This window comes from Coregonus clupeaformis, chromosome 36, assembly GCF_020615455.1.
Source record: "Coregonus clupeaformis isolate EN_2021a chromosome 36, ASM2061545v1, whole genome shotgun sequence".
NCBI lineage: Eukaryota > Metazoa > Chordata > Actinopteri > Salmoniformes > Salmonidae > Coregonus > Coregonus clupeaformis.
In genome coordinates, this window is record NC_059227.1 from 34,711,524 (window position 1) to 34,782,501 (window position 70,978).

At 44.3% G+C, this 70,978-nt stretch overlaps 3 protein-coding genes and 1 long non-coding RNA gene across 8 annotated transcripts; 3 read left to right on the forward strand and 1 right to left on the reverse strand.

Annotated features, from left to right (window-relative positions):
- Positions 1-11,328: 11,328 nt before the first annotated feature.
- Positions 11,329-27,947, forward strand: LOC121552741 (E3 ubiquitin-protein ligase rnf8-like). 5 transcript variants are annotated; one of them, XM_045211379.1, is made up of 9 exons: positions 11,329-11,367; positions 20,738-20,866; positions 20,945-21,396; positions 21,905-22,118; positions 24,263-24,325; positions 24,425-24,514; positions 24,645-24,752; positions 26,344-26,548; positions 27,143-27,947. In XM_045211379.1, exons 2-9 carry the CDS (start codon positions 20,798-20,800, stop codon positions 27,346-27,348), a joined length of 1,407 nt encoding a protein of 468 aa, XP_045067314.1. In that variant the 5' UTR covers positions 11,329-11,367; positions 20,738-20,797; the 3' UTR covers positions 27,349-27,947. The 5 variants fall into 5 exon arrangements, with proteins under 5 accessions (XP_045067314.1, XP_041721700.1, XP_045067312.1 ...); XM_041865766.2 differs by having other exon boundaries at positions 11,331-11,542; XM_045211377.1 differs by having other exon boundaries at positions 11,331-11,542; positions 26,344-26,555; positions 27,143-27,242.
- A 4,431-nt stretch (positions 27,948-32,378) lies between these two features.
- Positions 32,379-36,253, forward strand: LOC121552755. Its single transcript, XR_005997291.1, has 4 exons — positions 32,379-34,053; positions 34,239-34,520; positions 35,148-35,327; positions 35,600-36,253. It is a non-coding gene; the product is annotated as an uncharacterized LOC121552755 (long non-coding RNA).
- Positions 36,254-36,579: 326 nt separating this feature from the next.
- tcte1 (t-complex-associated-testis-expressed 1) lies at positions 36,580-46,990 on the forward strand. Its single transcript, XM_041865773.1, has 6 exons — positions 36,580-36,670; positions 37,077-37,279; positions 37,380-37,948; positions 43,797-43,948; positions 44,297-44,594; positions 45,715-46,990. The coding sequence occupies exons 2-6, from the start codon at positions 37,099-37,101 to the stop codon at positions 45,886-45,888; spliced, it is 1,374 nt and encodes a 457-aa protein (XP_041721707.1). The 5' UTR covers positions 36,580-36,670; positions 37,077-37,098; the 3' UTR covers positions 45,889-46,990.
- A 5,525-nt stretch (positions 46,991-52,515) lies between these two features.
- Positions 52,516-60,545, reverse strand: LOC121552742 (transmembrane protein 151B-like). The gene is made up of 2 exons (XM_041865767.2): positions 59,829-60,545; positions 52,516-55,074 (listed from the first exon to the last, which is right to left on the reverse strand). Exons 1-2 carry the CDS (start codon positions 59,913-59,915, stop codon positions 53,623-53,625), a joined length of 1,539 nt encoding a protein of 512 aa, XP_041721701.2. The 5' UTR covers positions 59,916-60,545; the 3' UTR covers positions 52,516-53,622.
- Positions 60,546-70,978: the final 10,433 nt, after the last annotated feature.

Sequence of the window (70,978 nt, forward strand, 5' to 3'; positions counted from 1 at the left end):
TGTTACGTTACAGCCTCATTCTAAAATTGTTTAAATTGGTTTTTTTCCACTCATCAATCTACACACAATACCCCATAATGACAAAGGAAAAACAGCCTTTTAGAAATGTTTGCAAATTTATTCAAAATAAAAAAGGAAATATTACATTTACATAAGTATTCAGACCCTTTACTCAGTACTTTATTGAAGCACCTTTGGCAGCGATTACAGCCTCAAGTTTTCTTGGGTATGACACTACAAGCTTGGCACACCTGTATTTGGGGAGTTTCTCCCATTTTTTCTCTGCAGATCCTCTCAAGCGCTGTCAGGTTGGATGGGGAGTGTCTCTGCACAGCTATTTTCAGGTCTCTCCAGAGATGTTCGATCGGGTTCAAGTCCGGGCTCTGGCTGGGCCACTCAAGGTCATTCAGAGACTTGTCCTGAAGCCACTCCTGCATTGTCTTGGCTGTGTGCTTAGGGTCGTTGTCCTGTTGGAAGGTGAACCTTCGGCCCAGTCTGAGGTCCTGAGTGCTCTGGAGCAGGTTTTCATGAAGGATCTCTCTGTACTTTACTCCGTTCATCTTTCCCTCGATCCTGACTAGTCTCCCAGTCCCTAACGCTGAAAAACATCCCCACAGCATGATGCTGCCACCACAATCCTTCACTGTAGGGATGGTGCCAGGTTTCCTCCAGACTTGACGCTTAGCATTCAGGCCAAAGAGTTTTATCTTGGTTTCATCAGACCGCAGAATCTTGTTTCTCATGGTCTGAGAGTCCTTTAGGTGCCTTTTGGCAAACTCCAAGCGGGCTGTCATGTACCTTCTACTGAAGAGTGGCTTCCGTCTGGCCACTCTACCATAAAGGCCTGATTGGTGGTGCTGCAGAGATGGTTGTCCTTCTGGAAGGTTTTCCCATCTCCACAGAGGAACTCTGGAGCTCAGTCAGAGTGACCATCGGGTTCTTAGTCACCTCCCTGACCAAGGCCCTTCTCCCACGATTGCTTAGTTTGGCCGGGAGCTAGCTCTAGGAAGATTATTGGTGGTTCCAAACTTCTTCAATTTAAGAATGATGGAGGCCACTGTGTTCTCCGGGACCTTCAGTGCTGCAGAAATGTGTTGGTACCCTTCCCCAGGTCTGTGCCTCGACACAATCCTGTCTCTGACAATTCCTTCAACCTCATGGCTTGGTTTTTGCTCTGACATGCACTGTCAACTGTGTGGCCTTATATTGACAGGTGTGTGCCTTTCCAAATCCTGTCCAATCAAGTTGTAGAAACATCTCAAAGATTATCAATGGAAACAGGATGCACCTGAGCTCAATTTCGAGTCTCATAGCAAAGGGTCTGAATACTTATGTAAAGAAAGTATTTCTGTGTTTTATTTGTAATACATTTGCAAACATTTCTAAAAACCTTTTTTCGCTTTGTCATCATGTGGTACTGTGTGTAGATTGATGAGGAAAAACAATTATTTAATAAATTATAGAATAAGGCTGTAACGTAAAAATGTGGAAAAAAGGCAAGAGGTCTGAATACTTTCCGAATGCACTGTATAGGACCTTCCACCCCCACCTGGGATATGGATGCCTGATGAAGACCTAAGGGTCGAAACATTGATATAACAAAATCACCTGGGAGCAGCTGTGTGCAGCGTTTTCATTTTCATTTTTCATGAATTCACCTACAACTACAGCACCTGCAAGAAGTACCTGGGTGTGCGTATGTTCTTCAGATTTTGTAGATTTTGGCTATGCCATGTTGTCTTCAGGAGATTTTCTGTTTAATATATTTATTTCACATTAGCTGATGTAAGTCAGTGGAACAATTCCTATTCTTTATGATGGGCTATCACATTATAGGAAAACGTGTGTGCTTGTCAGCAAGAACAGTACTGTTATTCCTTATTATTATTTGTATTTGTCCACTTCTTTCCAATTTTGCTGGTGTAACTACTTATTTGAAATCTAATATGCCTACTTGTGTCTTTGAAAATAAATCACAAGAGGCTATGTATTTTGTAGGCTTTCATGTCCAGTTGAAGTCGGAAGTTTACATACACCTTAGCCAAATACATTTAAACTCAGTTTTTCACAATTCCTGACATTAATCCTAGTAAAAAACTGTCTTAGGTCAGTTAGGATCACCACTTTATTTTAAGAATGTGAAATGTCAGAATAATAGTAGAGAGAATGATTTATTTCAGCTTTTATTTCATTCATCACATTCCCAGTGGGTCAGAAGTTTACATACACTCAATTAGTATTTGGTAGCATTGCCTTTAAATTGTTTAACTTGGGTCAAACGTTTCGGGTAGCCTTCCACAAGCTGGTGTATAGCGAGAATAGGAGAGGGCCTAGAACTGAGCCCTGGGGGACACCAGTGGTGAGAGCACGTGGTGCGGAGACAGATTCTCGCCACGCCACCTGGTAGGAGCGACCTGTCAGGTAGGACGCAATCCAAGAGTGAGCCGCGCCGGAGATGCCCAACTCGGAGAGGGTGGAGAGGAGGATCTGATGGTTCACAGTATCAAAGGCAGCAGATAGGTCTAGAACAGGGGTGTCAAACGTCCGGCCCGCGGGCCGGATCAGGCCCGCAAACGGGTTTAATCCGGCCCGCGAGATGATTTTGTAAAGTATAAAAATGCGCTGCAATTTTTCAATAAAATAAACTGCTGTTCCAATTGCGTCCACTGGATGGCGCAATAGCAATTGTGTTAAGCAAGCAAACTGTTTATACCGGGGCAGAGCAAGTAGGTCAAGTCTGTGTTTACTCACAGCCGAGACATCAGTGACGCTGCAGTGAAAGCTAGCTACCTCATTGCTAATGAAATCGCAGTGGCTTCAAAACAATTTAGTGAGGGTGAATTTGTAAAAACATGCATGATGAAGGCAGCTGAGATTGCGTGCCCTGAAAAGCGTCAGGCTTTTGTAAATATCAGCCTGACAAGAAACACAGTTGCAGACAGGATTTCCGATCTTTCAGTGGATTTGGACAGCCAGTTGAAGCAAAAAGTAAAGTCATTTATTGCGTTTTCGGTTGCAATTGATGAAAGCACGGACATTACAGATGTTGCACAACTGGCCATTTTCATCCGCGGAGTTGATGACACATTGACCGTCACCGAGGAGTTTGTGGAGTTGGTGCCGATGACAGATACAACGACAGCAGCTGATATTTTTACCGCACTCGTCGGCGCGCTGGACAGGGTCGGAGTGGACTGGTCCCGCGCTGTCAGCCTGGCTACAGATGGTGCGCCCTCAATGATCGGGAAAAAGCAGGCGTTGTGACAAAGTTCAGAGAGAAAGTGCAATCTGCAAATGGAGGACGTGATTTTTTGACTTTTCACTGTATTTTTCACCAGGAGGCTTTGTGTTGCAAGTCATTAAAGATGGATAACGTCATGAAGGTGGTCATCCAAACTGTTAATTTCATCCGATCCAGAAGCCTGAATCACCGTCAGTTTGACAGCCTTCTCAGAGAGAAAGACCACATCTATGGCCTGCCATACCACACTGAGGTAAGATGGTTAAGCCGAGGTGCTGAGGCGTTTCTTTGATTTGCGAGAAGAAATTGAACAGTGTTAGAATTCCATTCCGCAGAATGGATGCAGGACCTTGCATTTATCGTGGATGTTACAGAGCACCTGAATAACTTGAACAAACAGCTGCAAGGGCGCAACAAAGTTGTCACGCAGTATTATGACAGCATACGTTCTTTCAAGTTGAAGCTGTCATTGTGGGAGACGCAACTTGCCGGTGGTGATGCAGCTCACTTCCCCTGTCTGAAAAATGTGTGCGCGACCCAACATGTGGCAGACATGAAGCGGTTCAAAGATAAAATAACGGGACTGTTACGGGAGTTTGAGCAACGCTTTCAGATTTTTGGTGAACTGGAGAAAGACTTCAAAGTTTTTTGCTCGCCATTCACCGTGAATCCCTCTGATCTGCCCGTCAGCATCCAACTTGAAATAATAGACTTGCAGTGTGACTCGGATTTGAAGGGCAAATTTGCCGCAGCTGGCTTGGACACATTTAATCAGAATCTCTTGCCAGGTTACCCCAACTTGACAGCCCTCGCTGCAAAACTGTTGTGCATGTTTGGAACCACATATCTTTGTGAGCAAGTTTTCTCTGTAATGAGCATAAATAAAACAAAGCTGCGCTCAAGGCTCACGCACAAGCACTTGAATCACATCCTGAAGTTGGCTGCCACTCAGGATGTGACGCCTGATATTGATGCGCTGGTGAAAGCTAAAAGATGCCAGGTATCAGGAGTCAAATAAACTATGCAACCCCACTTAAAGTGCTACATGAGACACCCTGATATAGTTCTGTGATCTGTGATATACTTCTGTGAATCACTGAGGCATTGTGTGTTTGTGTGTTCTTTGTCCTCAGAACTTTCAAATAACTTGAGGTGTTTTATGATTAATAGTGATGTTGTGCTTTTGGACACACTGTCCTCAGGCTCCAGCTTTATGTTTCTATGTTTTTATGTTGATGTGCTATTGTTTTTAATTGATTTTATTTTATTTGTATATTTAACCTATTCTTGACTCTGTGGTTCTTGCACTTGTTTGGGGAACAGGATTTCATTCTTTTTATCTACATTTCTGCCTGAGAAATGACCCCCTGATATAGTTCTGTGATCTGTGAAACAGTTCTGTTAATCACTGAGGCATTGTGTGTTTGTGTTCTTTTTCTTTAGAATTTTCAAATAAACTTGACGTGTTTTATGATTAATAGTGATGTTGTGCTTGTACTATTTTGGACACACTGTCCTCAGGCTCCAGCTTTATGTTGTATGTTGATCGTATTAAAACAAAGAAAACAATCTGAAGTTGTTGTTTTTAAGTTATATATACCATGATTTTTCCGGTCCGGCCCACTTGGGAATAGATTTTCCTCCATGTGGCCCCTGAGCTAAAATGAGTTTGACACCCCTGGTCTAGAAGGACGAGAGCAGAGGAGAGAGAGTTAGCTTTAGCAGTTAGGAGAGCCTCTGTGACACAGAGAAGAGCAGTCTCAGTTGAATGACCAGTCTTGAAACCTGACTGGTTTGGTTCAAGAAGGTCATTCTGAGAGAGATAGCAAGAGAGTTGGCTAAAGACAGCACGCTCAAGAGTTTTGGAGAGAAAAGAAAGAAGGGATACTGGTCTGTAGTTGTTGACATCGGAGGGATCGAGTGTAGGTTTTTTGAGAAGGGGTGCAACTCTCGCTCTCTTGAAGACGGAAGGGACATAGCCAGCGGTCAAGGATGAGTTGATGAGCGAGGTGAGGTAAGGTAGAAGGTCTCCGGAAATGGTCTGGAGAAGAGAGGAGGGGATAGGGTCAAGCGGGCAGGTTGTTGGGCGGCCGGCCGTCACAAGTCGCAAGATTTCATCTGGAGAGAGAGGGGAGAAAGAAGTCAAAGCATAGGGTGGGGCAGTGTGAGCAGGACCAGAAACTGAAATAAAGAACTCTCCGGGAACTCCCGGGAAGAAGAAAGGCGATTGTGTACGTTTCATGATTAACTACTCATGGAACTCAATAACTTTTTTACACCCGACCTAGATCAAATGCCGACCGTATTACCTCCCAAGAGAATTCTCTTCATTTATTGCCACAGCCGTGTATATTCCCCCTCAAGCCGATACCACGACGGCCCTCAAGGAACTATACTGGACTTTGTGCGACTGGAAACCACATATCCTGCGGCCGCATTTATTGTAGCTGGGGATTTTAACAAAGCAAATTTGAGGAAAACGCTACCGAAGTTCTATCAACACATTGACTGTAGTACTCGCACTTCAAAAACTCTCAACCGTTATTAATCCTTGTTCCAGGATGGCTACAAGTCCCTCCCCCACCCTCCCTTCGGCAAATCAGATCATGACTCCATTCTGCTCCTCCCTTCCTATAGGCAGAAACTCAAACAAGAAGTACCCATGCTAAGGTCTATTCAACGCTGGTCTGACCAATCGGAATCCATGCTTCAAAATTGTTTCGATCACGCGGACTTAGATATGTTCCGTGATGCTTCTGAGAATAACATTGACGTATACACGGACAAGGTGACTGAGTTCATTAGGAAGTGTATAGGGGATGTTGTTCCCACTGTGAACAACATATTTAACCACGGCAAGGTGACTGGGAAAATGGGTGAATACAAACAGTGCAGTTATTTTCTCCGTAAGGCAATCAAACAGGAAAAATGTCAGTACAGAGACAAAGTGGAGTCGCAATTCAACGGCTCACACACGAGACGTATGTGGCAGGGTCTACAGACAATCACAGATTACAAAGGGAAAACCAGCCACGTCGCGGACACCAACGTCTTGCTCCCAGACAAGCTAAACACCTTCTTCGCCCGCTTTGAGGATAACACAGTGCCACCAACACGGCCCGCTCCCAAGGACTGTGGGCTCTCATTCTCTGTGGCCGACGTGAGTAAGGCATTTAAGCGTGTTAACCCTCGCAAGGCTGTCGGCCCAGACAGCATCCCTAGCCGCATCCTCAGAGCATGCGCAGAACAGCAGAACAGAGTGTTTACGGATATATTCAATCTCTCCCTATCCCAGTCTGCAGTCCCCACTTGCTTCAAGATGTCCACCATTGTTCCTGTACCCAAGAAAGCAAAGATAACTGAACTAAATGACTATCGCCCACTAGCACACACTTCTGTCATCATGAAGTGCTTTGAGAGGCTAGTTAAGGATCATATCACCTCTACCTTACCTGACACCCTAGACCTACTTCAATTTGCATACCGCCCCAATAGATCCACAGACGATGCAATCGCCATCGCACTGCCCACTGCCCTATCCCATCTGGACAAGAGGAATACCTATGTAAGAATGCTGTTCATTGACTGTAAAAATACTGTTAATTGACTTTAGCTCAGCCTTCAACACCATAGTACCCTCCAAGTTTATCATTAAGTTCAGGGCCCTGGGTCTGAACCCCACCCTGTGCAACTGGGTCCTGGACTTCCTGACGGGTCACCCCCAGGTGCTGAAGGTAGGAAACAACACCTACACTACGCTGATCCTCAACACAGGGGCCCCACAAGGTTGCGTGCTCAGCCCCCTCCTGTACTCCCTGTTCACCCATGACAGTGTGGCCAAGCACGCCTCCAACTCAATCATCAAATTTGCAGACGACACAACAGTAGTAGGCCTGATTACCAACAATGACGAGACAGCCTACACGGAGGTGAGGGCCCTGGCGGAGTGGTGCCAGGAAAATAACATCTCCCTCAATGTCAACAAAACTGTGAGTGTTTGACTGTGGTTAGGCCTTCCTCCCACTAGGGGGAGTGGTAGGACCACAGTCAAGCCCTCACATCATAACTAGGGGTGGTTTATGATCCCCAATGAGAGACAGCTGTCTAGAGTTTGTCTCTGATTGGGGATAGTATTTAGGTACCTCTCACATCCACCTGTGTGTAGATCATTGTTCGTGTTTGTGCCTGTCTGCTATTGTGTTCACAGCACGTAAGTCACTTGGTGCTTGTCTCTCCTTGTTTATTTTTGAATTCTTATAGTGTGACAAGTTTAAATAAAAAGGATGTCACTCCACGAGCGCTCCGTCTACCGTCCCTTAACTACGCACTGTAACAGAATGATCCACCACCCAGGGACGCAGCGGGGAATTACATTGGCAGATATCCTCCTCGGTATGGGGAAAATTACCCAGGAGGAATTATTCCATTGCCGTGTGGTGGAGGAGGGCTGGAGTCCAGAGCAGCGCCGCCGTCAACGGGCCAGAAAGGCTAAGGACCAGCCTAGAGCCCAGAAGAACCCCCAAACTGTTTTATGGGGGGAGCCTATGGGGGTGGTCGGGGATCGAGGGAGAAGAGCCCCGACCACTGCACTCTACAGCCCCTACAACCATGGGAGCAGGAGTACACAGAGGAGTCGGAGGAAAACGACGATGTGCTTCTGTTCCCTCACTCGTTGGAGTCCTCACAGGATGGGGAGCAGTCGTAGATCTCCAACGCCAGTTCCCAGTCCGGTGCCTCCAGTGCCGGTCCAGAGTCGATCACGGAAAATGCAGACTCAGCGCACCACACCATCGGTGCGCACCAACTACTCGGGACGGCCCGTGTCGACTCAGCGCACCACACCATCGGTGCGCATCCACAGCCCGGTACGGCCCGCGCCTGCTCTTCGCACCAGCCCAATGGTGCGTGTCCCCAGCCCGGTACGGCCCGTTCCAGCTCAACGCACCCGCCCAATGGTGCGTTTCCCCAGCCCGGTACGGCCCGTGCCTGCTCCTCGCACCAGCCCAATGGTGCGTGTCCCCAGCCCAGTACGGCCCGTTCCAGCTCAACGCACCCGGCCTCCAGCGATGGTCCTCTGCATGGAGCCTCCAGCGACAATTCCCTGCATGGAGCCCCCAGCGACGGTCCCCTGCACGGAGCCTCCAGCGACGGTCCCCTGCAAGGAGCACCTTAGCGTGTCAGTGCCCAGTCTGGGGCCGGCAGCCAGCCTATCCACGGGGCTGGAATCCTCCACTGTATCGGTGTCCAGGCTGGGCACGGCGTTCAGTCCTGCTCCAGAGATGGGGATGGATACGGGTCCGGAGGTCTGCTCTGCTCCAGTGCAGGAGCAGTCCGTTCCACCAGTGCCCAATCCGGGACCGGAGATCTACTCCGCCCCATGCCACTGCCTGTTCACCCCGCTATCATCCAGAAGACAAGGTCAGTACAGGTGCATCAAAGCTGGGACCAAGAGAATGAAAAACAGCTTCTATCTCAAGGCCATCAGACTGTTAAATAGCCCTCTCTAGCTGGCTACCACCCGGTTACTCAACCCTGCACCTTAGAGGCGGCTGCCCTATATACAGTGGGGAGAACAAGTATTTGATACACTGCCGATTTTGCAGGTTTTCCTACTTACAAAGCATGTAGAGGTCTGTAATTTTTATCATAGGTACACTTCAACTGTTAGAGACGGAATCTAAAACTAAAATCCAGAAAATCACATTGTATGATTTTAAAGTAATTAATTTGCATTATATTGCATGACATAAGTATTTGATCACCTACCAACCAGTAAGAATTCCGGCTCTCACAGACCTGTTAGTTTTTCTTTAAGAAGCCCTCCTGTTCTCCACTCATTACCTGTATTAACTGCACCTGTTTGAACTCGTTACCTGTATAAAAGACACCTGCCACACACTCAATCAAACAGACTCCAACCTCTCCACAATGGCCAAGACCAAAGAGCTGTGTAAGGACATCAGGGATACAATTGTAGACCTGCACAAGGCTGGGATGGGCTACAGGACAATAGGCAAGCAGCTTATTGTTGGCGCAATTATTAGAAAATGGAAGAAGTTCAAGATGACGGTCAATCACCCTCGGTCTGGGGCTCCATGCAAGATCTCACCTCGTGGGGCATCAATGGTCATGAGGAAGGTGAGGGATCAGCCCAGAACTACACGGCAGGACCTGGTCAATGACCTGAAGAGAGCTGGGACCACAGTCTCAAAGAAAACCATTAGTAACACACTACGCCGTCATGGATTAAAATCCTGCAGCGCACGCAAGGTCCCCCTGCTCAAGCCAGCGCATGTCCAGGCCCGTCTGAAGTTTGCCAATGACCATCTGGATGATCCAGAGGAGGAATGGGAGAAGGTCATGTGGTCTGATGAGACAAAAATAGAGCTTTTTGGTCTAAACTCCACTCGCCGTGTTTGGAGGAAGAAGAAGGATGAGTACAACCCCAAGAACACCATCTCAACCGTGAAGCATGGAGGTGGAAACATCATTCTTTGGGGATGCTTTTCTGCAAAGGGGACAGGACGACTGCACCGTATTGAGGGGAGGATGGATGGGGCCATGTATCGCGAGATCTTGGCCAACAACCTCCTTCCCTCAGTAAGAGCATTGAAGATGGGTCGTGGCTGGGTCTTCCAGCATGACAACGACCCGAAACACACAGCCATGGCAACTAAGGAGTGGCTCCGTAAGAAGCATCTCAAGGTCCTGGAGTGGCCTGAACCCAATACAAAATCTTTGGAGGGAGCTGAAAGTCTGTATTGCCCAGCGACAGCCCCGAAACCGAAGGATCTGGAGAAGGTCTGTATGGAGGAGTGGGCCAAAATCCCTGCTGCAGTGTGTGCAAACCTGGTCAAGACCTACAGGAAACGTATGATCTCTGTAATTGCAAACAAAGGTTTCTGTACCAAATATTAAGTTCTGCTTTTCTGATGTATGAAATACTTATGTCATGCAATAAAATGCAAATGAATTACTTAAAAATCATACAATGTGAGTTTCTGGATTTTTGTTTTAGATTCTGTCTCTCACAGTTGAAGTGTACCTATGATAAAAATTACAGACCTCTACATGCTTTGTAAGTAGGAAAACCTGCAAAATCGGCAGTGTATCAAATACTTGTTCTCCCCACTGTACATAGTCATGGAATAATTGGTCACTTTAATAATGGAACACTAGTCACTTTAATAATGTTTACATACTGCTTTAATGGTTCCTGGCCTTCTTGACGGGCCGCCCCCAGATGGTGAAGGTAATAATTACTAATTTCATATGTATATACTCTATTCTACTGTATTTTAGTCAATGCCAATCTGACATTGTTCATCCTAATATTTATATATTTCTTAATTACATTATTTTACTTTTAGATTTGTTTGTATTGTTGTGAATTGTTGGATACTACTGCACTGTTGGAGCTAGGAACACAAGCCTGCTAAATATGTGTATGTGACCAATACAATTTTGATTTGGTTTGATTTGAAACACACACTGGACAAGTGGAAAAAAGACATGGGAGAAAAAGACATTTGACACTTGAAAAAAGCAAGTGAAAAATGATAATTACAAGTGTTAAGACTGTTCTGGGTAAAACGATTTTAACCTTAGAAAACAGACGGGCCTCGAGCGTCAACGCGGTCAAAAGCGTCATGCTTACTTGTGAGATTTGTTTATGACAGCATGCGGTGGAACACGTGAAGAATACATGCACTTTCAGAATTGCTTCACGAGCTACTCATAGGTGAGCTCGCGAGCGACATGTTGGCGACCCCTTGTCCAGACTAATCAATGGTCCAGACATGAAGAAAAAGGTTGCTCGTCACTAGTTACCACAGCCACAACATCATAAACCCCGCCCATTTCTTCAATTTATCTTCTTAAAATGTAATATTAAACCTAACTCTAACCTTAACCACACCTTTAACCTTATGCATAACCCTAACCTTAAATTAAGACCAAAAAGCAAATGTTTGTTTTAATAAATCTTTACGATGTAGTCGATGTTGACTTTGTGGTTGGGGTAAGTAGTGGAAACCCAAAAAGTTTTAGAGTGAGGCATTCTGGGACTTTTTTTATAACTCACGTGATTTCATTTCCACTGAAGGCTCTGTCAACCCCTAAGAAGGGTAAACAAGACATATTTTGCTCAGCTAGCTAGATGTAATATGTTGTAAAATGGACCAAATAGAAAGCTCAAATTCTTCTACAGCTGAAGAGAATGAATCTGCGAAGAAAGAAGTATGGTGTTTGACACGAGTCGGGAAAGATTTGGACTGGCTCCGCTTGTTCGAGAATACAGAGGTAGCATACAGTAGCTAGCCGTTAGTAAATGTAGGTGCGAATCAAACAAACTGGTTGCATGTACATTTTAGCTAATTAGCTGTTTGGTGCTAAAGTTGAACCTCAACCTACTGGCTAGCTAGCTACCTAGACTGTTAGCTAAATCCCTCATGAATGCGAAATGGTAATCAAGGGTTGAAACCGGTTCAAAAGTCCTCACTCTGCCACTCAAACGTATTCCAGCGTCTGCCTGCCAACTGGTACACCATGTATATAGCCAAGCTATTATTGCTCATCGTGTATTTGTTCCTCGTGTTACTATTATAATGTTTTCTGTATTATTGTATTATGCACTGTTGAGAAGGGCCCGTAAGTAAGCATTTCACTGTTAGTGTACACCTGTTTACGAAGCATGTTACAATTAGGTTTGATTGATTTGATGTTTAGAGAAGAATTGATTGACTTTTTCAATGCAAGTTAAGGGTACTATAGTTATCACTTTTCACATTGGATTTATTAACTACAAAAAGGTAAGACGTGTTTTTAATTCAAGTAGTGACGTTTGTTAACGTTTGCTCTGGTCCAACATTAAACCAACTCGGGAGTTCAAAGACATTCAAAGTTCCTCCATAGATGCGGCTCCTCCATAGATATAATTATGTGGGCATGTCATAACAAGATGCCCAGCGCTTCATGACAAGCTTCCTCCATCCTCTCTCGCGCTCTCCTCACACTCAATTTCAGTTGCATATCTCGTGTTTTGCGCCTTCTTCCCCACACTTGTCTGCGTGGGTGGACCATTTCAGTTTGACAGTGATGTGTAAGCCAAGAAACTTGAAGCTTTCCACGTTCTCCACTGTGGATAGGGGGGTGCACCCTCTGCTGTTTCCTGAAGTCCACGATCATCTCCTTTGTTTTGTTGACGTTGAGCGAGAGGTTATTTTCCTGGCACCACACTCCCAGAGCCCTCACTCACCTCCTCCCTGAGGATGTCTCGTCATTGTTGGTAATCAAGCCTACTACTGTTGTGTCGTCTGCAAATTGAGTTGGAGGCGTGCTTGGCCACACTGTCATGGGTGAACAGGGAGTACAGGAGGGGGCTGAGCACGCACCCTTGTGGGGCCCCAGTGTTGAGGATCAGCGAAGTGGAGATGTTGTTTCCTACCTTCACCACCTGGGGGCGGCCCATGAGGATGTCCAGGACCCAGTTGCACAGGGCGGGGTTCAGACCCAGGGCCTCGAGCTTAATGATGAGCTTGGGGGTACTATGGTGTTGAATGCTGAGCTATAGTCAATTAACATCATTCTTACATAGGTATTCCTCTTGTCCAGATGGGATAGGGCAGTGTGATGGCGATTGCATCGTCTGTGGATCTATTGGGGCGGTAAGAAAATTGAAGTGGGTCTAGGGTGACAGGTAAGGTAGAGGTGATATGATCCTTGACTAGTCTCTCAAAGCACTTCATGATGACAGAGGTGAGTGCTACGGGGCGATAGTCATTTAGTTCAGTTATCTTTGCTTTCTTGGGTACAGGAACAATGGTGGCCATCTTGAAGAATGTGGGGACAGCAGACTGGGAAAGGGAGAGATTGAATATGTCCGTAAACACACCAGCCAGCTGGTCTGCGCATGCTCTGAAGACGCGGCTAGGGATGCCTTCAGGGCCGGCAGCCTTGTGGGGGTTAACATGCTTAAATATCTTACTCATGTCGGCCACGGAGAAGGAGAGGCCACAGTCCTTGGTAGTGGGCCTTGTCGGTGGCACTGTGTTATCCTCAAAGCGGGCGAAGAAGGTGTTTAGCTTGTCTGGAAGCGAGACGTCAGTGTTGGCGACGTGGCTGGTTTTCCTTTTGTAGTCCGTGATTGTCTGTAGACCCTGCCACATACGTCCCGTGTCTGAGCCGTTGAATTGTGACTCCACTTTGTCTCCTATACTGATGTTTTGCCAGTTTAATTGCCTTGTGGAGTGAGTAGCTACACTGTTCTTCCATATTTCCAGTGGTTCGCGCTTTCAGTTTTGCGCGAATGCTGCCATCTATCCACGGTTTCTGGTTAGGGTAGGTTTTAATAGTCACAGTGGGCAGAACATCACCTATACACTTCCTGATAAGCTCAGTCACCGTTTCAGTGTATTCGTCTAAATTATTTTCGCAAGCTACCTGGAACATACCCAAGTCCGCGTGATCAAAACAATCTTGAAGCGTGGATTCCGATTGGTCAGACCAGCGTTGAATAGTCCTTAGCACGGGTACTTCCCGTTTGAGTTTCTGCCTATAGGAAGGGAGAAGCAAAATGGAGTCGTGGTCAGATTTGCCGAAAGGAGGGCGGGGGTGGGCCTTATAACCATCCCGGAAGTTCGAATAGCAATGGTCGAGGATTTTAGCAGCCCGAGAACAACAGTTGATATGTTGATAGAACTTCGGCAGCCTAGTCCTCAAATTTGCTTTGTTAAAATCCAGTTTGCATAAAGTCCAGTGAAGTTCTTTGAGGGCCGTTGTGGTATCGGCTTGAGGGGGGATATACAGTCGTGGTCAAAAGTTGAGAATGACACACATATTAATTTTCACAAAGTCTGCTGACTCAGTTTTTATGATGGCAATTTGCATAATCTCCAGAATGTCATGAAGAGTGATCAGATGAATTGCAATTAATTGCAAAGTCCCTCTTTGCCATGAAAATGAACTTAATCCCAAAAAAACATTTCCACTGCATTTCAGCCCTGCCACAAAAGGACCAGCTGCCATCATGTCAGTGATTCTCTTGTTAACACAGGTGAGAGTGTTGACGAGGACAAGGCTGGAGATCACTGATTGAGTTAGAATAACAGACTGGAAGCTTTAAAAGGAGGGTGGTGCTTGAAATCATTGTTCTTCCTCTGTTAACCATGGTTACCTGCAAGGAAACACGTGCTGTAATCATTGCTTTGCACAAAAAGGACTTCACAGGCAAGGATATTGCTGCTAGTAAGATTGCACCTAAATTAATCATTTATCGGATCATCAAGAACTTCAAGGAGAGAGGTTCAGTTGTTGTGAAGAAGGCGTCAGGGCGCCTAAGAAAGTCAAGCAAGCGCCAGGACCGTCTCCTAAAGTTGATTCAGCTGCGGGATCGGGGCACCACCAGTGCAGAGCTTGCTCAGGAATGGCAGCAGGCAGGTGTGATGGCATCTGCACGCACAGTGGGGCGAAGACTTTTGGAGGATGGCCTGGTGTCAAGAAGGGCAGCAAAGAAGCCACTTCTCTCCAGGAAAAACATCAGGGACTGACTGATATCCTGCAAAAGGTACAGGGATTGGACTGCTGAGGACTGGGGTAAAGTCATTTTCTTTGATGAATCCCCTTTCCGATTGTTTGGGTCATCCGGAAAACTCCTTGTCCGGAGAAGACAAGGTGAGCGCTACCATCAGTCCTGTGTCATGCCAACAGTAAAGCATCCTGAGACCATTCATGTGTGGGGTTGCTTCTCAGCCAAGGGAGTGGGCTCACTCACAATTTTGCCTAAGAACACAGCCATGAATAAAAAATGGTACCAACACATCCTCCGGGTGCAACTTCTCCCAACCATCCAAGAACAGTTTGGTGACAACCAATGCCTTTTCCAGCATGATGGAGCACCTTGCCATAAGGCAAAAGTGATAACTAAGTGGCTCTGGGAACAAAACATTGACATTTTGGGTCCATGGTCAGGAAACTCCCCAGACCTTAATCCCATTGCGAACTTGTGGTCGATCCTCAAGAGGCGGGTGGACAAACAAAAACCCACAAATTCTGACAAACTCCAAGCATTGATTATGCAAGAATGGGCTGCCATCAGTCAGGATGTGGCCCAGAAGTTAATTGACAGCATGCCAGGGCGGATTGCAGAGGCCTTGAAAAAGAAAGGGACAACACTGCAAATATTGACTCTTTGCATAAACTTAATATAATTGTCAATAAAAGCCTTTGACACTTATGGAATGCTTGTAATTATATTTCAGTATACCATAGTAACATCTGACAAAAATATCTCATAATAATAATATGCCATTTAGCAGACGCTTTTATCCAAAGCGACTTACAGTCATGCGTGCATACATAACACTGAAGCAGCAAACTTTGAAGACCAATACTTGTCATTCTCAAAACTTTTCACCACAACTGTACACGGCCGTGACTATAACCAAAGAAACTGTCAGCGCATGTTTGTCTTTCATTATGAATAAACCATGCTGTTATGGGCGGAAAAAAATAGAATTTGCTCTAAATGACTTTCCTATGCAGATTATATCGCTTATCCGCTGCACAGCAAGCTCCTCTTTCCGCACTGATTCGTGAAGTCATTTAAGGTCAAGCTAAATGTAAAAAATATAGATATATATTTCAGAGGTTGAAAAAGGAACAGAAAGGAAAGATATAAACGGTACTTTTCTTTGGTTCGAACTGGTTCAGAACTTTATTTTGCTGGTCGAAGCAGTGGAAGGGAACGAAAAAAACTATCAAATCAAATTGTATTTGTCACATGCACCGACTACAACAATACATTTTACCTTACAGTGAAATGCTTACTTACAAGCCCTTAACCAACAATGCAGTTTTAAGAAAAATAAGTGTTAAGTAAAAAATAGATAATTAAAAAAGAAAATTAAAGAGCAGCAGTAAAATAACAGTAGCGAGGCTATATACAGGGGGTACCGGTACAGAGTCAATGTGCGGGTGCACAGGTTAGTGGAGGTAATTGAGATAATATGTACATGTGGTTAGAGGTAAAGTCGCTATGCATAGATAATAAACAGAGAGTAGCAGCAGCGGAAAAAGAGGGGGTGGGGGGGGACAATGCAAATAGTCCGGGTAGCCATTTGATTAGCTGTTCAAGAGTCTTATTGCTTGGGGTTAGAAGCTGTTAAGAAGCATTTTGGAACTAGACTTGGCGCTCCGGTACCGCTTGCCATGTGGTAACAGAGAGAACAGTCTATGACTAGGGTGGCTGGAGTATTTGGCAATTTTTAGGGCCTTCCTCTGACACCGCCTGGTATGGACGTCTTGGATGGCAGGAAGCTTGGCCACAGTGATGTACTGGGCCATATCCACTACCCTCTGTAGTGCCTTGCGGTCGGAGGTCGAGCAGTTGCCATACCAGGCGGTGATGCAACCATTCAGGATGCTCTCGATGGTGCAGCTGTAGACATTTTTGAGGATCTGAGGACCCATGCCAAATCTTTTCAGTCTCCTGAGGGGGAATAGGCTTTGTCGTGCCCCTCTTCACAACTGTCTTGGTGTGTTTGGACCATGATAGTTTGTTGGTGATGTGGACACCAAGGAACTTGAAGCTCTCAACCTGCTCCACTACAGCTCTGTCGATGTCGATGAGAATGGGGCCGTGCTCGGTCCTCCTTTTCCTGTAGTCCACAATCATCTCCTTTGTCTTGGTCACATTGAGGGAGAGGTTGTTATCCTGGCACCACACTGCCAGGTCTCTGACCTCCTCCCTATAGGCTGTCTCATCGTAGTCTGCAAACTTAATGATGGTGTTGGAGTAGTGCCTGGACATGCAGTCATGGGTGAACAGGAGGGGACTGCGCACGCACCCCTGAGGGGCAGCGTGGCAGATGTGTTGTTACCTACCTTTACCACCTGGGGGGGCGGCCCGTCAGGGAGTCCTGGATCCAGTTGCAGAGGGAGGTGTTTAGTCCCAGGGTCCTTAGTTTAGTGATGAGCTTTGAGGGCACTATGGTGTTGAACGCTGAGCTGTAGTCAATGAATAGCATTCTCACGTAGGTGTTCCTTTTGTCCAGGTAGGAAAGGGCAGTGTGGAGTGCAATGGAGATTGCATCATCTGTGGATCTGTTGGGGCGGTATGCAAATTGGTGTGGGTCTAGGGATTCTGGGATAATGGTGTTGATGTGAGCCATGACCAGCCTTTCAAAGCACTTTATGTCTACAGATGTGAGTGCTACGGTTAGGTAGTAATTTAGGCAGGTTAACTTAGGGTTCTTGAGCACAGGGACTATGGTGGTCTGCTTGAAAGATGTTGGTATTACAGACTCAGTCAGGGACCGGTTGAAAATGTCAGTGAAGACACTTGCCAGTTGATCAGCGCATGCTTGGAGTACACGTCCTGGTAATCCGTCTGGGCCTGCGGCCTTGTGAATGTTGACCTGTTTAAAGGTCTTACTCACATCGGCTACGGAGAGTGTAATCACACAGTCGTCCGGAACAGCTGATGTTCTCATTCATGCTTCAGTGTTGCTTGCCTCGAAGCGAGCATAGAAGTAATTTAGCTCGTTTGGTAGGCTTGTCACTGGGCAGCTCGCGGCTGTGCTTCCCTTTGTAGTCCATAATAGTTTGCAAGCCCTACCACATCCGACGAGCGTCGGTGCCGGTATAGTACGATTCAATCTTAGTCCTGTATTGATGCTTTGCCTGTTTGATGGTTCGTCGGAGGGCATAGCTGGATTTCTTATAAGCGTCCGGGTTAGAGTCCGGCTCCTTGAAAGCGGCAGCTCTACCCTTTAGCTCAGTGCGGATGTTGCCTGTAATCCATGGCTTCTGGTTGGGGTACGTACGGTCACTATATAATGGTTCTATTCAGAACTAAACGATTGGGAAATAATTTAGGTTCCAACCAAGATTTATCATAGGGAAACTAGCCTAGTAGACCATGGCTAACTTAGTAGCCTCGCATGTGTAACGTTACATAGTAGCAGCAAATAACACCAGACCTACAGTTCTCACACGCAGAATGTTACTATAGTTAGGGGTGCTACTAGGCCCAAGCCATAGCTACAGTACATGGCTTACAAACCAATATACAATACAACATACAATGGCTTACATACAATACATGTCACCAGTGGCGATTTTTAGCATGTAAATCTTGGTGGGGCAAAAAAATATATATGTTTGTAGATGCAAGCCAGCAGTAGCGACCTGTCATTTAGGGCAGGTGGGGCTCTGCTATGTCTTTTTAAAATGCAGTAAATGAGGCTGAATGAATTATTTTGCTGCCAGACAAGGCTTTGCTGATAGCCAGGTGTAGCAGTGGTAAGGTGTTGGGACAGCTTTATGTAGGCCCTAACAGTTTGTGGGCACCATATGTCACCGTTATAGTGCAATTAATGTGTTGTTTAGTGTTTTGTTGTGGCTTTGCTGGCATGCATTTTTAAAAAATGGGGGAGTTTGCCCAACCAAGATTTACATGCTAAAATCACCACTGCATGCCAGCAAAGCCACAACACTAAACAATACATAAATTGCACTAGAACGGTGACAAACGGTGCCCACAAACTGTTAGGGCCTACGTAAAGCTGTCCCAACAGCAGAGCTTTCTTTTCAGCACCATGGAGTGAATCCTTACTACTGCTACACCTGGCTATCAGCGGAGCCTTGTCTGGCAGCGAAACGGTTCATTCAGCCTTATTTACTACGTTTTACAAAAACATAGCTGATATGGCTGCCTTGCTTAAACAAATGTGGTTTCTACTGACAATTGAGATGTACAAAGTATGGCATAAGTGGTCGACGAGCGAATAAGAGGCAATCCGTAATTTCGGTGAAGACATTATTAAGCGATCTAGGACTGACGTAGTCATCTTTGTTCAGCACTTTTGAAATGTACAGCGACAGAATTCAGAACATGGGCCGTTCTTACAGTATTCTCCCTATACACCAAGTCAGAACCGTAGGATAAATAAAGGGGGCATATAAGCAGACAATAAAAGCTCTTACAATATTTGATGATTACATTTCTCTAAAACAGGCTATATGTTACCAAATCAAAACAGTAGGCTAAGTTATGAGGGGGAAAGGGACCAAATTATTACGGTGAGGCACACGGGCTACTAACAGCTTACTACACAACATACACTTAGTATTACTTTCTTAGCTACAGTATACATATCTCCCTGGCATATTACATAATTTATGCAGAAGCATACAATACATTTTTGGACTCACCTTGTTGTGCTGTGCTCACTTGAACAGGAAAAACACGCGGCGGTCCTTCATGGGCAAATGTTGTCATCAAACTTTGTCATCAAAGTCTGGTATTCTCTGGATTTATGGTGCTTTCAAGACAACTGGGAACTCGGGGGGGGGGGAACAAGGTCGAATCATGACGTCAGTGATGTTCAGGTCGGAGCTCTAGAAAGAGGCCCGAGTTCCCAACTTGGAATTCCGAGTTGGATGACCATTCAAAACTAGTTCCCAGTTGTCTTGAAGTCTGAGATTTTCCAGTTCCGCGTTTCCAGTTGTTTTGAACGCGGCAGAAGTCATGCTGGATTGACAGCATGGCCAATGTATTCAACCTTTTTTGGCCCATTGTGTTGAATGTTTATTATTTTAAGCTTGGAAAAGAGACCCTTAAACCCAGACTTGGACCACACACACCCACTCCACTGAATAGCAGGCTAGTGATTGCTTTGCAACACTTGCAGTTAGCCACTGATTCCATCCAAACCACTCATTGTTGAATTTGCGTTTTCCAACTTGTTGTGTAATGTTTATGGCCGATGAGCACTGATACGTTTGATCTATAATTTCTCTTCATATGACAAGGATTGAAAAGGATTTGCCGGTAGATTGTGGACTTGATTCATGATGGTGACTGCTAGCTAAGATTTTGAAAGTTTGATGTTGACATGATCAGTGCAATCAAAGCTACGGTAGATATAATGTGAATAAACGTCATTTTATCTGTGGCCAATGACTTTGAGCCTTCTTGGATGGGCACTTCTAATGTAATTCTATGGCAGCACCCAAGGGTGCAGTGACAGTGTCCCCATGAGTGACAGAACACTGAGCCAATCACGGCACAACTAGAGAACATGACCAACCACTACGCTCCGTATTTTCCGCTGGCTGCCCCACCACCACAGAAAGCACTGAGCTAGGCTGAAACACCTGCATTTTGGAACTGCCTTACCCAAGAAAGCAAAAAAGAGACCATGTTTGAATGCGACTTTTTTAACTCAATGATTATTTTCTTTTTCATTCTTTGCAAACTGATATGTGACACGTATTCATGCCAAAATAACATGCAAAACAGGCCCCACCTGCCCTGAATGACGGGTCGCGCCTGCATGTCACATACAGTAACGTCACAGGAACATTTCTCTATCATAGAGATAACTATGGACTCTTAATCTGCTGTATGCCCCAAAAAATATTGTTAACATTATGCAAAAAAGTAGAACGAGCTACTATGTGAATGAAATTCCCTAAGCTCCATTCTTTTCTCAGGTCACAATTGGACGTGGTTTAAATGTCACTCACCAGCTCGTGTCCCCAAGCTGCCCCCTAATGATATCCAGACTGCACTGTATGTTAAAGCAACGAGACGACGGCCAATGGACGGTGACCGATAAGAAGGTACAGCTTCTCCATATATCCAATTGAAAATGAAACGGTGAGTGTTTTTATTATAAAAAGTTTACATTCTTTTTCCAGAGCCTTAATGGTGTGTGGGTGAATGGAGAACGAATTCCTGTGGACAAAGCTCACCTGCTGAGGCTTGGGGACGCGATAAAGTTGGGGGTGCCCATCGTCGGCACCAAAGTGGAGTATGAGTACATACTGGTTCGGCAGCGCCTCGAGGACATCAAACCCTACCTAGTGAAGGGACCTAGTGAAGTGGCCTGCGCCACCTCCAGAACCAAGAAGACTAAAAGGAAATGTAACTCTGATGAACTGGAGCCTTCAACCTCATCTAAATCCAAGCTCTACCGCCACTCTGCCACAGACAAGTCCCAGGGCCAGCCCTGCCCCACAGACGAGCCCCGGGACAGGCCAGGGAACAGGGTACGGGAGGAGGCCGGGCCCAGCATGTGGCAGCATCGGAGGCTGGACTCGCCTCCAGAGGGACCCAGCAGACCTAGCAGGGATCTGTCCAGCCTGCAAATGTACGTCTGTGTCTCCTGTTGCTCCTACTGCTACATTCATAACATATTTGGCAGGTTCTATATAAAAGAGAATATGGCTCTTTCTCAATTGTCTAGAAGTCTGTCCTCTCCTCGTTTCATTTCTTGTCTGCACTGATTGGAAAAGACTTGACAGGTGAAACAATATGGTGGAAGCTCATCATTAGGCTGGCTTTCACCAGGTCAATTATTTTAGATTAGCATAGAGTTGCCAAAATCTGGTAACTTTCCCAAAATTACCAGGTTTTCCAGAAATCCTGTTTGGAAGATTCCCGGAATCACTAGGGAATAAGCAGGAAATCCGGATTCTCCAACCAGGATTTCTGAAAAACCTGGGAATTTCGTGAAAGTTAGCGAAATCTTGCAACCCTAGATCAGCACGATGAAGGAGAGGAAAGGAGGACAGATTTGTATACATTTTTTAAAAGCCCTGGTGTTCTCATTATTAACATCCAGACTGAAAAACAAAAATGTACTGATTGGCTGCTAGGTACAGCCAGAACATGCTGGTGCTGCGGGAGCAGATGGACGTCACCCAGCGGCGGGTGGAGGCCCTGGAGGGCGAGGGGGGGCGACAGCAGGACGACCCCCACCGGGAGGAGCAGGTGAGGGAGCTGCGGAGCCAGCTGGAGCTGCTGAGGGGCCAGCTGCACAGGATGGAGATGTTGGAGAGGTCCATCAGCAAGACAGAGAACCGCCTGGAGGTGAGCCTCACTAGGGGGATATCAGGGATTCATCCAGAATTCCTGCTTTTTCTAAGATTATCCTCCATTCACATAGAATTTACAGACCTATACCCCGTTGCAAGCCTATTTTTTTTGTTGTTGTCGTGATCACAGTGCCTTCAGAAAGTATTCATACCCCTTGACTTATTCCACATTTTGTTGTTACAGCCTGAATTCAAAATGGATTGAATTGGGGGGTTTTCCTCAACCACCTACACACAATACCCCATAATGACATAGTACAAACATGTTTTTAGAAATTGTATCAAATTTATTGAAAATGAAATACATAAATATCTCATTTACATACAGTGCATTCGGGAAGTATTCAGACCCCTTCCCTTTTTCCACATTTTGTTACGTTAAAGCCTTATTCTAAAATGGATTAAATTAACATTTTCCCTCATCAATCTACACACGAAACCCCATAATGACAAAGCGAAAACTGGTTCTTAGAATTTTTTGCAAATGTATGAAATAAAAAAAACAGATTCCTTATTTACATAAGTATTCAGACCTTTTGCTATGAGACTCTAAATTGATCTCAGGTGCATCCTGCTTCCATTGATCATCCTTGAGATGTTTCTACAACTTGATTGGAGTCCACCTGTGGTAAATTCAATTGATTGGACATGATTTGGAAAGGCACACACCTGTCTATATAAGGTCCCACAGTTGACAGTGCATGTCAGAGCAAAAACCAAGCCATGAGGTCGAAGGAATTGTCCGTACAGCTCCGAGACAGGATTGTGGCGAGGTACAGATCTGGGGAAGGGTACCAAAACATTTATTCAGCATTGAAGGTCTCCAAGAACACAGTGGCCTCCATCATTCTTAAATGGAAGAAGTCTGGAACCACCAAGACTCTTCCTAGAGCTGGCCGCCCGGCCAAACTGAGCAATCGGGGGAGAAGGGCCTTGGTCAGGGAGGTGACCAAGAACCCGATGGTCACTCTTGACAGAGCTCTAGAGTTCCTCTGTGCAGATGGGAGAACTTTCCAGAAGGACAACCATCTCTGCAGCACTCCACCAATCAGGCCTTTATGGTAGAGTGGCCAGACGGAAGCCACTCCTCAGTAAAAGGCACATGACAGCCCGCTTGGAGTTTGCCAAAAGGCACCTAAAGGACTCTCAGACCATGAGAAACAAGATTCTCTGGTCTGATGAAACCAAGATTTGGCCTGAATGCCAAGCGTCATGTCTGGAGGACACCTGGCACCATCCCTATGGTGAAGCACGGTGGTGGCAGCATCATGCTGTGGGGATGTTTTTCAGCGGCAGGGACTGGGAGTCTAGTCAGGATTGAGGGAAAGATGAACGGAGCAAAGTACAGAGAGATCCTTGATGAAAACCTGCTCCAGAGCGCTCAGGAACTCAGACTGGGGCGAAGGTTCACCTTCCAACAGGACAACGACCCTAAGCACACAGCCAAGACAATGTAGGAGTGGCTTCTGAATGTCCTTGAGTGGCCCAGCCAGAGCCCGGACTTGAACCGGATCGAACATCTCTGGCGAGACCTGAAAATAGCTGTGCTGCGACGCTCCCCATCCAACCTGACAGAGCTTGAGAGGATCTGCAGAGAAGAATAGGAGGAACTCCCCAAATGCAGGTGTGCCAAGCTTGTAGCGTCATACCCAAGAAGACTCGAGGCTGTAATCGCTGCCAAAGGTGCTTCAACAAAGTACTGAGTAAAGGGTCTGAATACTTACGTAAATGGGATATTTTAGTTTGTAATTTTTTATAAATTTGCAGAACTTTCTGAACCGGTTTTTGCTTTGTCATTATGGGGTATTGTGTGTCGATTGAAGGTGGGGGGGACAATTTAATCAATTTTAGAATAAGGCTGTTACGTAACAAAATGTGGAAAAAGTCAAGGGTTCTGAATACTTTCTGAAGGCAAGGTATATATTATACTACTGTGACAAGACCTTTCAGGAGGAATCTTACACAACCGTGTATAGTAGAGCAAATATGTATTTGATAAGGATCAAGGTCTGCTCATTTAACACTGGCAAATGTGTTTGTTGTTTTACGTAAAAATGTATGCATGCATGACTGTAAGTCGCTTTGGATAAAAGCGTCTGCTAAATGGCATATTATTTTATATTATTTGTTGTTTTAAAGGTGCAAAAAACACAGCATGAAGAGGAGGGTTTGAAAAAACAGTTGGAGGAGGCATTGCAAGAGGTAAGCAACAGAAAACATTGAGCTCATGTATTAAAGGTGGCCCGATGTAACTGTATTAATTGAATGTAACCAATCTTGAATCTGTTGCAATCCATATAGCAAAGGAAAGTTATAGAGGAACTTGCACTCTCTCGACAAGGCTTCGAGGATGTCCTCAAGGCCAAAGACAAGGAGCTGGAGGTGACAAAAGTAAGCTCCCTCCAGTGTGATTTACTCACTCAATTGAATTTCCTAACTCTGTTGAATGATACTGACTTCACTTGACATACCTGGATGAAAATAAATGGGTGAGGTTTCAAAGCAATGTTTTGTCTTGCAGGAAGAGAAGGAGAGGGCGAGAACTCAAAAGGAGGAGGTGGTAACACAAATGACGGAGGTGCTGGAGAACGAACTTCAATGCATCATTTGTTCTGAGCTCTTCATGAGGGTAAATATTTTGACCAGTTTTATGGAGTTCCCATTGGATATCAATAACAGTCTCATGTACAGTTAAATGTACTTCTCTGTCTAGGAGTATAGCTACTGACTGGAAGACGCTGTACTGTAATCTCAATCTGTAATCCCAATGTTATCACAACGAAAGATTAGGGTAAAGGCACAATGCAGCCGTTTTTATCTCAATATCAAATCATTTCTGGGTAATAATTTAGTACTTTGCTGTAATAGTTTTCCATTAAAATGGTCAAAAAGAAACTAAAATAGCTTTTTAGCAAAAACTATTTCTCAAGCAATAATTTTGCTAGGACTGTCTGTGAGTAGTGGAGAGGGGAAAACTAGCTGATATTGGCAGAGAGGTTAGGAACTCCTTGTTATTGGTCTATTCAAATGTAATACCGCCTGTTGATGTCACCGGGCAAGCCAAAACTCCACCCGTTCAAAACCTGCTGATTAGAAGGTCCTGTGTAGATTGTATTTTCAACTAGGGCTGGGCGATATGGGTTAAAATGCATATATATATTTTTTTCTCACATTTATGGGCGATTCGCAATATATCTAGTTTTTTTTAATGTTTTCTCTAAATAAGCTTTGTTGCACAATTAAATGTCAATACACTGCATGTAAAAAAAAATCATAATAACAACAAAAAAAGTGTTATACCTAGGCTAAATATAAGCCTTCCACAACCATAATGTAATTTTTGTTACAAATTTAACCAGAACCATGCACAATACAATGCACACCCACTAATAATGACCAACTTCTTATAGAAAATTAAGATGGGTCTCATAATAAATATCTTAACCTCTTCATGACGAGGTTCCCCATATCCGGGATACTCCTCCCGCAATCTCAAACAATGACGTAGTACGGTTTTTAAACGTGTGAATACCTGAATGTTATACACTACTGGAACGAGAAGCGTCTCAACTGTGAATCTAGCTAAACTGTTGTTGCCCAAATGAAATAATATTCAGACTCCAAGCAAATATATAAGCATATAGCAAAACCAGTAGTGTATTTTGAAACCGTGCATGCCCGTATATTCGTAGACAGAACTTATTTTTCTATCTACACAAACGATACACTATTCGAAAGCTGCTACCTCAAAGATTCCAACAGTGATAGCCGTGTTCCTCAATGACCAACACTCACTAAACTATTAATCAAAGAACGTCAATAACAAACTGCGTCTTACCTTTGTTGTTTTTGTTACCAAAAGTAGTGTCTGATCGAATAAAACCACTTGAAAAGATACTCTAGTGTCTCTCTCTCTCATTCCGAGTCGATTTCAATGAGTTTCCATCGTTTTACATGTCCAAGAATGTGTTTGAAGATAGTCAGTAGTTTGTTTCAATCACAACAGGCACTGTTTTGTCGCCATCTTCTGGATATTATGATGCAATCACAGTGGCTTGCAATTGTGCTAATTTAATTCTACTGATCCAGAGCTTTCGATAGAGGGGTCACATGTCAAAATCGACCAACCGGTTGTTGAAATATCCAAGTGCGCACCTCATTGAATGCACTGAGCCTTTAATCTGAGCTGGTTTCGATCCTCTTTCATATCTCCCCTACAGGCGGTGACGCTTAACTGCGCCCACAGCTTCTGCCTGCACTGCATCAGTGAGTGGCGCAAGCGGAAGAACGAGTGCCCCATCTGCCGGCAGGCCATCCTGTCGCAGACCCACTCGCTGGTGCTGGACAACTGCATCGATCGCATGGTGGAGCAGCTCAGCCCCGACATGAAGCAAAGACGCCTGGCGCTCATCGCTGAGAGGAAAGGTGAGAGGTGCGTTCGCCCCGCTCCTAGGTTCGCAGAGGTTGTTGAGGGGAGGCCTTGGAATTCATGGGTGGAGATGTGGCGGCTGGATGGATGGATGGATGGATGGACGGACGGACGGATGTTTGTGAGTGATAAGTGAAATCAAAGTAATTCAACAAGTGTGTAGGGAATTGCAGGGGCCATATCCGCATAGTGGAGAAACATATGCTGTATAATAGGGCTGTGTTCAGTAGGGAGAAACAGAGATCCTTTATTTCATGGCTGTGTTCAGTGGTGAGAAACAGGTACTTTATACCATGGCCGTGTTCAGTGGTGAGAAACAGGTACTTTATACCATGGCCGTGTTCAGTGGTGAGAAACAGGTACTTTATACCAGGGCCGTGTTCAGTGGTGAGAAACAGAGATACGTTATACCAGGGCCGTGTTCAGTGGGAAAAAAAGGTTTTAAATGGGGACAGGTCATCCAGTAAGAACAGAGGTTTTCATTTTCCATTGCAAATCATTTTGCTACGGTGTGCCCTACCGAACACGACCCAGGTCAGTGTGGGTCTATGAAGGGCTCTCATGGTGCCTTCCACTGTCTCTTCACACAGCCCAGCCGGAGGAGGTGATGGTGATCAGCAGCAGCAGTAGCAGCAGCAGTAGCAGCAGCAGTAGCAGCAGCAGTAGCAGTAGCAGCAGTAACAGTGACCTCTTCATGGATAGCTTCAGCTCCGTAATCTCCCTGGAAGAGAGCGTCCATTGGGGCTCCAGCCCCGCGTCTTATATCTTCGACGATTCCGACGTGGACAATAACTAGGTTTAGCCCATTTGAAGCTGAGTATTTCACATGATTTTTTTTTTTTTTTACGTTTGTTAAATACATTTTCCTGTAAGGTTCCGTCAGAGATGGCCGTGGAGAGTGCAGAGAAAGGGAAAAAGCCCGTCCTTGACAGGAAACTAACGCACTCAATATTGTACTACAAATTACATTAGTGTGTGTATATATATATATATATATATATATTTTTTTTTTGTAACAATGTCCGTTTGTCTTTTTTGTGTTCATTTATTTTCCCAATGAAACAAAATTACGTTTCTTCATTCATTTGAAGTGTCACAAAATGTCTCTGCCCAGAAATGGACACAAGGTGGCGCCAGTAAAAAAAAAAAAAAAAAGTGTTTATTAACCTTTTTGTATGATGGTGAGTGGGTTACTGGTACACATTTACAAAACCATATAATATTGATAAAAGCAGCTCTTTAGACCAGACATTTAGAAGTGAAACCGAGTATGCCTATGTAGTTTGACTAGGAAAATCAAGGCAATATTTTATGTATGTAAGCCATGTCTTGTATACACATAATATGCAAACATCCTGACATTGCAATATTAAAGGTACATCTATTTTGGCTACATTCCACTGTTATCAAATCACACCTTACACCTACTCTTTGGCAATTTACACACGGCCACATTGCCTAGCAACTAATGCAATGGCTCCTTCTGCCATGGAGGCAAATAAAGAAGTGTGATTGCATCACCATCCCAACAGTAATGCAGGAAATACTGCTGGCACTCTTCATGGATAAACGGATGGGTGTTCTTTCTCTCTTGTGCTGGGTTTTGAATTCCCTTACACAAGGGGATCTTTGAAGATGTTAAGACAATTTACAGTGCTTTCAGAAAGTATTCACACCCCTTAACGTTTTCCACTTTTTGTTGTGGGATTAAAATAGATTTAATTGTCATTTTTATTTCAATGATCTTCACAAAATACTTGTAATGTCAAAGTGGAAGAAACATTTTTTATTAAATGGGAAATAAAATCACTAATACATCTTGATTAGATAAGTATTCAACCCCCTGCGTCAATGTTAGAATCACCTTTGACAGTAATTACAGCTTTGAGTCTTTCTGGGTAAGTCTCTAAGAGCTTTGCACACCTGGTTTGTACAATATTTATCCATTCTTTTTTTAATTTATATCGTCATGTTGGTTGTTGATCAGAGCTAGACAGCCATTTTCAAGTCTTGCCATAGATTTTCAAGCCGATTTAAGTCAAAACTGTAACTAGGCCACTCAGGAACATTCTATGCTTCTTGGTATGCAACTCCAGTGTATATTTGGCCTTGTTATTGACCTGCTGAAAGGTGAATTTGTCTCCCAGTGTCTGTTGGAAAGCAGACAAAACCAGGTTTTCCTGCGCTTAGCTCTGTTACGTTTATTTTAATCTTAAACTCCCTAGTCCTTGCCGAAGACAAGCATAAACATAACATGATGCAGCCAACGCCATGCTTGAGAATATGAATAGTGGTACTCAATTATGTGTTCGATTTTGCCCCAAACATAACGCTATGTATTCAGGACAAAAAGTATATTTCTTTGACACATTTGTTGTAGTATTACTTTAGAGTCTTATTGCAAACAGGATGCATGTTTTGGAAGATTTTTTATTCTGTACAGGCTATATTCTTTTCACTCTGTCATTTAGGTTAGTATTGTGGAGTAACTACAATGTTGTTGACCATCCTCAGTTTTCTCCTATCACAGCCAATCAACTCTGTAATTGTTTTAAAGTCACCATTGGCCTCATGGTGAAGCCCCTGAGCGGTTTCCTTACTCTCCGGCAACTGAGTTAGGAAGGACGCCTGTATCTTTGGAGTGACTGGGTGTATTGATACACTATCCAAAGTGTAAAATTAATAACTGCACTATGCTCAGTGATATCAATTTGTTTTACCCATCTACCAATAGGTGGCTGTCTTTGCAAACCATAGGAAAACCTCCTTGGTCTTTGTGGTTGAATCTGTGCTTGAAATTCACTGCTTGACTTAGGGACCTTACAGATAATTGTGTGTATGAGGTACAGAGGTGGGTAGTCATTCCAAGATCATGTTAAACATTATTATTGCGCACAGAGTGAGTCCATGCAACTTATTAAGTGACATTTTTACTCCTGAACTTATTTAGGCTTGCCATAAAGGTTTGAATATGTAATGACTCAAGACATTTCAGATGTATCTTTTAATTAATTTCTAAAAACATAATTCCACTTTGACGTTATGGGGTATTGTCGTAGCCGGCCGCGACCGGGAGACCCATGGGGCGGCGCACAATTGGCCCAGCGTCGTCCAGGGTAGGGGAGGGAATGGCCGGCAAGGATGTAGCTTGGTTGGTAGAGCATGGCGTTTGCAACGCCAGGGTTGTGGGTTCGATTCCCACGGGGGGCCAGTATAAAAAATGATGTATGCACTAACTGTAAGTCGCTCTGGATAAGAGCGTCTGCTAAATGACTAAAATGTAAATGTGTTGTGTGTAGATCAGTGACACGAAATCTCAACGTAATAGATGTTAAATCCATGCTGTAATACAACATGTGGAAAAAGTCAAGGGGTGTGAATACTTTCTGAAGGCACCGTACATTCAGTCGTAAATAAAGATGGCATTTATGACATTTTTACAATAGCAAAGGTCTTATCCGTATGAAACAGGTGAGATATTTGGGCCAAAATCCTACTGTGTTGTATGATGCAGCAGAGGGGATACCTGCACTGTTAAAGGCGCTGCATGGTCATTCGGACGTCTGCATTGGCCGTGAAGCATTTATTGTGACCCGGACTCTGCGGAAGTCAGGGCATTCATACTCCTTGCACTTCACTTGACAGCGCAGAGCTGTTGTGAAGGAAGTGAGTTTTTGTTTGTACAGGACCTCCCACCCTCACCTACCGTCAACCAATCATGTCAATGCGGAGCAATACGGAGCCCTCCGCATTGTTACAAAATTTAAGAGGCGCACGGCGATGCGGTACAGACTCGATTTGCCCTCTGCGTGCCTCCGGAAGCTCCGCAATTGCGTCACACCATCCATACGGCGCCTCCGTCCACATTTGTCAGATAAAGCATAAGTTGGCTTTAACTGGGAACGCAATGACATCAGCACTTCTGGAAATGTGTGGGCATTCATTTTTTTTAACACTGCATTGACTGCTTTCTCTATTGACAGATTCTCTCTGCTCTTTTCAACCATAGATGTTGTATCCCCTGTCAATTCTACTGTAACTACCAACATAAATTATGAGGTTCTGTGGTTTGTTAATAAATCTGCTTTGATTAGTCTTATCGACATATGCAGATTTTCCCCACAGTGTTACACATAATCTTTTTGAGTTCTTCAGACACAAAGCAATGGGGAGAAGAGGCTACACTAAAAGAGCAAAGCCTAACTAACAACATCACTAAGCCGTGCGAGACTCATAGATGACACTGGATTTCCCCACACATTATTCTACTTCAGTTCCAGGCTAGAGCAGATGCAGCCTGTGATCCCCAACACTGTGATTCATTCCCCCCCACTAGGTTGATATCCCGAGTGCGTTTCAGTGCCTGCTTCCGGAGACTCTCTCCTCCTCTGCTCCGTGGAGAAGGCCCATGTCATGCCAGTCCATTAGAAGCCGAGAGCAAGGGAAGCGTGTGTCTGTCAGGCTGCGTTACACCAGGACGACAGTGACGGACAGCCCCGGAGCCCTAGTCAGAGCCGCCGCTCCCCTCCCTGCATCCCTCCACCTCCTCCAGGAGCCTCTACCATGATGTGTCATGAAAAGAACAATGTCAGCAACAGTTACCCTATCACTCTTTCTCTCTTGTTCACGCTTTCTCTCCCTCCCTCTCTCTCTTGCTCCCCCTCTCTCTCGCCCCCTCCCTCCCTCGTCACGCTGAAGCATTTGGGTCGCACCATGTGACCGGTCATGTCCAATTAAGTTACTGACTAGGATTACCCATCTTATTACATAATTAAGCGAAGATCCTCCTAATACACCATATTATGTCATTAGGCCTCCAGTGTCATGAAAAAGTAAAGCATTTCCCCTGCCTAACCCCTTCCCCCACTCCATATCATCTAGTCCTAAATTCTAGAACCTAAATACTAATAGGAATGTGTATATGACTTGTCATTGATGCATACTGTCAAACAGTAAGCTTTAAGTTAAGTAAACATCCTATTCCTACTGTTCTTTATCAGCTTGGGGCTGTTGGGAGAGTCAGCATAGTGCTGCTGTGCCAAACTGACATGCCTCTGAACTCGCTTCAAACCCTTTGAAGAAACAAGCTCCACTCAATGAAGCTGCAGCAGGACAGAGTGCAGGGGGAGTCAGGGAAAGGTAGCTACACAGACTCCAGATGAGGGTTACACACAGAAAATTAGGACCCAGCGGCTTTCTGGCTTTTGTTGTTGTCCCAGCCCCGCCTCTCCGGAGCCTCCCTAGTGCTGCAGCTGATGATAAGAGCCACTAGCACTGGCTCCTGTCATAGACGGTCAACTCCAGGCCTCGGTGGTCATTGTTATAGGCTGAGGATGGCATAATTGGGGGATTTTCTAAGGCTGATCTAGCTGTTTTTTGTGTCCAGTGTCTGGGAGAATGTATAGAATGTATAGTGAAACCTAAAAGTGGTGTAAAAATAGTTCCCCTACTTAGGTTTTATTGTCAAACTCTTCAGATAGGCTTCATGGCTCTAAATTGATCATCATTATTGGGTTGTCTGTTTTTAAATTAACACGTAATACTTTGTTCTTTATGTTACTCTTATTATTATTTATATATATCCTGATGCCTAGTCACTTTACCCTGCCTTCATGTAAATATCTACCTCAAATACCTCGTACCTTTGCACATTGATCTGGTACTGGTACTGTATATAGCTCCATTCTTATGTATGTTATTTTATTCCTCTTGTGTTACTATTTTATTTTTATTATTATTTGTAAAATCTAATGTGCAGCATCGTTGGGAAGGGCTCGTATGCAAGCATTTCACGGTAAAGTCTACACCAGTTGTATTCAGCGCATGTGACAAATACAATTAGATTTGATTTAAGATATGTTATGTTTTGGTGTGTGATTCTTTCATTCAACACATGATAAAGCCGCTCTTGCAGTGGCAAGACATTAATATGTCGTAGTTCCAGCATGGTTTTAGACTAGAGAATCTGCTTGTTTAGATGCTTTGGGATGGATGATGGATCCTCTCCAAATGCATCTTATCCAAAATCCTCGTTCCATCTGCCAGCTTGCTCACAAATGATCCACACAGCAGGATCATGGCACACAGCTACACTGCATCGACAGTTCTGTGTGTTGAGGTTGTACAGTATGCGTTGCGTAGCATGCAGGGTGAGTTATGATGTCCACTCCACTCTGCACCAAGCAGCTCACTGCCCAGCACCAAGCAGCTCACTGCCCAGCACCAAGCAGCTCACTGCCCAGCACCAAGCAGCTCACTGCCCAAGCCCTGTGCTTTTTTTCTTCATCTTTCCCAATTGCCTTGGTAAGGCAGCCTCTAATAATACTTATAACATTCATACATTATAGCTTGGTGTGATGTAATCAAATCATTGTTTAATAAGAGCAGTAGGCCTACATGTTTGGATAGTAGTAATTTACCCAAACGAGTGCTTCGAGGGTAATTGATATAATGTTGTGTAACAGACAGAAACAAAGATGGCAGACAGTAATTGTAATTACACGTGTATAGTCTTTTGTTGTGAGATGTGGCGTGACATCACTGTGCAGGTTCCCTGCAGGGATGTCTTTGAGCTGCCAGCCAAGCTTCAGCTGAACATAAATCAGGAAAATGTTTTTTCGCTGACGATCAGAATCAGTTCTACTGGCTGAAATTGTCTTGTTACTAGTGCTATGGAATATCCTTGTTGCATAATTTAACATTTGGGTATTCATCAATAACCCATTTTGAGAGCTTGGGACTATAAGGTTCTATCTACAAAAAGATAATTCGGAGATAATTGGCTTTAATGTTCCGAACCCTCATTGGTTTGAATGGTGTCAGCAATTTTTATATTGTATTCTTTTGAACTTAACAACACACTGGATAAAGAAATGAGCCCTAATTGAGGTCAGTATCATTGACGTCAGGTTAGGTCAGTTAGGTCCTTATTAAAAGTGGGTAGATTAAATCTACTGTACAGCATAAAAAGGTGTGTTTTGTTTGAGGAGGCGCCCTTTACCTTGTTTAATTACCTTGTTTGAGGAGTCGCCCTTTACGTTGTTTAATTATGTTGTTTGAGGAGGGGCCTTTACGTTGTTTAATTATGTTGTTTGAGGAGGCGCCCTTTACATTGTTTAATTACGTTGTTTGAGGAGTCGCCCTTTACATTGTTTAATTACGTTGTTTGAGGAGTCGCCCTTTACGTTGTTTAATTGCGTTGTTTGAGGAGTCGCCCTTTACATTGTTTCATACACTTACCTTACAAGAGGTAAGGTAAGTGAAACTGCAATTTGAAATAATTTAGTGTGTCACAATATCATTAATTTCAATCTTGGCAAATAAAACAATGCTTCTATAACACTTGTTTATTCTCTGTCCTTAGATGTGGAACATTGCTGCATGGTGTTAGTGGTGGCAGGGTCTGCCTCTTGCTACACCGCCTGCTGATGGAAAAGTCTGCTCTTGTCAGTCAACCTGCTGTATGACCAATGGAGGATACTCCTGCTGTCCAGTTCCCTGTGTGAGTAGGAAACAAATTTGACACCACTAGTGTAAATGTCATTCTTCAATGGTAAAACCAACTTTTCGGTCAAAACTAAGACCCTCATCAGAGCTCACTGAGAGGTATTACAGATTCATTACATATGAATTACAAGGTATTCACAGACCACATAACTTTTATTTTCATTATGTTTGTTTTCCTAGGCAGTGTGTTGCTCTGACATGTGTTGCTCTGACCCACTGTTGCCCGTCCGGATTCAGCTGCAACACCACGGACCAGATGTGTACGAAAGATGACCAACCATGGAACAGCGTGCCCATGCTGAAGAAGGTGGCTGCAGAGGAACCATGCTCTCCTGTCTCTCCCCCACTCAAGTCTGATATCGTCCCAGAGCAATGCTGCTCTGTGGTGCACAGTGATGGCTCAAATATCTGCCCTGCTGCCGTCAACCCGAGGGCGGGTGGAGCTGCTGTCCATTTCCCCCTGTGAGTAGTGTCTTTCTACTTGTATGTTGGCTTCATGGTCTAAAATGTAAATGTAAATGTAGTTCAGGGGTCTCAAACTAATTTTGCCCGGGGACCACATTTGATCTTCGTCACCAAAGTCCAGAGGGCAGCATTTGGCCAATAGGGCCCAGATTCACAAAACCTTCTTAAGAAGACATTTCTTCTTAACTGCCATTTTTTTTGGGGGGGGGAACATGGCTACTTAGCATTCAGTCACATGTCGTTTGTTACTTGGCATTTATGTTATTAAAGGTGGTAACACATTGAAAATAACCTACGGATAAAAGTAGTTTATATCTTAGATATAACCAAGGTCATTACATGGTTTTTGCTTAAGAAGTGTTGTGTGAATCTGGGCCCGCAGGCCGGTAATTTCAGACCCCTGGTCTACTGTAACTTTATATCTTGGCTAACGGGTTAAATATATATTGTAAAAATGTTTGTTGTTATTTCACAGTTTTGTTGTTAGGCTACTGTGTAATTAATGCTTGTTACATTCTACTTACAATAGTAACTAGACAGTAAAGTTAAAGTTAATCTATATTTCTATATTTCTACTTAAAATGTGTAACGCAAAACATGAACTTGTATATCTCTGTTTCGTAGAGCGCGTGCTGTCTGGATGGCGTCCACTGCTGTTCTTATGGTTATAAGTGTGACCGCATACACACTAAGTGTCTGAAGTCCGACGGCCTGAGGTACCCCTTTATACCGAGGCAGGCCCAGGTCCTTTCTATGATCAAAGTCACCAAGATCTCCAAGCCGGATAACAAGGTCAACGACCAGGTACCACAATATGTGCCAGACGCAGCTAGCTCTGTGTTCACTTTCTATCAATACATGACGTTTTGTCCACAGTTTATCATCAGTCATGACATTACAGTCTCAGACAAAGGCACGCTGGATGTCAGCTTTATACCATGAATTTAATTGAGACGTTGTTCCTGCTCACTGGTATTGTGTTGCTTAGGTGTTACTACCCCCACTGGTATTGTGTTGCTTTGGTGTTACTACCCCTGAGAGTAAGATATTGAAGTTGCGGTTTTCTCTTCTTTTAGCAGGTCCCATGGACACCACGTGGTCGCGGTTGACATCACCCCACATAGCTCGGTCATTCACTTCCACGGGAAATCAACTGACCTCCAGCTCCTATAACCCGTTGCGGCAAGGGAAACACTGGCAATTACTGTTGTCCACAGCCATCTAAGCAAAACTAATGTGTTTTTCTTTTGAATTACATTTAGCCTAACTGCTGAGATTGGGATTGTACACTTTTTGTGAATGTATTATATGTACAAGAATGGTGAATCATGCCACCCACTCATTGTTGATTTAAAAAACAGACAGGTCAATAAAATAAATTATAATTATTGTATCTATTTACTGGGTTGGGGTTATAGGGTAACATGGTTTCAACATCTTGTACTGGTTTTTCTACCACTGCTAACTAGCCAGTACTACCGCTGATTTAAAATGTTTTATGCAAATATAAATTATGCACATGGAAGCAGTACACACACTCTTTTTGGCTGCTGTCATCAAAACTGAAGCAGACTCCTGGGGGACCAGAGAGACAGGAGGCAGGGAATAGCCTGGACAGAGGGAACATTCTGGAATTCTGCACATCTGCTGGAGGCTACTGCATAAATGTTGGTCACCCCTAAGAATTGTGACTTGTTTGACTTTATGTTTAGGTAAAACAATTATGCATTATTCTGGTCCTGGAAATAATAAAATAATAGTGAAACATTCATGCACTCAGTATATGGATGTATCATGCATATTGCAACCAAATGTCCAGATTGTCTGCTTGACTGTCCTGTTGCAACTTCCACAGCCACAAAGTCATTATTATGGCTAAACTCTGCCTATTTCTACAATTTCTCTTATTAAAATTAGATTTTAAACCCAACCCTAACCTTAACCCTAACCCTAACCTTAACGACACTGCTAAGCTTATGCCTAACCCTAACCATAAATGTTTTTTCATTAATTTCTATGATATAGCCAATTCTGACTTTGTGGCTGTGGAATCTAGTGGAAACCACTTCCCACCGGAGGCGTTTCTCCTACGAGCAAATGTGCTTGTTTGTAACCACGGCAACGTCGGTCGACCAAGGCAAAACAAGGTAAGCTAGCTAGCTAACTAACATGTGCACTCGTTATCAGATAAATCGAGAATTTGCAGCATTTAGGTAGCTATGCATTGCAGTGGTTAGCTAAAGTTAGCTATCCTGCTATGTCAAGTAACTTAGCTTGCTAAAGTTAGCTAATAGGCTGATAAGTTACTAACTTAGTTAGGCTAACGTTAGCTCTCATGTTTGGAAGGACTAATAATGCCAGCATTAGTTCAAAGTAGCTACATAGATGGGCTTAACAAGTTACAGAATCCCTGCTCAAATGTGTATGTCATATATTTCAAATAATGTGGCAGTAATACTATATTTGACTATGGTTTATTTGCAAACTCTAACATTGCATTTTGAGAATTGTCTCTGGTTAAACTCAGTAAAAAGTGTTTCTCATATTGAACAGGTAATTCCCCAAAAATTCAAGTATGACTGCAACAATGTCCAAGTCTCCTGGGGTTGGCATGTATCCCCCAGTAGCAAAACTCAACTTGGCTGCAGACCCCAGGAAGATGCGCAGGATCATTGCAGAAGATCCAGAGTGGTCCCTCACTATAGTGCCCCTTTTATCCAGCCTCTGTCTGCAACACATAGTGATAAACTTTGAGGGTATGTTTTATTCTATATATTCTACGTTATTTATTCAGTAAATTAATCAAGTCAGTTGTTTATTTGATCACATAATTCAACCTCTATACCTTGCTCACAGAGAAGCCCATCCTCGAAGAACTTCTCCCCAGCCACAAAGACTATGTCCTGGAGAGGCTGTCTCCGTCCCTGCCCCTGCAGGTGACCGCCAACCTGATCAACGACGAAGGCTACTGGAAGCGCTGCTGCAAACAGCGCTGGGGCCTGTGTGACGTCTCCTCATACGGCCACAGCTGGAAGCGCATGTTCTTTGAGAGGCACCTGGAGAACATCATCGAGCTCTTCATCCCTGATGCCACCGACCCCAAGACAGTGCTGGACATGGTGCCTCTGTCCCGGAACTACGTCAAGAGGCTGGACATCTCGCAGCTGCTGCCGCCAATCAAGGAGCCCCAGAAGTCTGAGGACGACGACAACTCGGACTCGGCCAGCGACATGGGCATGGACGGGCCATCCATAGACCACTTTGACTTTGGCATTCTGCTGGACAAGATGAGCCACCTGGAGGAGCTGCACGTGGTCTACCGGGTCAAGGGATGCGGCATGAACTTTGAGTGGAACCTCTTTGAGTTCACCTTCCGCGACTGCGAGTCGCTGGCCAAGGCCTTGAAGTCCTGTAAGACCTTGAGGGTGAGTATCGATCGACTCCCTCTCAGTGTTCACTGGCATGGTGCCCTTTGGCTTTGTCGCTCTGCTTTCCTATACAGGATGGAGTCAGGTTGTCTGGAGCATTTCTGTTCTGCTCTGTGCCAAGCACTTCCTCAGTAAGCATCAGTAACAAAGATTCTGTTTCAAATGAGGTGAAACAAACTGCAGTATCACAGACCTATTATAATGCTCTACTTACATCAGAGGAAGTATAAATCAAATCAAATTTGATTTGTCACGCGCCCAATACAGTGAAATGCTTACTTACAAGCACTTAACCAACAATGCAGTTTTAAGAAAGAATACCCCAAAAAATCACACAAAAATACATTATAAAATAATACGAAATAACAGTAACAAATAATTAAAGAGCAGCAGTAAAAATAACAATAGCGAGGAGATATACAGTGGGGAGAACAAGTATTTGATACACTGCCGATTCTGCAGGTTTTCCTACTTACAAAGCATGTAGAGGTCTGTAATTTTTATCATAGGTACACTTCAACTGTGAGAGACGGAATCTAAAACAAAAATCCAGAAAATCACATTGTATGATTTTTAAGTAATTAATTTGCATTTTATTGCATGACATAAGTATTTGATCACCTACCAACCAGTAAGAATTCCAGCTCTCACAGACCTGTTCGTTTTTCTTTAAGAAGCCCTCCTGTTCTCCACTCATTACCTGTATTAACTGCACCTGTTTGAACTCGTTACCTGTATAAAAGACACCTGTGCACACACTCAATCAAACAGACTCCAACCTCTCCACAATGGCCAAGACCAGAGAGCTGTGTAAGGACATCAGGGATACAATTGTAAACCTTCACAAGGCTGGGATGGGCTACAGGACAATATGCAAGCAGCTTGGTGAGAAGGCAACAACTGTTGGCGCAATTATTAGAAAATGGAAGAAGTTCAAGATGACGGTCAATCACCCTCGGTCTGGGGCTCCATGCAACATCTCACCTCGTGGGGCATCAATGATCATGAGAAAGGTGAGGGATCAGCCCAGAACTACACGGCAGGACCTGGTCAATGACCTGAAGAGAGCTGGGACCACAGTCTCAAAGAAAACCATTAGTAACACACTACGCCGTCATGGATTATAATCCTGCAGCGCACGCAAGGTCCCCCTGCTCAAGCCAGCGCATGTCCAGGCCCGTCTGAAGTTTGCCAATGACCATCTGGATGATCCAGAGGAGGAATGGGAGAAGGTCATGTGGTCTGATGAGACAAAAATAGAGCTTTTGGTCTAAACTCCACTCGCCGTGTTTGGAGGAAGAAGAAGGATGAGTACAACCCCAAGAACACCATCCCAACCGTGAAGCATGGAAGTGGAAACATCATTCTTTGGGGATGCTTTTCTGCAAAGGGGACAGGACGACTGCACCGTATTGAGGGGAGGATGGATGGGGCCAGGTATCGCGAGATCTTGGCCAACAACCTCCTTCCCTCAGTAAGAGCATTGAAGATGGGTCGTGGCTGGGTCTTCCAGCATGACAACGACCCGAAACACACAGCCAGGGCAACTAAGGCATGGCTCCGTAAGAAGCATCTCAAGGTCCTGGAGTGGCCTAGCCAGTCTCCAGACCTGAACCCAATAGAAAATCTTTGGAGGGAGCTGAAAGTCTTTATTGCCCAGCGACAGCCCCGAAACCTGAAGGATCTGGAGAAGGTCTGTATGGAGGAGTGGGCCAAAATCCCTGCTGCAGTGTGTGCAAACCTGGTCAAGACCTACAGGAAACGTATGATCTCTGTAATTGCAAACAAAGGTTTCTGTACCAAATATTAAGTTCTGCTTTTCTGATGTATGAAATACTTATGTCATGCAATAAAATGCAAATGAATTACTTAAAAATCATACAATGTGATTTTCTGGATTTTTGTTTTAGATTCCGTCTCTCACAGTTGAAGTGTACCTATGATAAAAATTACAGACCTCTACATGCTTTGTAAGTAGGAAAACCTGCAAAATCGGCAGTGTATCAAATACTTGTTCTCCCCACTGTATATAAATTTTTTCATTTTTAGTAATTTAGCAGACACTCTTATCCAGAGCGACTTACATAATTATTATTTTTTTCATACTGGCCCCCCGTGGGAATCGAACCCACAACCCTGGCGTTGCAAACGCCATGCTCTACCAACTGAGCTACATCTCTGCCGGCCATTCCCTCCCCTACCCTGGACGACGCTGGGCCAATTGTGCGCCGCCCCATGGGTCTCCCGGTCGCGGCCGGCTACGACAGAGCCTGTATTCGAACCAGGATCTCTAGTGGCACAGCTAGCACTTAGTGCCTGAGACCACTGCGCCACTCGGGAGATATACAGGGGGTACCGGTACTGAGTCAATGTGCGGGGGCACCGGTTAGTCGAGGTAATATGTACATGTAGGTAGAGTTAAAGTGACTATGCATAGATAATAAACAGAGAGTGGCAGCAGCATGAAAGAGGGGGTGGGTGGGGGGGGACAATGCAAATAGTCTGGGTAGCCATTTGATTAGATGTTCAGGAGTCTTATGGCTTGGGGGTAGAAGCTGTTAAGAAGCCTTTTGGACCTAGACTTGGCGCTCCGGTACCGCTTGCCGTGCGGTAGCAGAGAGAACAGTCTATGACTGGGGTGGTTGGAGTCTTTGACAATTTTTAGGGCCTTCCTCTGACACCGCCTGGTATAGAGGTCCTGGATGGCAGGAAGCTTGGCCCCAGTGATGTACTGGGCTGTACGCACTACCCTCTGTAGTGCCTTGCGGTCGGAGGCCGAGCAGTTGCCATACCAGGCAGTGATGCAACCAGTCAGGATGCTCTCGATGGTGCAGTTGTAGAACCTTTTGAGGATCTGAGGACCCACTCCAGATCTTTTCAGGGGGAATAGGTTTTGTCGTGCCCTCTTCACGACTGTCTTGGTGTGCTTGGACCATGTTAGTTTGTTGGTGATGTGGATACCAACGAACTTGAAGCTCTCAACCTGCTCCACTACAGCCCTGTCAATGAGAATGGAGGTGTGCTCGGTCCTCTTCTTTTTCCTGTAGTCCTCAATCATCTCCTTTGTCTTGATCACGTTGAGGGAGAGGTTGTTGTCCTGGCACCACACAGCCAGGTCTCTGACCTCCTCCCTATAGGCTGTCTCGTCGTTGTCGGTGATTAGGCCTACCACTGTTGTGTCGTTGGCAAACTTAATGATGGTGCTGGAGTCGTGCCAGGCCATGGAGTCATGCGTGAACAGGGAGTACAGGAGGGGACTGAGCACGCACCCCTGAGGGGCCCCCGTGTTGAGGATCAGCGTGGCAGATTTGTTATTTTTATTTTATTTATTTCACCTTTATTTAACCAGGTAAGCCAGTTGAGAACAAGTTCTCATTTACAACTGCGACCTGGCCAAGATAAAGCAAAGCAGTGCGATAAAAACAACAACACAGAGTTACATATGGGGTAAACAAAACATAAAGTCAATAATACAACAGAAAATATATATACAGTGTGTGCGAATGTAGTAAGTTATGGAGGTAAGGCAATAAATAGGCCATAGTGCAAAATAGTTACAATTTCGTATTAACACTGGAAGGATAGATGGGCAAAAGATGATGTGCAAATAGAGATACTGGGGTGCAAATTAGCAAAATAAATAACAATATGGGGATGAGGTAGTTGGGTGGGCTAATTTCAGAATGGCTGTGTACAGGTGCAGTGATTGGTAAGCTGCTCTGACAACTGACGCTTAAAGTTAGTGAGGGAGATAAGAGTCTCCAGCTTCAGAGATTGTTGGAGTTCGTTCTAGTCATTGGCAGCAGAGAACTGGAAGGAATGGCGGCCAAAGGAGGTGTTGGCTTTGGGGATGACCAGTGAGATATACCTGCTGGAGCGCAGACTAGGGGTGGGTGTTGCTATGGTGACCAGTGAGCTAAGATAAGACAGGGATTTGCCTAGCAGTGATTTATAGATGACCTGGAGCCAGTGGGTTTGGCGACAAATATGTAGTGAGTGCCAGCCCCAGATGTGTTGTTACCTACCCTTACCACCTTGGGGCGGCCCGTCAGGAAGTCCAGGATCCAGTTGAAGAGGGAGGTGTTTAGTCCCAGGGTCCTTAGCTTAGTGATGAGCTTTGAGGGCACTATGGTGTTGAACGCTGAGCAGTAGTCAATGAATAGCATTCTCACATAGGTGTTCCTTTTGTCCGGGTGTGAAAGGGCAGTGTGGAGTTGTTAGATTAATTTGTATTTTAAGAATAATGACTAAAGGATTTCACCCCAAATACAGTATAAATGTGTGAACTGTGTTAGAATTATAATGTATTGTCAACCTACTAACAGAGGGGGGCGGGACTAAACATTCCAGGGTGAAGGGGACTGAGAAAATGGGTTACAGGGGGCCTCCTAGAGGTGGGCGGAGCAGGGTGCCTTTGTGTGGAAGGAGTATAAAACAGTATGTATGTGTTTTGGGCAGCAGAGCTCTCCATGAATAAAGATACAGATAATCCTTGTGGGTTGTGGACCTTGAATCATTGATGATTAAAACCAGAGCCTTACAACCTCTGGTAATGATTCAAGCTTAAGTTGAATTAGAGATAGAAATTCTCGTAACAGGAGTGCAATAGAGATTGCATCATCTGTGGATCTGTTGGGGCGGTATGCAAATTGGAGTGGGTCTAGGGTTTCTGGGATAATGGTGTTGATGTTAGCCATGACCAGCCTTTCAAAGCACTTCATGGCTACAGACGTGAGTGCTACAGGTTGGTAGTCATTTAGGCATGTTACCTTAGTGTTCTTGGGCACAGGGACTATGGTGGTCTGCTTGAAACATGCTGGTATTACAGACTCAGACAGGGAGAGGTTGAAAATGTCAGTTAAGACACTTGCCAGTTGATCAGCGCATGCTCAGAGTACATGTAAGCCGTCTGGCCCTGCGGCCTTGTGAATGTTGAACTGTTTAAAGGTCTTACTCACATCGGCTACAGAGAGCATGATCACACAGTCGTTCGGAACAGCTGATGCTCTCATGCGTGTTTCAGTGTTACTTGCCTCGAAGCGAGCATAGAAGTAATTTAGCTCGTCTTGAAGGCTCGTGTCACTGGGCAGCTCGCGGCTGTGCTTCCCTTTGTAGTCTGTAATAGTTTTCAATCCCTGCCACATCAGATGAGCGTAAGAGCCGGTGTAGTACGATTCGATCTTAGTCCTGTATTGACACTTTGCCTGTTTGATGGTTCGTCGGAGGGCATAGCGGGATTTCTTATATGCTTCCGGGTTAGAGTCCCGCACCTTGAAAGCGGCAGCTCTACCCTTTAGCTCAGTGCGGATGTTACCTGTAATCCATGGCTTCTGGTTGGGGTATGTACGTACAGTCACTGTGGGGACGACGTCATCGATGCACTTATTGATGAAGCCAGTGACTGATGTGGTGTACTCCTCAATGCCATCGGAAGAATCCCGGAACATATTCCAGTCTGTGCTAGCAAAACAGTACTGTAGCTTAGCATCTGCTTCATCTGACCACCTTCTGCTTCATCTGACCACCTTCATCTGAAGCAAACAGTGCCAATACAACAATGCCTGAGGCTGAAACCCTAAACACACGTCCTTGTATGACACAACTGTTATTATGCTACAGCACAGGGATTCATTGCTTCATGGCATAATATAATACCACAACATCACATTTTGTTGTATCAGTGGAAAGAATGGCATTTGATTCCAGCTTGCTGTTTTATATATTTTTTTTAACACGTAGGCGGGTTAAACTAAAGCTATACATTTTTGCCACATAAATCTACCCGCCAAGTCTCCCTGTTTTTGAGATTTTAAACCCATACTTAAAATCTCTGCTATTGTTGCAGGTGCTGAGGATCCACCAAAGCAAAGTGGATGACGAGAAGTGTCGTCAGCTTGTGAACAACCTCCTGGACCACCCATCCCTCAGGGAGCTCAACCTCTCCCACAACCTCATCGGGGACCGGGGTGCCCGGGCCATCGGCAAGCTGCTCAACAGGTGAGATTTTGTTGGGTTGCCTACCTCACATGCACGTGTTCCCTTTAAGTGACAATGCCCGAGAACCCGGTGTTTGGAGGATATATTGGCACGGGTGTTGTTAGGCCCGAGACGAAGTTGAGGTCCGGCAAACAGTGCCAATACATCCTCCAAACACCGGCTTCGAGGACATTATCACTTTTATACAACGGGTTACCAACATATTCAAATAATGATTTACATATTTTCATTAAAAACTTTATTTGGATTAATTTATTCATACTATTTCATCCTTCCATTTTTTCAAGTTTTCTCCTGTCATTATTGGATATTCATTTTGTGCAAATTAAATTAAATTAAACTAACTAGGAGCAAGCTGGAGAGCCTCACTGTCTACGACAACAACATTCGGGGGCCGGGGGCCCAGGCAATAGCCTACGCCCTTGCCAAGAACTCCAGCCTGCTGTCCCTCAACCTGCGTCTGAACCGGCTGGGGGACGAGGGGGGCCAGGCCATTGCCCAGGCCCTGCTGAAGAACCGCACCCTGGAATGGCTGCACCTGGGAGGCAACGAAATGACAGAGCCCACCGCCACGGTCCTGTCTCAAGTCCTGGTCCAGAATAATACGCTGAGGAGCATCAACCTGTCCTGTAACAGACTGGGGATAGTGAGTGCTGGCGCTTACCTCAGACACAAACTACATCATATGATCTGTCTGCTGTATTACATAGTACTGTACTGTTTAAAACATTGGCATTGTTTTATTTTAGATCATTCAAGTTTAGATTCAGTGAAACACATTACCGATTCAACATTTAACACATTTCACTAATTGGACAGTAAGTCAAGTTGTAATATGGTCGGCATAACGAAGCATCCATGTTACATCTGCTGCAAACACCTTTCAGGTGGAACTGTAGTTCAACAACTACAAATAACTGATCAAACATTAAACAAAGAGAGAGTTTTTATACAGACTTGGTTCCAATGGGAAAGTAAACAGGCAAATGTTAGCTCTACAATTCAAGCTGTTTGCATCTTAAATTATGAATGTGCATGTCAGAAATACACAATAATGGAAAGCTAAGTAGGAGTTGTTTTGGGATGTATTTTTCCCTCCCTCTCGTGCAGCTTCCCCTTTCAGATGTCAGTTTTTCCCCAGGAAGTGGAACTGGAGTGCACAGGGTAAAAAATCACCCACATAGCAAAACTGTCACGTGCATCAATATGTCTTGTCTGACCTTGGTATAGTGTACGTTGAAATAGAAAAACGCTTGTCTCAGACATGACAGTAAAACACTGTTGACAGTACAATAGGCCATTGGAGAGACCTTGTATGACACAGTAGCCTATTGTAGCCCACAGTAAATTCAGCCAGTGGTTTCAAGGACTGAAATCGTCCTTCCTGTCCTATTACATACTATGTAGCCTTGACCCCAGCTGTTCCAAATTTCTCCAGAGCGAGATTACGGTGTGATGTCAGGCAGTGTGAGACATAGGGGCGAATCCTAACTCCCACTTTATCATGCACTGATGTCAGTGGGAGACTAAGTGAAAATCTGACTTAAAGGGATAGTCCATTTAAAAACTATATTTTAGTGTTTTGTCCACTGTTAATACAATCCTAAAAGAGTGTCCATGTCAGCAGTCAGCTTTTCAAGATAGCGAACTTTCAGTGCAGAGCAAAAACTGGTGATGATGATGCGTTTGGCATCATATGATGTCTGTGGTGTATTAACCAACTGGCATGTGCTTTTGTTTTGTTTGTGTTGTCTGTGTTCATTCAGGATGGAGGTAAAGTGTTGGAGGAGGGCATGTCTCACAACAGCAGCATGGTGGAGTGTGATATCCGCCTGACGGAGGTGGGCCAGGAGAGCGACTACTGCATCAGCCAGGTGGTACGCAACAATCAGAACCAAGCACACAGGAAACGCAACACCCAAGAGATCAACACCAAGTAAACCTAGCCTAAACCCCAGAGCATTATTAAATACAAAGAAGAATAATTATCACAGTGAATTATTGTAATGTTTGTTTGTGTCAATTAATCCCATAAGGGATGGGTTGCCAACTGGCGATTTGACATGAAAATAAAATGTCATTCATTCATTCATACAAACATACAACCCATTTATGTTCACCAAAGTGCCGCTTTGTCATATATTGCCGACAGGATGCATACTATTTGTTTCATATCTGCAAAGTTGTTAAATGTAGCGATGTCTGTAATGTGTTACCTCTGAAACCAGAAGTTAGCTATATAGGCTTCACCACTGTACCTCTGGCCCATGGAAAATAACACCATAGTTTATTATGATGTGATAAATGGGCATGGTCCAAAGGTCAGGGATGAATATGGACATAGGCGTTATTCTGGGATGACTTCAGATGTTGAGATCTGCGCTATGGGGCACCTTCACCTTATGTAGCCTACTCATTGTTTGTATTCATTGTTTAGTAAATGTACAATGTGGAGTTATATGTTTAAGCAATAAGGCCCGAGAGGGTGTGGTATATGGCCAATATACCATGGCTAAGGACTGTTCTTAGGCACAACGGGTTTTGTCACACCCGTGGTATACGGTCTGATATACCACAGCTTTCAGCCAATCAGCATTCAGGGCTCGAACGACCCAGTTTATATTAGTATATAAATTAGTTGGATATACTGGTAAACATAGGCTTCATATTCTTCTACCAAATGGGTTTCAAAGTGTGTACATGTTATATGCCGTATGTAAAAATACACATTATGTTTCAACAATTTCACAAGCTGTTTTATTGAGTTAGCCTTTTTCCACTTTTGATACACAGATTTGGTTTGCGGTCATTGTAACTGTATTATGCAACATCAAGGCAACATTGTGATCGTGTCAATATACATACAGACTTGCAGTTTTCACCTATATTTATTATTTAATAGTCACACACTCAACCTGGGATCCATCTTACCTAGGCAGTACAAAACATGTTTCCTGACTGTAGATCTTGCTGCAAGGACCAGGAATCTATGACACTGAGAGAGTAAGAGAAATGCAGGCAGAGCAATGTTCTCAGTACGATCAGAATAAACTAACAATAGGTGTGTCTCAAATGTCACCCTATTCCCTAGAGAGTGCATTACTTTTGACCAGAGCCCAGAACACATAGATCTGCAAACACAGAAGGATCTGGTCAAAAGTAGAGCACTACATAGGAAATAGGGTGCCATTTGTGACGCAGCCAATGTAACAGTAGTCTGAATGACAAGCAAAGATAGTGGACTATTGATAAAGTAAGTCCGCGGTTGGCTTCCTTATGTAAAAAGTTGTCTGCGCTCATATCTGCGGATTTGACCTCCATACAAAAATATGTAATCTCTTCCAGCCTTTCCTCTATAAAGAAAGAGTGTTATAACGTTGAAAGGAAGGAAACAACAGTGCTCTGCCATTGCAAAGTAAGTGTATAGCTCATACAGCATCAGATTGGCCTCATGGTCTGCAATTGAAATTGTACTGTATTTACAAGATTCATTTTCCTTGTACAACGCCATTTTTATATAGAAATGTGTTGAATGTTGATCTGCAAACCGAAACACTTCCCTGTTGTCAAGTACATTTGAGGATTAGCAGTGTTTATGTGAATAAAACACCACCTTTTTATGTGACACAATTGACTAAGCACAAGAAACACGACGACAGTCCTTCTAACCTACAATCTCTGTATTACTTACAGTACAAAATCGTTCTCCTGCAATCGTCTTTCAAGCCATAAAATTATACCCAACATTATAAAAAGATGAGCCCCAAAAGCATTCTGGGTGTGAGAGTACATACAGTATTATAACGCATTACTCCACTTTGTACACACGATAAAGGGTTCCATGTAGGGTTGCAAAACTCCCAGGTTTTTCAGAAATCCTGGTTGGAAGATTCTGGATTTCCTGCTTATGCCCTGTTCCTGTGAATCTGCCAACCTGGATTTCTGGGAATTTGGGGAAAGTTACCGGGATTTTGCAAGCCTAGTTCTATGTTACATTATGATAAAGGGCCAGATGTTAACAGTCTGTGGTGGGAAAACATTTGAATTTTTCTGAATTGTCCTGTCACTAAAAGCAAAGTTGGATAACCTCAGTTAGCTGTACTTATATACTATTTATTGTTTTATGGTTAGTAAACACAGCACTGTTAAACACTTTTATTCGTACACAATTACATATCACAGTGAAGCCATCTGATTTAACTTTTTTTACTACATTAACTGAACTTGTTTTATTAGTGAGAGGCTGGTCAGTGAGCAATGGACTATTGAGTCGGTAATGTAATATCGGTAATGTAATGTTGGTAATGTAATGCCTTTATCACTATCTTTTTTTTAAACCATTGTTGAAATCTAAAACTCTGGGGCTTCACTATCTGCTGTTTCCAGACTTCAACCCATCTCAGACATAATAGGAGTGATCTAAATAAAGAGCTGTCATCAGAACTCTGAAAGTCTTCTAATGAAAAAGATGGCATTCTGTGAGTGAGTGAACTGTGCTTCCCATGACGTGTGTGACCTCCAGCTAGACTAGAATAACCTTCCTTCCATCATCTGCTATAGGAGCATCAGTATGGTTACAGTGCTGCTTCACATGCCGTGATTAAAAACCCATAAAGGACACCATTCGTTTCAGCTGATACACACGGTCAAAGCCTCTGACACTTTAAGGAACTGCAGAGCAGACCTAGGCCTAGGAGTGCTGATCTAGGATCAGGTCCCCCCTTTTTCATTATGATCTATAAGGCAAAAATTATTCTATATCAGCACTCCTACTCTGAGACCGTGAATATGGGCACTGAACTGCATCCTTATAGCCTCCTATCTGGGAAACAAATCAAACAGCACTGTCAAGTCAGCTGACAGGGATAATAAGAAAAGGTTAAGGGGTAGAATTTATGATGAATGTAAGGTGGATATCCTGACTACACTCCTGAGTTGGTTATGGGGGTTGCATAGATGTGCTTTAGATGAGGTGAGACACAACTAACCAGCTGTGACTAGTGTGTACTTTTTGTTTGCTGCTTTATTGTATAGATAAAGGGTTTTTGGTTTATTGTTGAGAAAATGGGATTGAGGTTGAACAACTTCCTTTAATTGCTTCGCATCTAGTTCCCTAAAATGGCCAGTGGCAAGTGGAGTTATAAAGTTAGTAGGTACAAGGAAGAAATGCATCAAGAGAAAGAAACGGTATTACACTTTCTGCAAGAGATCTACCAGTATATTGTTAAATCAATTTTTGTTCATGGGATGATCACCGGATTTCACAAAATAGGCGTATGTTTTTTTAGAACCAGCAACAGCAGAATGAGTTTATCTTTGACAGCATTACATTATTAAGTGGTCAATCCAATGTTTACAGTGAATCCAATCACATAACCACATCAGTTGATAATACTAGTCATTTCTGAGATCAGAATGGGAATGGCTGTGAGAATCTGAGGTCAGTAGGATGCATAAAAGTGAGAAAGGCCTATCTATCCTTTGTGTATATAGATCTAATAACACACTGTGAATTGTAAGTGTGACTCCTGGGCATAGATTACTGAGTTCTGCCGTCACCCTGAATTCATCAGTTGTTTTCTATTAACTAGCAGAGGCCTCTGGGCCAGAGGTGACTGGCTGGCTGTCAGCTTAGCTCTTATCCCGGGCCATATTGACTCCAGCTCCTCGGGTTAGCTTTAGTTTGATCACAGGAACAAAGCCCTTTGACACCTACCTTCAAAACCATTTAAAGAGTTATTTACAAAATGTGTGTGTGTGGATATTTCAGTGGACTGGGGGCAGTGGGTTTGTTGGATTTTTCACTTTATGAGCTGAGCACCCTTTCTGTGTACTTTATAAGTGATGGGTCCTAGGTGTGAATTCTACACATTTATTGAACTTATAGGCATGCCAATGTGGTTGATGCCTGGGCTTGCCTTGAAACTTTTCTAGTGGAAATAAGCCATTAGTACATAGAACATTTGATCAGTTGTGATTATGTTCATTCTCAGACCTTCAAAAGTCCTCCTGGTTTATTTTTAAAGCTGACATTATCAGTGTTTGAACACAGCCCTGGTCTCTGTGATGGCTGTCTGGCTGTTTCTGATAGGCATCATCAGAATCAGCACGTGGTCCTGCTTTTAAACCTGCTTTTTCTGACAATAGACAAAGCACATCTTGAAGTTTTCTGGGCCTAATCATTGGTGCCAGCCTCACTTAGATGTCCTGTCTCATCAGAACCCATTGGGAACTAGAAATCACAGTAAAGTACAGTATATTGCTACCTAGAAGAGATGCAGTGAAAGTTGAGTTGCTCTGTTGCTGCCTTTGTATTTCTGGTTGGTTGGTTGGATGAATGGGTAGGTGAGCTACAGTGTGTTGTTTAGGTGTGGTTTTGGATGAATGGGTAGGTGAGCTATGTGGTTTAGGTGTGGTTTTCAAGCCAAACTTAAGTTTTAAAGCACCCATAGTCAGGCACTTAAATCACGAAACAAAGAAGAGGTAGTTTGAAGGAAATTATTGTTCATACAGTGGGGGAAAAAAGCATTTAGTCAGCCACCAATTGTGCATGTTCTCCCACTTAAAAAGATGAGAGAGGCCTGTAATTTTCATCATAGGTACACGTCAACTATGACAGACAAATTGAGGAAAAGAAATCCAGAAAATCACATTGTAGGATTTTTAATGAATTTATTTGCAAATTATGGTGGAAAATAAGTATTTGGTCACCTACAAACAAGCAAGATTTCTGGCTCTCACAGACCTGTAACTTCTTCTTTAAGAGGCTCCTCTGTCCTCCACTCGTTACCTGTATTAATGGCACCTGTTTGAACTTGTTATCAGTATAAAAGACACCTGTCCACAACCTCAAACAGTCACACTCCAAACTCCACTATGGCCAAGACCAAAGAGCTGTCAAAGGACACCAGAAACAAAAGTGTAGACCTGCACCAGGCTGGGAAGACTGAATCTGCAATAGGTAAGCAGCTTGGTTTGAAGAAATCAACTGTGGGAGCAATTATTAGGAAATGGAAGACATACAAGACCACTGATAATCTCCCCTCGATCTGGGGCTCCACGCAAGATCTCACCCCGTGGGGTCAAAATGATCACAAGAACGGTGAGCAAAAATCCCAGAACCACACGGGGGGGACCTAGTGAATGACCTGCAGAGAGCTGGGACCAAAGTAACAAAGCCTACCATCAGTAACACACTACGCCGCCAGGGACTCAAATCCTGCAGTGCCAGACGTGTCCCCCTGCTTAAGCCAGTACATGTCCAGGCCCGTCTGAAGTTTGCTAGAGTGCATTTGGATGATCCAGAAGAGGATTGGGAGAATGTCATATGATCAGATGAAATGGTAAAAACTCAACTCGTCGTGTTTGGAGGACAAAGAATGCTGAGTTGCATCCAAAGAACACCATACCTACTGTGAAGCATGGGGGTGGAAACATCATGCTTTGGGGCTGTTTTTCTGCAAAGGGACCAGGACGACTGATCTTTGTAAAGGAAAGAATGAATGGGGCCATGTATCGTGAGATTTTGAGTGAAAACCTCCTTCCATCAGCAAGGGCATTGAAGATGAAATGTGGCTGGGTCTTTCAGCATGACAATGATCCCAAACACACCGCCCGGGCAATGAAGGAGTGGCTTCGTAAGAAGCATTTCAAGGTCCTGGAGTGGCCTAGCCAGTCTCCAGATCTCAACCCCATAGAAAATCTTTGGAGGGAGTTGAAAGTCCGTGTTGCCCAGCGACAGCCCCAAAACATCACTGCTCTAGAGGAGATCTGCATGGAGGAATGGGCCAAAATACCAGCAACAGTGTGTGAAAACCTTGTGAAGACTTACAGAAAACGTTTGACCTGTGTCATTGCCAACAAAGGGTATATAACAAAGTATTGAGAAACTTTTGTTATTGACCAAATACTTATTTTCCACCATAATTTGCAAATAAATTCATTAAAAATCCTACAATGTGATTTTCTGGATTTCTTTTTCTCAATTTGTCTGTCATAGTTGATGTGTACCTATGATGAAAATTACAGGCCTCTCTCATCTTTTTAAGTGGGAGAACTTGCACAATTGGTGGCTGACTAAATAATTTTTTTCCCCACTGTATAGTAATAAATATTTTGAGATCGAATAGTAATTGAAAATAGGAGATATGCAATGCTGAGTTTATTATTGACAGCTGAGCTGACATGATATAATCACATTGATGTTGTATGTATTAGTTAATCAGAAATATATTAAAATGTAGTGAAGTGTGAAACAGTAATATTGACAGTAAGGAACATGATGCGATGAAAGACTTCTCTCATGGATTCAGTTTGAAGTATTTGTGCCCTTTAGTCCTCCTGTACTAAATTATTCATGGGTCTGACTATGTTACTATATTTACAGGGTCAGGAAGTGGGAATGTTATTGCATCCTGTGATATTTGATTCCCGTTGCTAATTAACTGGATGTTGTAACTGCTGTCTCTCACATCATCATCATCATCATGAAAGAACATTCATTCCGTAAAAAGATCTCTTGTTGGCCTCGAAACAAACAACTACACCATCACATAGCCCCAAATGTGTTTCAAATGTTAATGTTTTAATTATAATTTTAGATCTGCGTCCAAGGCTTTTCATTGAGAACCATGATCTAGAGGGGAAACAAATTATACACTGTATATGTTTACTTTGATATCTGCAACATCATTTAAAATGGCCAGTCATGCATTTACTAGAAAAATAAGTCAGATGTTTTAAACTTTTCCTGCTCTCAATTATTTAATGTGGTTTTCCTTGCCATCTCCAAATTGCTCTCTAAGGCTTGAATAAATAATGTTTATGTTCCTTAAACTCATGCCCCACTTATGAGTCCTCTCCAATGGAGGCCTCTAGTCGAGCTGTGTTGGAGGCCTCTACCGTTGAGCTGTCTTGAGCTGTGTTGAGCTGTGTTGGGGATTTTCAGTCACAAGACATCCCTTCTAAGACTCTTACAAAATAACCAATTTAATCCAACTTCAAAAACAGATGTTCCAATTGAAGTTCTTTGCTACCTGGTTATGACAACAACCAAAATGCATACGATTTATTCTCGGGCCAAATGTCTGTTAGTGTACCTTGCTTTTTCATGTTCTCTATTTATAGATACTGTGGAAGCTAACATGACACTTTGGTTAAGGAAACTCAAACTGATATGAACAGAGCATTGTGATTGGTCCAGAATGGTGGTGGTGTGCATTCTGCGCAACATATGTCCTTCCAAATATCATTCTCAGATCATTATGTCCATTTGTTTCAGACTGTCTGATTATGCCTGTGAATGTGGTTTTTTCATACATGCTTTGAGACAGTTACATAATCTATTACTTACTATGATGAACATATCACTGGAGGGCATCTCATGTGAGATGGGCTGGGCTGCAAAGGAAGGTATTGAAAAGGTGGAGTGAGCATTCAAAATGTGCATTTAATCCAGTACTGTCTTTGATAAACAGTGTTGGAAGAGGTCTGGAAGGGTTCCGGAATGCCACTGGTGTGTCATGTGTTCTGTGGTCTAATGAAAAAAAAAAGAACCATATTAGCCTTCCCTGGAGCGAAAAGGAAGGTTCATTATCCAGTCAGCGTCCTCCCAGAGAAAGGACAGTAACATTACATTCCTTGTTCAGGTCTGGACTGGGAGGCCCAGCGCTGGGTCATATGGAGGTCTCCACGCAGGATCCGTTCCTGTGCAGAGAGTGGTTCAGGCAGCCCTCGTTGCGGTGCACGATGAGCACGGGGAAGTAGAGCGCGTCCTGGTAGTCCGGCGGGTTCTCCACGCTAGTTGGCTGGCCCGACGGCGTCAGGCAGCGCGTGCTCTCTGTGGGGCACGATGTCTCGTTGAGGCTGCCGCTGCTCCGCCACAGGCAGCTGCGCCGCGAGCCGTACAGCCGCGACAGCGAGAAGCGGCTGCCACTGAAGGGGATGCGTGGGCTAGTCCCGTTGCAGATGGTCAGAGCGCTGCGCGAGAAGATGGACGAGCTGCTGATGGTGCGGTGGCAGCGCTCGCAGTTCTGCCGGTAGCTACCGTAGCTGCCGCACACTGAGTAGGTGTTGGCACTGCCGCCGCCACCTGACGAGAGCTGAGCCAGGTCCATAAGTACAGCCTCCGAATAGCTGGGCACCAGCTGCTGGTTGGAGCGGATGTGCCATTCCAGCTCGGTGCTGTCGATGGTGTTGACCCGAGGGATGTGGCGGCAGTATGGTCGCTCCTCAGATGGCGTGACAGGGACATAGTCGAAGCCGAACAGCTTCTCCACGTGGTAGTGGACGTAGGCCGTGCGGTACTCGGTTAGCACGCGCAGCGGCCAGGAGAAGGTGAAGGCAGCGGCCGTCCAGAACACGTAGTTGGACACGTACCAGGGCAGGTGGTCCGGATCCGAGAAGGCAATCATGTACTCCTTAAAGTCTACATTCTTCAGGTGCATTCCCTCGCGGGCCTCCATGTAGTCGTCCAGGCCCTCATTCTCAGTGAAGAAGCGGGCCCGCTGAGTCAGGTAGGCATTCTCCGACTCCACATTGGCGAAGCTAAAGCACTTGGTGAACCTCAGCTTGGTGACAGGGAAGCCGTCCAGGCCCTGCAGCTGCTTGGAGATGTCCTTCACACCGCAGTTGCTGTAGTCGAACTCCGCCTCGGCCACATGTGTGTTGACGCGCTCGTGGTACACCTGCGTGGTGGTGTATGCGTCTCCGTTACGGTACCGTGTTACCTGCCGTGTCCGCCGCACATAGTGGTAGCTGATGGCCTTCCACCAGATGCAGGGCGTGGCCTGCTGCATGCGCCCGATGCGCTCGCCCACACCGTCCAAGTTCACCTTGTGCTGTAGCTCGTTGCGGGTGTGGCAGTGCCAGCACTCCACCAGGTAGACCACATAGAGCATGACCATGAAGGCCACAGGGATGTAGATGTAGCCGTTGGAGCAGGGGCTTTCGTGGTACATCATGGACTTGACCTTGTAGGCACTGTCGAAGGAGAGGCGCGTCACCTTGGTCACGTGGCACCAGGTCATGGCCCCCACGCAGCCATACATGAGCAGGGACAGGAGCAGGCATTTCCAATGGCTCTCCCTGCACAGGGACTTACTGAGGGACTGCTTCAGGGGCCGCTGCTGCACAGAGGGAAACAGAGAGAGAAAATACCAATCTGAGTCTGTGAAAACATACCTGCAAGCATTGTTGTGTTAGCCATTTACAAACAGTGACAAAATACATATAAAATACCCAATGAAAATGAATCGATGGATATTTGAAATAATAGCTATCTTTAAAATAGCTCTAAAGAAACAGTGAACTTGAAGGAATTGGAGCCAAAAGCATCTACTCTTTGAACACATTAAATATTTAGAGAAATATTCAGCATTCTAAGTGCATTAACATATCTTATGCATGAGCAGGGAGCCGCTTGGTCATGTCTTTGCTTGTTAAGATCAAATGGCTCACACACTTCATCTGAACTCTCAACCTTTTCATGAGAATATTCTTGTTTCCATTCCAGGCCATTGAGAAAACATTTAATGCGTTCGTTGACAGGAAATATAAGTACCTCACATATACTACCAGCAACTTCAAGTGAGTGTGAAGCACTCCCAGGTAATGGCCCTATGTATGTGGCTATAGGAGTCTTCTGATCAAATATACAGTAGGCAGCATAATAAAAGTGAAATTAGCTACAAAATAATGTTTTACTCATATAAATAGTATGTCTTTAAACGGATATCTAAAACACTTTGGATTCCAAAATTGTGAACCGTTAAGAGAGCAAACCATCCAGAAGAAATCCTGCAGCCATTTCATCCAGGCACAATGAAGCTGGTGGTATCTTTTCCACCCCAGGGCACCGCAAGCCCCAGTGCCTGCATCAGGAGCTGCTCATGCCTTATGGGAGTGCAGCCTGCCCACACACTTGGCAAGGGATCCAAAAGCAGCAGGATGGCTGGATTATAGTGCAGTTCATTCCTACATTTGCATATCAGTCATCACACAGGGAGCAGAGATTGATTGACCTAATGGTGTATAGTACAGGAGGCTCGCTGCCTGGACATCGTGGCCAATATGGTGGGGTGATACTTTTGGCAGAGGATAAATTCATTGGAACTAAACAGTAGCCTACAGAGGGTAGGCAGGACATTGCAACCAGCTAGGAAGAGGAGGCATCATGCTTGAATGGTTATCTTGCGTTGCATAGGTTATTTAAGCAATAAGGCACGAGGGGGTGTGATATATGGCCAATATACCATGGCTAAGGGCTGTTCTTATGCACGACGCAATGGGGAGTGCCTGGATACAGCCCTTAACCGTGGTATATCATATACCACAAACCCTGAGGTGCCTTATTGCTATTATAAACTGGTTACCAACGTAATTAGAACAGTAAAAATACATGTTTTGTCATACCAGTGGTATACGATATACCACAGCTTTCAGCCAATCAGCATTCAGGGCTTGAACCACCCAGTGTATAATACAGGATAATACTGTATAGACAACCTTTTGGGGGATTTAAATACAGGTTTCACCAAACTGTATTCCAGATTTTTATAACAGACCATCCCTGATATGTTGTGAGCAGAAAAACACATGAGCAAACCGTGCTCCTAACATGACAGCACTGAGTAAATAATAGATGCTCCTTCTCCATAATTATCCTCCCCCTACCTCATCACATGACATGGTCCCCATGCCCCCTGTCAACACAACGCCCCACCGGGCAGAGGGCTTAGCACTGAACTTCCGCTTCTGTTGATATGCTACTGCAACAGAATATTATTTACTCACTGGCAGTGGATAAACTCTTGCCAGCACGGTAATGAGTCTAACATAACAAACTTTCCAGCTCCTGTTGCATGGAGCTGTTGTGACATCTTTTTGAATTGAGCATAAAGTAATATGCACTTCAGCAGCATGGCATGAGATCATGATTGATTGTAGAGGATGGGGATGTCCTTTGTTACTCATCTAACATTCTACAGCTTTGAAGGGATACATGTTGTGTTTGCACAGTGGATATTGCACTACATATTTTTTTAGACCTTTAATTTGAAGGAAATACTTGTATTTCTTCCACTATTTTTTGTATTTGTCTGGTGTCCCACAGATAATGTTTCACATTGTGTTATACAGCATGCCTGCCCTTACCTATGGCAGTAGGGTATGCTAAAGCTCTGAGCATCTTGAGGTGCCTGAGGAAAGACTTCTTCTGGTCTGATGATCTATTCTGGTCCGATGTATATCATGCACAGCAAAAATCAATACATTGTATATTCTTCATGACCACTTGCCTCAACAATGCAGAAACCTTAGAGGAAAGCAGGATAGCAGGTATAGCCATTGCTCAGTCAATTCTCAATGTAACTTGATTCATATTTTTTATTAGGAAAGCATATCACAGTCACTGCTTCTGACATTTTAAGCTTCATTTGATAAAAGCTGATTGAAAAAGCAGTGGGAATCTTGGTAAAATGGTGAAGCTAGGGAAAATGCACCAGGCAATTAATTATCGACAACGTGGAGGTAGCTGAATTAATACTATACAATGAAATAATGATATGAAAAATGATTTTCTTGCTGTGTGAGTGGTTTTAATGCCTTCTTCATGGATAATGCCTACTTCCTAATGAATGATGTAGGAGCTGAAAACAGCCATAATGATGATACTATCAGGTGGTCTGATTTTCACCAGAGGTGTGTTCAACAAATGGTGTTGATGAAGCACAAAGCGAGGCTGTTAAAGAAGTGTCCCACTTTCTACCCGATTACTTTAGGGTTTCTCTGGGTTCACACTGTCAGATTGACAGGCTTTCACACTACCTGTGACATGGCGTTTCCACTTGTAAATTACCCATTTTTATAGACTACAATACGTTATAAAACAACCATTTCGAGCAATTTCGAGAAAACATTGCACATGCAAAGTTCGGTAACAGAATGATGGCATCAACAGCACAAACCCTCATTCTGTTACCAAACTTTGCATCTGCCCTGTTCTGCAAGTATGTTGTGTTTTTGTAAAATTTTCAGTGGAAATTGTTAAAGGTAGTCCTTGTGCATAGAGTTGTATGGTTTGTTTAACTTTGCATCATTTGTTTTTGTTTGACATACACTACCGTTCAAACGTTTGGGGTCACTTAGAAATGTCCTTGCTTTCGAAAGAAAAGCAATTTTTTTGTCCATTAAAATAACATCAAATTGATCAGAAATACAGTGTAGACATTGTTTAATGTTGTAAATGGCTATTGTAGCTGGAAACGGCTGATTTTAATGGAATATCTACATAGGCGTACAGAGGCCCATTATCAGCAACCATCAGTCCTGTGTTCCAATGGCACGTTGTGTTTGCTAATCCAAGTTTATCATTTTAAAAGGATAATTGATCATTAGAAAACCCTTTTGCAATTATGTTAGCACAGCTGAAAACTGTTGTGCTGATTAAAGAAGCAATAAAACTGGCCTTCTTGAGACTAGTTGAGTATCCTCTTGTCCTCTTGCTCAGTTGTGCACCGGGGCCTCCCACTCCTCTTTCTATTCTGGTTAGAGCCAGTTTGCGCTGTTCTGTGAAGGGAGTAGTACACAGCATTGTACGAGATCTTCAGTTTCTTGGTAATTTCTCACATAGAATAGCCTTCATTTCTCAGAACAAGAATAGACTGACGAGTTTCAGAAGAAAGTTATTTGTTTCTGGCCATTTTGAGCCTGTAATCGAACCCACAATTGCTGATGCTCCAGATACTCAACTAGTCTCAAGAAGGCCAGTTTTATTGCTTCTTTAATCAGCACAACAGTTTTCAGCTGTGCTAACATAATTGCAAAAGGCAAAAAATGTGCTTTTCTTTCGAAAACAATGACATTTCTAAGTGACCCCAAACTTTTGAACGGTAGTGTACATTTTAAAGTGAGAAATCGGAGTCTCAGCATCACTATGTTACCATGGAATTTCCCCTCTTCTATCTAGTGCCTCCAATTGAGTTCCTTTCAAGCTGACACTTCACTCTTGTTAAGACTGGCTCTGTGCTACATAAAAATAATTTAGAGTAATAGAAAGGCTAATGGAAGAGATCTTGTGTGCCCAACTAAAACAAAAGTTTGACTCAACATTAGCTCATCTCAAGACTTAAACCTACTACTTGATTGGAAATGTCAGCTCTTCAGTCTTATGTTTAATCCAGAAGTGTAACAGGAATTGTGAGTGTAAACTAATGAATACATTAAAATGGTTAGTGACACATCCTATCAACTGATAATAAACCCTATTAAATCCTCAAAATATAACCCACCAGCAGCTAAAAAAAAAGGATACAATAGTGTTCCCTGATCGGAATGACACTATAAAAAACAAGAAGGCTTCATTGTAGCAATTACAAATAATAATAGTTTGTGAAATGCCCCAGAATGTTAATATTGCTGTAGAAATGAACATGTAAAGGGCTTTAATAATCCCTTGCCTTGACAGGAGTATAGGCCTATAGCCTGTCATTACGATATCTCCTCAGACAGGGGGCTGTCAATCATTTTGATACCCGCCAGAGAGGGACCATATAATGGGGATGTGTTACTGTGGCTGGAGGAGCCAAAAACAAGAGCACACTCACGCACATCTACATAACATATTGCATGAATAATATGGTCAAAACTATAGGCTATTTATCATTTACAATGATAAACGGTAGACACCGTATTGGTGCAGCTGCAGCGCATAATGCGTGGGTAATTGAGCAGCTATCTCTGAATCAGATTAGGGCTCAGGTTACGGGTGATTTAGCTGTGATATGAATATGAACTATTTTGCCAAGTACACGATTCGCCTAGCAGCTCTCGTGCAGCCGCAAGCGCAAAATTGAAGGTATACAAAGCGGTTCTCTTCTCTCACCTCCTCGCGGGGGCTCTCCTCTGTGTCCTCCTCGGGAACGGTAGTGGTACTGCTCTCACTGGCCGTGGCAGCCGATGCTGGGGACATGTTGACAAAGGCAAAAACACAGGGGCATGGATCACCTTAGGAAAACTGAGGTTCAAATCACGGTGCAACGTAAACTCGCCAGCAAGCCTATCGCAGTCTACATAATCCAACCCGATATAGCCGGAAGGAACCTCTACATCATGGTTAACAATGCTCCAGTTTCAAAGCAGCATCTTCTTCCCCACAGCATCTTTGATGTGAGGTGCCGTTGCATGGCTACGGGCAGCCTATATCCAAAGCCTAATGTGTTGGGTTCCTATGTCCGCGGTGGAAAACAACGGGCTCCTTCCTTTGCGCGTTGATGCAGGTGCTTCCGAAAGGCTCTTGCGATAGAGTAGTGGGAAATGGGACAGACATCAGTCAGTCCCCGTCAAGCCAAAATGGTCATGGCAGCTGCATAAATTAGCCTCAGTAAATGAAAAACAAGTGCACTACTAGGCTATATAGGACAAAGACAATTACTCTGTAGACTATTCTACACGTGCGCGCTCAGAGATGGCACAGGCAAAATGTAAATATAAGAGCGCGACTGTGTGTGCTCGTGGTGATTGCAATCCTCTCCAGGTATCTGTGATGAAACGGCAGTAGACGGCGCACAACAAGGTTCCCCTCCAGTGTCCATTGGTCTCTGCAGGGAAGGGGTACGTGACCTTGTCTGTTTGGGTGGGTTATTCCCCATACCATGTCATTAGTACAATTATATTTCTTAATAGACTTATTCAATTGCAACATGGAAAAAATAAACATCATTGAGAGATGGAAAGCTTTTTCAGAGTAAAATGTCCTCCAGTAATGTTTTTACTTTTCCTGTTGAAAAGTGATATCCCAAGTAGGCCTATAGATACAGTAAATTACACACACTAAAGGGTAAAAACAAGTTTTTAGCAAAATAGTGTTTTTTTACACAACTGCAAACAAACCTCACGGATTAGGGCATTCAAGGAGTTGGTTTGATGGGAAGTCGTGATGTCATTGCCCTCCCCCCTTGCTTGAGGAACAATAGAGGAGCAATAAAGAACAAAGGAGGAAAGCCCCCCCCCCCCCTCCCCCACAATGACTTACCTGGACCATCTATTAAGATGTTCCTTTTGTTAAGTAAATCAGGTGTTAAATGAGGTGAAGGGGAAACTTAAGTGCCACTTAAAGCAGACTGTTGTGCCAGAACAACCTAGTCATATTTCCCAAACTGATTGATTGAGATTGATGGATTTTATTGTATTCTATTAACACACACACACACACACACACACACACACACACACACACACACACACACACACGTATCACGAACACAAGAAAAACAGCCATTCACACGTTTTAGAGAATAACAACAATAAGTCAACAAATAATGTCTGATGTGGGCCTCTGATTGAATAGAGATTTTGCTCAAAGTCCAATTGATATAGTCTGACTGTCCACTGATAAAGACCAATTGATTGACAGAACTGTAGCCTACTCAATGAAAACCATCCTTGGCTCAGTGAAGATCTAAGCCTTTAACACAAGTTCCCAGTAAGCTAGTTTGACCTTATCCAGTTTTATGGCTCACCCTAGAGTGATGTTATTAGATGGCACAGTGACTACGTGAGCATGATATAATTAACTTATCTAATCATTCAAAAAGCATGGCCAGATATGATTGCACTTGGAACATTAATGACATTAACTGCAGGCCCAAATTTGCAACAGCGGCTCTTGACAGCAAGTTGAAATGCACAGAAAATCTGTTGAATAGCTTTTCATGCTATGGGCAAGACTAGGCCTACTATAGTTAATATTTTTCAAGCAATCCTCTGTAGCACTATGTTTCTGTAATGCTGTAGTAATGCTGTAGTAATTATGCAGTAATGCTGTAGTAATGCTGTAGTAATGCTGCAGTAATGCTGCAGTAATGCTGTAGTAATGCTGTAGTAATTCTGCAGTAATGCTGTAGTAATTATGTAGTAATGCTGTAGTAATGCTGTAGTAATGCTAAGGTTATGCTGTAGTAATGCTGTAGTAATGCTGTAGTAATTCTGCAGTAATGCTGTAGTAATGCTGTAGTCAAACAAGTAAGTAACAACATGTATTAACATCTTGTTATATCTAATCCTCATGTATTTTTATTATCGCTTGTAGGCTGTAAGGCATGGTATCAACTCTCAAAGGTGAACAATCTGCTATAACATGGCTGATTCTGCCCTCTAATGACCATACTGATATTAGGCTTAATTTTAAAAAGGGGAAAGTGATTTATGGTCAGGTTTGACTCCCATGGAATGGTGTGGCATTTTGGCAGATTTCAGCTTACTAGCCTCTGTCCACCCATGAACACATTTTTCTCTTTTGTTACCAAGAATATGCTACAGATGAAATGATACCTCTTTATTTAATTGTGATACCATGAGTAAGACTTTTAAGCAGGTCAACATTCACAAGGCCGCAGGGCCAGACGGATTACCAGGACGTGTACTCAGAGCATGCACTGACCAACTGGCAAGTGTCTTCACTGACATTTTCAACATGTCCCTGACTGAGTCTGTAATACCAACATGTTTCAAGCAGACCACCATAGTCCCTGTGCCCAAGAACACTAAGATAACCTGCCTAAATGACTACCGACCCATGGCACTCATGTCTGTAGCCATGAAGTGCTTTGAAAGGCTGGTCATGGCTCACATCAACACCATTATCCCAGAAACCCTAGACCCACTCCAATTTGCATACCGCCCCAACATATCCACAGATGATGCAATCTCTATTGCACTCCACACTGCCCTTTCCCACCCGGACAAGAGGAACACCTACGTGAGAATGCTATTCATTGACTACAGCTCAGTGTTCAACACCATAGTGCCCTCAAAGCTCATCACTAAGCTAAGGACCCTGGGACTAAACACCTCCCTCTGCAACTGGATCCTGGACTTCCTGACGGGCCGCCCCCAGGTGGTAAGGGTAGGTAACAACACATCTGCCAAGCTGATCCTCAACACGGGTGCCCCTTAGGGGTGCGTGCTCAGTCCCCTCCTGTACTCCCTGTTCACCCATGACTGCATGGCCAGGCACGACTCCAACACCATCATTAAGTTTGCTGACGACACAACAGTGGTAGGCCTGATCACAGACAACGATGAGACAGCCTATAGGGAGGAGGTCAGATACCTGGCTGTGTGGTGCCAGGATAACAACCTCTCCCTCAAATTGATCAAGACAAAGGAGATGATTGTGGACTACAGGAAAAGGAGGACCGAGCACACCCCATTCTCATCGACGGGGCTGTTGTGGAACAGGTTGAGAGCTTCAAGTTCCTTGGTGTCCACATCACCAACAAACAATCATGGTCCAAACACACCAAGACAGTCGGGAAGAGGGCACAACAAAGCCTATTCCCCCTCAGGAAACTGGAAAGATTTGGCATGGGTCCTCAGATCCTCAAAAAGTTATCCAGCTGCACCATCGAGAGCATCCTGACTGGTTGCATCACCGCCTGGTATGGCAACTGCTCAGCCTCCGACCGCAAGGCACTACAGAGGGTAGTGTGTACGGCCCAGTACATCACTGGGGCCAAGCTTCCTGCCATCCAGCACCTCCATACCAGGCGGTGTCAGAGGAAGGCCCTAAAAATTATCAAAGACTCCAGCCACCCTAGTCATAGACTGTTCTCTTTGCTACCGCACGGCAAGCGGTACCGGAGCGCCAAGTCTAGGTCCAAAAGGCTTCTTAACAGCTTCTACCCCCAAGCCATAAGACTCCTGAACAGCTAATCATGGCTACCCGGACTATTTGCATTGCGCCCCCCCCCACCCCCCTCTTTTACGCTGCTGCTACTCTTGTTTATTATTTATGCATAGTCACTTTAACTCTACCCATATGTACATATTACCTCAATTACCTTGACTAACCGGTGCCCCCGCACATTGACTCTGTACCGGTACCCCCTGTATATAGCCTCCCTACTGTTATTTTATTTTACTGCTGCTCTTTAATTATTTGCAATTTTTTAATTAACACTTAATTTTTTTATTTTCTTAAAAACTGCATTGTTGGTTAAGAGTTTGTGAGTAAGCATTTCACTGCGCGCTCAGAGATGGCACAGGCAAAATGTAAATATAAGAGCGCGACTGTGTGTGCTCGTGGTGATTGCAATCCTCTCCAGGTATCTGTGATGAAACGGCAGTAGACGGCGCACAACAAGGTTCCCCTCCAGTGTCCATTGGTCTCTGCAGGGAAGGGGTACGTGACCTTGTCTGTTTGGGTGGGTTATTCCCCATACCATGTCATTAGTACAATTATATTTCTTAATAGACTTATTCAATTGCAACATGGAAAAAATAAACATCATTGAGAGATGGAAAGCTTTTTCAGAGTAAAATGTCCTCCAGTAATGTTTTTACTTTTCCTGTTGAAAAGTGATATCCCAAGTAGGCCTATAGATACAGTAAATTACACACACTAAAGGGTAAAAACAAGTTTTTAGCAAAATAGTGTTTTTTTACACAACTGCAAACAAACCTCACGGATTAGGGCATTCAAGGAGTTGGTTTGATGGGAAGTCGTGATGTCATTGCCCTCCCCCTTGCTTGAGGAACAATAGAGGAGCAATAAAGAACAAAGGAGGAAAGCCCCCCCCCCCCCTCCCCCACAATGACTTACCTGGACCATCTATTAAGATGTTCCTTTTGTTAAGTAAATCAGGTGTTAAATGAGGTGAAGGGGAACTTAAGTGCCACTTAAAGCAGACTGTTGTGCCAGAACAACCTAGTCATATTTCCCAAACTGATTGATGGATTTTATTGTATTCTATTAACACACACACACACACACACACACACACACACACACACACATCCGTATCACGAACACAAGAAAAACAGCCATTCACACGTTTTAGAGAATAACAACAATAAGTCAACAAATAATTTCTGATGTGGGCCTCTGATTGAATAGAGATTTTGCTCAAAGTCCAATTGATATAGTCTGACTGTCCACTGATAAAGACCAATTGATTGACAGAACTGTAGCCTACTCAATGAAAACCATCCTTGGCTCAGTGAAGATCTAAGCCTTTAACACAAGTTCCCAGTAAGCTAGTTTGACCTTATCCAGTTTTATGGCTCACCCTAGAGTGATGTTATTAGATGGCACAGTGACTACGTGAGCATGATATAATTAACTTATCTAATCATTCAAAAAGCATGGCCAGATATGATTGCACTTGGAACATTAATGACATTAACTGCAGGCCCAAATTTGCAACAGCGGCTCTTGACAGCAAGTTGAAATGCACAGAAAATCTGTTGAGTAGCTTTTCATGCTATGGGCAAGACTAGGCCTACTATAGTTAATATTTTTCAAGCAATCCTCTGTAGCACTATGTTTCTGTAATGCTGTAGTAATGCTGTAGTAATTATGCAGTAATGCTGTAGTAATGCTGCAGTAATGCTGTAGTAATGCTGCAGTAATACTGTAATCATGCTGTAGTAATGCTGTAGTAATGCTGCAGTAATGCTGTAGTAATGCTGCAGTAATGCTGTAGTAATGCTGTAGTAATTGTGCAGTAATGCTGTAGTAATGCTGTAGTAATGCTGTAGTAATTCTGTAGTAATGCTGCAGTAATGCTGTAGTAATGCTGTAGTAATGCTGTAGTAATGCTGTAGTAATTCTGCAGTAATGCTGTAGTAATTATGTAGTAATGCTGTAGTAATTCTGCAGTAATGCTAAGGTTATGCTGTAGTAATGCTGTAGTAATGCTGTAGTAATTCTGCAGTAATGCTGTAGTAATGCTGTAGTCAAACAAGTAAGTAACAACATGTATTAACATCTTGTTATATCTAATCCTTATGTATTTTTATTATCGCTTGTAGGCTGTAAGGCATGGTATCAACTCTCAAAGGTGAACAATCTGCTATAACATGGCTGATTCTGCCCTCTAATGGCCATACTGATATTAGGCTTAATTTTAAAAGGGGAAAGTGATTTATGGTCAGGTTTGACTCCCATGGAATGGTGTGGCATTTTGGCAGATTTCAGCTTACTAGCCTCTGTCCACCCATGAACACATTTTTCTCCTTTGTTACCAAGAATATGCTACAGATGAAATGATACCTCTTTATTTAATTGTGATACCATGAGTAAGACTTTTAAGCAGGTCAACATTCACAAGGCCGCATGGCCAGACGGATTACCAGGACGTGTACTCAGAGCATGCACTGACCAACTGGCAAGTGTCTTCACTGACATTTTCAACATGTCCCTGACTGAGTCTGTAATACCAACATGTTTCAAGCAGACCACCATAGTCCCTGTGCCCAAGAACACTAAGATAACCTGCCTAAATGACTACCGACCCATGGCACTCATGTCTGTAGCCATGAAGTGCTTTGAAAGGCTGGTCATGGCTCACATCAACACCATTATCCCAGAAACCCTAGACCCACTCCAATTTGCATACCGCCCCAACATATCCACAGATGATGCAATCTCTATTGCACTCCACACTGCCCTTTCCCACCCGGACAAGAGGAACACCTACGTGAGAATGCTATTCATTGACTACAGCTCAGTGTTCAACACCATAGTGCCCTCAAAGCTCATCACTAAGCTAAGGACCCTGGGACTAAACACCTCCCTCTGCAACTGGATCCTGGACTTCCTGACGGGCCGCCCCCAGGTGGTAAGGGTAGGTAACAACACATCTGCCACGCTGATCTTCAACACGGGTGCCCCTCAGGGGTGCGTGCTCAGTCCCCTCCTGTACTCCCTGTTCACCCATGACTGCATGGCCAGGCACGACTCCAACACCATCATTAAGTTTGCTGACGACACAACAGTGGTAGGCCTGATCACAGACAACGATGAGACAGCCTATAGGGAGGAGGTCAGATACCTGGCCGTGTGGTGCCAGGATAACAACCTCTCCCTCAAATTGATCAAGACAAAGGAGATGATTGTGGACTACAGGAAAAGGAGGACCGAGCACACCCCCATTCTCATCGACGGGGCTGTTGTGGAACAGGTTGAGAGCTTCAAGTTCCTTGGTGTCCACATCACCAACAAACAATCATGGTCCAAACACACCAAGACAGTCGGGAAGAGGGCACAACAAAGCCTATTCCCCCTCAGGAAACTGGAAAGATTTGGCATGGGTCCTCAGATCCTCAAAAAGTTATCCAGCTGCACCATCGAGAGCATCCTGACTGGTTGCATCACCGCCTGGTATGGCAACTGCTCAGCCTCCGACCGCAAGGCACTACAGAGGGTAGTGCGTACGGCCCAGTACATCACTGGGGCCAAGCTTCCTGCCATCCAGCACCTCCATACCAGGCGGTGTCAGAGGAAGGCCCTAAAAATTATCAAAGACTCCAGCCACCCTAGTCATAGACTGTTCTCTTTGCTACCGCACGGCAAGCGGTACCGGAGCGCCAAGTCTAGGTCCAAAAGGCTTCTTAACAGCTTCTACCCCCAAGCCATAAGACTCCTGAACAGCTAATCATGGCTACCCAGACTATTTGCATTGCGCCCCCCCCCCCCACCCCCCTCTTTTACGCTGCTGCTACTCTTGTTTATTATTTATGCATAGTCACTTTAACTCTACCCATATGTACATATTACCTCAATTACCTTGACTAACCGGTGCCCCCGCACATTGACTCTGTACCGGTACCCCCTGTATATAGCCTCCCTACTGTTATTTTATTTTACTGCTGCTCTTTAATTATTAGCAATTTTTTAATTAACACTGAATTTTTTTATTTTCTTAAAAACTGCATTGTTGGTTAAGGGTTTGTGAGTAAGCATTTCACTGTATTGTCTAAACCTGTTGTATTCGTATGTAACATTAGATTTGATTTGAATCAGAGAGGAGAAATAGCCTACAGGAGACCTATTGAACACCAAAGTAAAAAATACATTTTGGGGTTGGATTAAAAAAAGCTGGCCAGTGCTCTCTGCTGGAAAATGAGGCTACAAGTCTTGCACTGAAACTCCTGCAGTTGTATTTACAGTGAGTAAGCATTAGTAGGCTTTTCTATAGGCCACTAAAGTTAGGTTTACAGTGAGTAAGCATTAACCTAGTAGGCTGTATTGGCCACTGAAGTTGTGTTTACAGTGAGTAAGCATTAGTATGCTATACTATAGGCCACAAGTTGTATTTCTATGTTTTTATTAGGCCTATTGTGAATGCTTACTCATACAGTGCCTTCAGAAAGTATTCATACCCCTTGACTTATTCCACATTTTGCTGTGTTACAGCCTGAATTCAAAATGGATTAAATATATGTTTTCCCTCACCCATCTACACATAATACTCCATAATGACAAAGTGAAAACATGTTTTTAGAAATGTTTGCGAATGTATTGAAAATGAAAATGAAATATTGAATTTACATAAGTATTCACACCCCTGAGACAACAAATGTTAGAATCACCTTTGGCAGCGATTACAGCTGTGAGTCTTTCTGGGTAAGTGTCTAAGAGCTTTGCACACCTGGTTTGTACAATATTTGCACATTATTCTTTTCAAAATTCTTCAAGCCGTGTCAAGTGGGTTGTTGGTCATCGCTAGACAACCATTTTCAAGTCTTGTCATAGATTTTCAAGCAGATTTAAGTAAAAATGTAACTCGGCCACTCAGGAGCATTCACTGTCTTCTTGGTAAGCAACTCCAGTGTAGATTTGGCCTTGTGTTTTAAGTTATTGTCCTGCTGAAAGGTGAATTCATCTCCAAGTGTCTGGTGGTAAGCAGACTGAACCAGGTTTTTTTCTAGGATTTTGCCTGTGCTTAGCTCCATTCCGTTTCTTTTTTATCCTGAAAAACTCCCCAGTCATTAACGATTACAAGCATACCCATAACATGATGCAGTAGTCAGTAATATGTTGTATTGTATTTGCCCCTGTCACGCCCTGGCTCTGGGGACTCTTATATGTTGAGCCAGGGTGTTAGTTTCTATGTTTAGTGTTCTATGTTTATGTTCTAGTTTATGTGTTTCTATGTTGGCCGGGGTGGTTCCCAATCAGAGGCAGCTGTGGCTTGTTGTCTCTGATTGGGAACCATACTTAGGCAGCCTGTTTTGCACTTGTTATTTGTGGGATCTTGTTCCGGAGAGGTTTGTGTTTTGTTAACCTTAGGACTTAAAAGATGTACGCATATCACGCTGCGCCTTGGTCCGTTGCTTACGACGATCGTGACAGAAGATCCCACCATAACAGGACCAAGCAGCGTGTCCAGGAGCAGACAGCCTGGACTTGGGAGGAGATCCTGGACGGGAAGGGATCCTGGACTTGGGAGGAAATCCAGGCCGGAATGGATCGCCGTCCGTGGGAGGAGACTGTGGAGGCGCGCCATAGAGAGGAGTAGCGGCGCCAACCGTGCCGACGTCGGACACGCAAGAGGCAACCCCAATAATTTTTTTGGGGGGGGCACACGGCTTGGACGACGGGGCAGCAGGAGGCAGCTACAGGGCGAATCTGCAGAATAGGAGAGGAGGCCACCAGGTTACGGGGGCTATTGGTCATGAGGGAGCAGGAGTTAATTGGTCAGAGGGAGGAACTACTGGAGGCGATAAGGGAGAAGGAGAGTGTAGAGGCACGGCGAGAGGAACTGGTTAGGCAGCAGAGGGAGCAGAGGTTTATGAGGAAACCCAGTCCCCTCGCACCAAGCAAGTGGTGTGTGTCACCAGTCCGGTCCGGCCCGTTCCTGATCCCTGCACTAAGTTAGTGGTGCGTGTTCCCAGTACGTCCCGACCCGTTCCTGCTTCCCGCACAAGGCCAGTGGTGTGTGTTCCCAGTACGGTCCGGCTCGGTCCTGCTCCCCGCACTAATTTTGTGGTGCGTGCTCCCCGCACTAGGTTAGTGGTGCGTGTTCCCAGTCCGGCCCGGCCCGTTCCTGCTCCCCGCACTAAGTTAGTGGTGCGTGTTCCCAGTACGGCCCGGCCTGTTCCTGCCCCTCGCACCAAGCCTGTGGTGCGCGTCGCCGGCCCGGCCTGTTCCTGCTCCCCGCACCAAGCCAGTGGTGCGCGTCGTCAGCCCGGTCCGGCCCGTTCCTGCTCCCCGCAAGTGGTGTGCGTCATCAGCCCGGTCCGGCCCATTCCTGCTCCCCGCACCAAGCCAGTGGTGCGCGTCGTCAGTCTGGCACAGCCCGTGCCTGGTCAGGTACCGGTCAGCTGCTCCACACCGGAGCCTAAGCAATCCGCTCCACCGATGTCCAGTCCAGCGGGGCCAGACCAGACCAGGGGCGCTACGGGGGGTAGCGAGAGAGTGGTGGTCACGCCCAGAGCCGCCTCCGAGGTGGAATGCCCACCAGGCCCCTCCCCTGTTGGGTTTAGTTGGCGCGGTCGCCCTGGCTCTGGGGACTCATATGTTGAGCCAGGGTGTTAGTTTCTATGTTTAGTGTTACATTTACATTTTAGTCATTTAGCAGACGCTCTTATCCAGAGTGACTTACAGTTAGTGAATACATTATTTATTTTTTAAAAATTATACTGGCCCCCCGTGGGAATCGAACCCACAACCCTGGCGTTGCAAACGCCATGCTCTATCAACTGAGCTACATCCCTGCCGGCCATTCCCTCCCCTACCCTGGGCCAATTGTGCGCCGCCCGTGAGTCTCCCGGTCGCGGCCGGCTGCGACAGAGCCTGGATTCGAACCAGGATCTCTAGTGGCACAGTTAGCACTGCGATGCAGTGCCTTAGACCACTGCGCCACTCAGGAGTGTTCTATGTTTATGTTCTAGTTTATGTGTTTCTATGTTGGCCGGGGTGGCTTGTTGTCTCTGATTGGGAACCATACTTAGGCAGCCTGTTTTGCACTTGTTATTTGTGGGATCTTGTTCCGGAGAGGTTTGTGTTTTGTTAACCTTAGGACTTCACGTATCGTTTTGTTGTTTTGTTATTTTTGTAAAGTACTCATTAAAAGATGTACGCATATCATGCTGCGCCTTGGTCTGCTTCATACGAAAATCGTGACAGCCCCAAACATAAGACTTTGTATTCAGGACAAAAAGTTAATTGCTTTGCCACATTTTTTTGCAGTATTGCTTTTGTGCCTTGTTGCAAACAGGATGCATGTTTTTGAATATTTGTATTCT

Bases quoted from the DNA above. Each gene is read 5' to 3' on its own strand.
- tcte1 (XM_041865773.1), top strand. From the start codon at position 37,099: ATGACTGCAACAATGTCCAAGTCTCCTGGGGTTGGCATGTATCCCCCA. The intron at 37,949-43,796 runs GTGAGTATCGAT...CTATTGTTGCAG, and splicing joins AGTCCTGTAAGACCTTGAGG to GTGCTGAGGATCCACCAAAG. The intron at 44,595-45,714 runs GTGAGTGCTGGC...GTGTTCATTCAG, and splicing joins CCTGTAACAGACTGGGGATA to GATGGAGGTAAAGTGTTGGA.
- LOC121552742 (XM_041865767.2), bottom strand. From the start codon at position 59,915: ATGTCCCCAGCATCGGCTGCCACGGCCAGTGAGAGCAGTACCACTACC. The intron at 55,075-59,828 runs GTGAGAGAAGAG...CCCTCTGTGCAG, and splicing joins AGGAGAGCCCCCGCGAGGAG to CAGCGGCCCCTGAAGCAGTC.
- LOC121552741 (XM_041865766.2), top strand. From the start codon at position 11,417: ATGGACCAAATAGAAAGCTCAAATTCTTCTACAGCTGAAGAGAATGAA. The intron at 21,397-21,904 runs GTACGTCTGTGT...ATTGGCTGCTAG, and splicing joins GATCTGTCCAGCCTGCAAAT to GTACAGCCAGAACATGCTGG. The intron at 24,515-24,644 runs GTAAGCTCCCTC...TTTGTCTTGCAG, and splicing joins AGGAGCTGGAGGTGACAAAA to GAAGAGAAGGAGAGGGCGAG.